This window comes from Tachyglossus aculeatus, chromosome 14 (genome assembly GCF_015852505.1).
Source record: "Tachyglossus aculeatus isolate mTacAcu1 chromosome 14, mTacAcu1.pri, whole genome shotgun sequence".
Classification (NCBI taxonomy): Eukaryota; Metazoa; Chordata; class Mammalia; order Monotremata; family Tachyglossidae; genus Tachyglossus; species Tachyglossus aculeatus.
Window position 1 is genome coordinate 43,276,501 of NC_052079.1, and position 72,089 is coordinate 43,348,589.

The window sequence follows — 72,089 nt, forward strand, 5'->3', positions numbered from 1 at the left end:
CAATGGCATGAGGAAAATATTGACAATTTTGATGGACAAAAGGATGTAAAATTACAGGCTGGTGGTTGTTCATGGGGGAGTCTAGGGCAGCCTTCTCAGGGTAGCCCTGCTTCTCTCTTCCTCTTTTTTATTTAATAGTATTTAAGTGCTTACTATGTGCCAGGCACTGTACTAAGCCCTGGGGTATATACAAGCCAATCAGGTTGGACACAGTCCATGTCCCACATGGGGCTTACAGTATTTATCCCCATTTTACAGATGAGGTAACTAAGAGAAGTTAAATGACTTGCCCAAGATCGCACAGCAGACAAGTGGCAGAGCCGGAATTTGAACACAGGTCCTTCCGACTTCCAGGCCCATACTTTATCCACTAGGCCATGCTGCTTCTTCTTGGTCTCCCCCGACCCTGAAACCTAAATGAGGAGGCAAGAGAATGTCACATTTTGTGAGGGATCAAGGAACCTTCAGGAAGCATCACAGGAGGTAAAAGTGAATCTAAGAGTCACTTATTGAGCACTTACCGGTGCAGAGAACTGGAGGGAGTACCTGGGGAAATACAGTGCAATAAAAATGGTAGATGTGATCCCTGCCCACAGAGAGTTTGCAGTCTACTATGTCTAGCTAAGAGTCCAAACCAGGATAAACCAGCAAGATTGTAAGCTCTTTGCAGTCAGGGACTCATGCTTACTACTATTATTGGTCTCTCATAAGCATCCAGTGCAGCCTTCTGCCCCCAACAGACACTCAATAAATACTGCTGATACACTTTATGTAGGGATGTTGAAATGTGCATTTGGAGGTTGTTGCTTTTTGGGAAGACAAGTATTTTGGGAAGATTGCAGAAACTTCATGAGAGCAGGTGGAGAAAACATAAGAAGACTCTAAACTAGCAGGCGCTCACATGATTTAGGGTTCTGCGGTATTTACTACCTTTGAAAGGGAAACAAGAACTTCTTGCTCTTGCCAAAATAGACTTCCACAAAGTTCTCAAGAAAATGTAAAGTTTGTAAGCTCTCTACTGTGGTCATCTCATTCAGTGATCTCTCAACATCCCCAGATTCTTGTAATATAATACTTTTCTCCCCTAGATTGGCTGAACCTGAGAATTCTAAAACCACCTCGTGTTCAGCCTCAGACAAATTAAAAATGCCTTATGTCACCCCACGTGACCCCTTCTAGCCAAATTGGGAATAACGCCAACTATTTCCTAATTGCAGCACAGGTCTTCTTCAGCTGGAAATGAAGGCAGCTGGGAAATTTAGCCTTGACAAGGTGGATTCAAGTGGTTGAAAATAAGACGGCAGTCATCTAGGACGTTGACAGAGATTCACAGGACATCCTGCCCCTGGTCTCCACTCCTCCCTACCCACCTCTCCTCTTCTATGGGAAATGCTGTGGACTTTCATTTTAGATTTTTTTTTTAAATCATTTCAAACAATAGTGGCTGCTTTGGACAAGAGGCTCACAAAAGACTTTGGAAACTGAGCACTATTGTGTTGGTGTGTGTGATAGTCAAAATTAAGTTTTAAAGGAGGAAGACAATTAGCCTACTTCTCCATCCCTCTCCTGATTTTCTGTCTTTCATTTTAAACAATTATGTTCTAACACATATGCCTAATAAGAACCTTTAGGTCAACTCGGTGAAAGGCTCCTTATAAAATGAAGAACCGGTATTATGTTAGGTCTAAGTATAGGTGCTTTGATAGCCTCTTACTGTGAATGGATCATTTCTGTGGGGAAGCCTATGGTTGTGACCTAGAGGCAATGAAGCTTTGTTTTTCTAATGAAACTCATTTTTTTAGCCAATTGCCTTTGTGTTTCAGGCTTTGAATACAACCATCCCAACTCGCTGTCGATTCCTCCCTTTTCTGCCTTGCACAACAGCCGCGACTCCACAGAGTGTTTCTGTAAAGCTCCAATTGTGCTCAGCTGGTGCCCGTACAGAAATGTTGGTACAGTACATGTCATCTTGTTGAGGGCCCCCACTCCTTTCTCCATTTTGGCATTGAAAACCTTGCTCGGCCTTTATAATAGAGAACAAAGTGAGTGGCTATTGGGGAGGACGGTGATGGGATAAGCCTGTTTACCAAAGGCACAGGCATAGACAACCAAAACAGCCAGCCGGACTCTGTGGTTCAACTTTCCATAGAGTAGGAACCACAGACAAAGCCCACAGAAGAGAATAGAAGAAGCAAATGTTGGTCATCATTCTTTTGCAGAAAAAGTTATAAAAGAACACCATTCAATTAAAGAATGCAATGCCACCCTCTTCTGTTTATTAATAGCTCTTGCTCAATAATGCTAACAGATGGGGAATATAAGTTTTCTAGATGCAGTGAAAAGGAACAATAAAAGAAGGCCTGCTAAATTGGATTGCCATTCTGGTACACAAGAGGCTCAGTGAGGTGTGTATTAGACTTTGCTCTAGTGCAATTGCTTCGGGGCCTGGTAATTTCATAGGCATTTGCCTCCAAGGTCACCATCATTTAAGTTCCTTATGGGCAGGGAACATGTCTGCTAATTCTGTTGTATTGTTTTCTTCCTAGACCTTAATACAGTACTCTGAACACAGTAAGGGCTCAATAGATACCACTGATTGATTGATTGATTTTGCCAGAGGTAAGATGTAGCTTGGAACTGTGCAAGCAAAAACTTTGATATTAAAAAGATGCCTATTAGTTTGCAGATAAAAACAGTTGTGCTCATAAAAAAAGAGCTGGGAACAATAATAAAAATCACTTACACAGAGCTCCAATCTTCCAAGAGGAGTAAAGTTGATTTTGGAGCTGGGAGGGGAAATAAGCCTGTCTGTCCCCTCCCCACTTTGAGGCTGAAGACTTGACTACAACTCCTGGAATCCAACCCCAAGTGGGGAGTCTCACTCACTTCTACCCCATCCCCAACTTTCAGCATTCTCCAGGAAGTATTATCTAGACCCTCAGAGCTGGTGAGGGAGACACCTCTCAATGAATGTGAAAAATGTCTGAACACAGCCCTTCTCCTAACTGGTCCCTGCTTTCAAACAGAGGACCACATCAGGCTAGGGTACTTGGCAGATGCCCTGGCTTGCCTAGGGAGCCTAGAGAGAGGAGGAGTGGCAAGGCAAGACAAGCTTGGAGAGCAGACTTCTATACTGGGTCCTTCTGTACAAAGAGAAGAACCCTTAGAGAGTAATGCAAAATAAAAGGAAGCGAAGACTAATAAGAAGAACTGTAGAGTCCCAGGACTAGAAGGGACTTGAGAGCAACTGGTTGTATCTACCCCAGCTTTTACTGCAGTGTCTGGCACATAGTAAGTGCTTAACAAATACCACTTAAAAAAAATTTTGTTCAGCCCCCACCTACAGACAAAACAACATGCAAGTCAACTGTCCCAACCAGAACTGCATGTGTCCCACCTCTAGCCGCCTCTAGAGAAGATCTGTCAACTCCCTCAGTAATATATTTCAGGGTACAACAAGCAAGGAAAGTGGCCATATACCTCACTGAAATGTATCATTCTGCAGAGAAATCTCATTTCCATTTGTTTGGCCCTAGGTGGAGATCGCCAACAGCTAGTTTTCATTTTCTCTGTGATGAAAACCTTTATTAAATGCCCCTCGGCATTTTCCTCAAGAATCTCCAGTGGTTGCCCATCCTCTGCATCAGACATCCCTTTTTTGTGGTATTTCTTAAGCACTTACTATGTGCTAAGCATTGTTCTAAGCGCTGGAGTACATTAAAACTAATCAGGTTGGGACACAGTCCCTGTCCCACTTACCACTGGATTTATAGCATTCAATCACTTTCCCCCTTCCTACCTGACCTCACTGCTTTCCTACTAATAATAATGATGGTATTTATTAAGCGCTTACTACGTGCCAAGCACTGTTCTAAGCTCTGTTGGGGTTACAAGGTGATCAGGTTGTCCCACGGGGGGCTCACCTTTATCCCCATTTTATAGATGAAGGAACTGAGGCCCAGAGAAGTTTGGTGACTTGCCCAAAGTCACACAGCTGACAATTGGCAGAGCCGGCATTTGAACCCATGACCTCTGACTCTGAAGCCGGTGCTCTTTCCACTGAGCCATGCTACTACAACCCAGCCCACATACTTCGCACCTCTAATGCCAACCTTCTCACTGTATCTCTATCTCATCTATTGCTCTGTTGACCCCTCACCCACATCCTGAAACTCCCTCCCTATTCATATCTGACATATGATCACTCTCCCTTATTAAAAGCACAATATTTTCCAATAGGCTAATCAGGGAAGGCCTCTTGGAGGAGATGTGCCTTCAATAAGTCTGAAGCAGGAGAAGGTAAGAGGTAGGATGTGAGCGAGAGGTTGGCGGTGAGATAGATGAGATTGAGGTACAGTGAGTAGGTTGGAATTAGAGGAGCAAAGTGTGCGGGCTGGGTTGTATTGGAGAGTAGTAAGGTGAGACACGGAAGGGGCAAGGTGATTGAGTTCCTTAAAGGTGATGGTAAAGAGTTTCTATTTGATGCAGAGGTAGATAATAATACTACTAATAACAATAATAAGTATGGTACTTGTTAAGAACTTACTATGTGCCAAGCACTATTCTAAGCTCTGGGGATGATACCAATTAATCAGGTTGGACACAGTCCCTGGTTCCACATGGGGCTCACAGTCTTAATCCCCATTTTCTAGATGAGGTAACTGAGGCTCAGAGATGTTAAGCGACTTGCCCAAAGTCACACAGCAGGCATGTGGTGGAGCCGGGATTAGAACCCAGGTCCTTCTGACTCCAACCCTGTGCTCTATCCACTAAGCCACACTGTTTCTCTATCAGTAGGCAACCACTGGAGGTTCGTGAGGAGTGGGGAAATATGGACTGAAAGTTTCTGTAGAAAAATATCTGGGAAACAGAGTGAAGTAAGGACTGGGATGGGGAGAGACAGGAGGCAGGGAGGTCAGCGAAGAGGCTGATATAGTAATCAAGGCAGGACAAGATAAGTACTTGGATTAACGGGGTAGCCGTTTGGATGGAGAGGAAAGGGTGGATTTTTCAATGTTGTGAAGATTGAACTGACAGGATTTAGTGATAAGTTGAATATAGAGAATTGGGCCAGAGCTTGATCCAGGCAGCAATAGGGCAGCAAGCAAAGTATGCCATTTTGACCTCCATATTTGCATTATTTTTCTTCCTTTACCTCCCATGACTGCTAGTTACCTACACAGTTGCTCTTTGGTAAACTTAAACTGGGAAACCAAAATCAAGGAAAGCCAAGGAAGCACTTCAAGTATTCACTAGAGAAAAGTCTCAGACAATGTCTCAGCTCAAAGGAAACTTAGGAGCTGACTGAAACAGATAGGCCTGCATGGTACACTGTAGTCAAGAAGAAGTAGATCTTTTTGAGCAGAAGGCCTCATAAGGATAGTGAACACAGAGACAAAAGCAGAAACAGCAGCAGATGCTGCAAACAATAAACATGACAGCACAATTTGTGAATAAAGTGGTTGAGACTGCTGGTCCTGTATTAACCTTTTCAAGAAACACATGCACCCCTAGGTGAATCTCAGTGCCAGTGGCACTTTCTCCAAGCAGGAAATGATCGCTCTCTCTCTTTCAACCAATGGTATTTAATGAGCACTAACTCAGTAATTGCTGGGCCTGGGAGTCAGAGGACCTGAGTTTTAATCTCACCTCTCCCACTTGTCTGCTCTTTGACCTTGGCCAAATCTCTCAACTTCTCTGTGCCCCAGTTACCTCATCAGCAAAATGGGGCTTAAGGCTGTGAGCCTCAAAGAAGACATGGATTGTTGTCCAACCTGATCAGCTGTATCTAGCCCAGCACTTAGTACAGTGCCTGGCACTTAGTAAGACCATTTAAAAAAAACAATCTTACTGTGTGCAGAGTATTATTCTAAGCACCTGAGAGAATACAGTATAGGAGGCAGACATGATGATATAATAATAATAATAATAATGATCCCTCCCCATAAGGACTTTAAAATCTAGCAGCGAAAAAGGCACTGAAATGAATGACAGAGAGAAGTACCCAAGTATAAGGATATGTACTTAAGTGTTGGGGGGAGGAGTAGGGTGAGTATCTGAGTAATTAAGGGGAACATAGTCAACTGGATGGGTGAGGTAGTATGGAGAGAAAATTGGATGGGGAGATGAGTGGTTAATCAGGGAAGGCCTCCTGGAGGAGAGATGATTTTAGAAGGCCTTTGAAGGTAGTCTATTGAACATGAATGGGAAAGGAGTTCAAAACAAGAGGGAGTACATGAGCAAGGGGTTGGCAGAGAGAGAGATAAAGGCAAAGTGGATATGTGAACATTAGAGGATTGAAGTGTACAGGCTAGGCTGTAGTAAGAAAAGAGACAGGATAGATAGGTGGGAGAGATCTGATTACCTTAACCCTGATGGTGAGGAGTTTCCTCTTGATGCCGAATGGATGGATAACTCTCTCTTTCTCTCTCTCTCTCTCTCTCTCTCTCTGTATATGTGGTTCATATATGGATCTTTCTCTGCTAGAAATCAATAAGCTAGAACATTCTGTATACTTATATGCTACATCTATGCTATATATAATGCTCTCTATATGATACATTTGTATGGTATAATATGCTATAATGGCACATGTATTTTAAATGGGGCCCACTGGAAACTTACTTAGTTTTAAGAGTTTTCTAGTTCTATTTTTGAAAGAAGGATTCCATAAGGCATAAGAAATGAATTTTGGGTGGTTCAGTCCTCAGAGTTTGGGAACCACTGTTTTAGTCTCAATCACAGATTTTATTCCAGTCCTTAAAGACGTTTTTTGCAAGATGCATTCTGGGGACTTATGAGAGTCTTTGGTTCAAGACCACATCTTCTACTTTTATTGCACCCTCCCAAGTGAATAGTATGTGCTCTACATACAGTGAGTACTCGATAAATACAGCTGATACTGATATTGTTGATAAAGACTATGGGTTAACCCATAGTTTTATTTCATGAAGGGAATATCAGGATTCAGCAGAAATCTCATTAAACATGGTCCAAAACAGTAAATTCTGTTTTCAGGTCTAAGTGACCCTCATCAAGTCACAACCTTTTTTCACCTTTTTTTGCCTCTGTTTCTGATCCTACAAAATAAGGAGAAAGGAAATGAGATAAGGAGAACTCTGAAACCTCTAGGGGTCTCACAATAGTTTCATCTCCTGTCACACGGTTGGGATTTTCAATCATTTTTTACATTTTTATTTCCGTGATCCCATGTGCCACTGTGGCCCCATGTGCCACTGTGGCCCTCTTTCCCTTCCTCCTTTCCTCAACCTAGCACACCACGTTGCTGCAATACTCCAGGCTGGTTGCCTGTCTACATGTTTTGTTTTGTTGTTTTTCTCCCCCTTCTAGACTGTGAGTCCACTGTTGGGTAGGGACCGTCTCTAAATGTTGCCGACTTGTACTTCCCAATCGCCTAGTACAGTGCTCTGCACACAGTAAGCGCTCAATACATATGATTGAATGAATGAATGATTGCACGCTGCGCCCCCTGCTGGCCACTCAGTACAAACTCCTGCCCGACTGTAAGCCAAATTGGCCAAGCTCTCAGCAATCTAGAAACGCAACCCCAGCACTGAATCAGAACTGGACTTTACTCCAGGAATAAAGGATAGAAATAATTCACATTTATCTCATGGCATTCAGCACTTTGTCAGGAAATGAGTAAATTAAAAGAAAATCCCTAAACATTTCAAAATATCCACTGCATGCCCACCCTCGTCATATTCGACAGATGATCACTCTCCCCATCTTCAAGGCCCTATTAAAATCACATTTACTCCGAGGCCTTCCCCGACTAAACCATCATTTCTTTTTCTCCCACTCCCTTCTGTATCAAACTTGCACTTGGATTTGTACTCTTTATTCACCCCTCCCTCAGCCCCACAGCACTTGTGTACAGATCTGCAATTTATTTAGAGTGCTGTCTCCCCCTCTAGACTGTAAACTCATTATGGGGAGAGAACCTGTCTACCAACTCTGTTAAACTGTACTCTCCCAAGCACTTAGTACAGTACTGTGCACACAATAATCACTCAGTAAATGCAAGTGATTGGCTGAACAATGACACAAAGGATGCATCTAATCACAAATCCAGTATATACTCCCCCTCTTCTTGGAACCTAGGGTAATGACACCTTATCACTCCAATACAAGCCCTCTAAAATGTCAATCATAGCAGAGGAAAAGGCACATTGTGCTTTCAAGCCCCTGGTTCCTATGTGTAAAATAGTACCCCTTGAAAATCCTGGAAATCTTCCAAACTCAGAGAAGAAAGAAGAGGACATGATATCCAAAAACAAGAGGTTAAAATAAGTTAAAAGGTTAATGCCCAGGGGATGCTGCCTGGACACCATTCACTTGACCCGGACTCAAAGATCCTGGGAAAAACAACAGCGGTTCAGTTAGCATTGCCCACGGGTAAGGCAACTTGTGCAACCTGCTCAGATCCAATGGAGCAATTGATGTCTCACTGATCCAGGAAAGGAACCAAAGGTCATGGGCTCCCCAGAGATGATGTTTTTCTGTTTACCAACTTGTGAAGCATACCTTTAACTCCTTCATCTGAGGATAACTGCCACCTCCCTTTACCGTCCTTCCAAATTCTCTTTTTGTGAGAAAACCCTATCCACAGGCACGTCTGTGTCCCCTTTACCTCCCAGATAGAAAACTAGGGTGGGATCTTTTCCACAGGCATTTTTTTTAAACACTCATCCCCCACCCCCCACCCCCACCCCTGGCAAATGCCCTAGAGCAGCTGGTAGAGTTTATTGCTCTTCCCTAGCATCAAGCCTGCTCTATACAGGGTGTAAGATTGATTATCCCAATTCTTGAATGTGAAGATTCAGCGTGTGCCTTTGTCCTACTTCCCCAGAGGCAGAATTGGCATCGGCGGCACTGGAGGCAGAGGCGGAGGCACCACTTTGGTCGTCAGAAGTGACAGCGTCAATGTGGGCAGAGCATACTCAGACCCCACTCCACAGCCACCGGACTCCTGATCTGCTTCAGGCACCAGCGACCAAGGCTGCTTCTTCCCCTTACAATGAGATGGAAAGAGTATGAGGCTCCCTTCAGACAAAACTGAAATCACCTTGCAAATGAGTCTGCAAGCAAAACCCAAAGCAGAGCCGCAGAGTTATGGGTCCTAATGAGTTGGGGATCTTTGAGCAAAGGCCAGCCAATCAGCAATTGCCCCTGGCTCTTACATCTGCTTCATTATTATTTGTATTCTCATTATTACCCTAAATAACAAGAATTAGAATAATGATAATTGTGATATCTTTTAAGCACTTATGTATCAAACACTATACTAAGTGCTGCAGTAGATACAAGATGATGGATCAGACATAGTCCTCATCCCATATGGAACTCACAGTCTCATTTTACAGATGAAGAAACTGAGGTCCAGAGAAGTTAGGTGACTTGCCCAAGATCATAGAGCAGACAAATGGCAGAGCTGGGATTGGAATCCAGGTCCTTTGACTCCCAAGCCTGAGCCCTCTCACTAAGCCTTGCTGCTTTCCCATGCTTCTCGGGGGGTTAGCGTCCTGACGTCTGGTACACAAACCTGGTGCACTGAAAGAGCCACTCCCTGCTCTCATCCTTTGTGTCACTGGCTTGACTGAAATACACAGAGTTTTGAGCCACTGTTCTGAACCCAGCCAAGGTTTGGAACACAGTCAGGAAGAACGAAACAGCAGGTGGACAACAGTGGAAAAGCTATTGTTCTGCTTAGCAGCAGCACACTCTCTACTCTGCTTAGCATAAGAACAAGATAATTTGGGAATACAGTCTTCTCAAAAGAACTGCAGCTCAGCTCAGCATCCTCTAAGTTCATGGAGAGAGATAACCTCTTCACTGGGTACTCCTTGAAGTAAAATCTATTTTTAGGGGACTGAAATCAGTATTTTTGTATGTTTTTGGAGGCTACTGAATGTTAGTGATCCATAGAAGCCATTTCCATTTCACTTTAAAATTGGAAATCAGGGGCAAAGCTTACTAACTGAACACAGAACATTTTAGTTAATTAAAAAGAATAAAGGTATTTTTGTCTCTAGACTATAAACCCCTCATGGGCAGGGAATGTTTCTACCAACTCAGTTGCATTGTATTGCTTTTTGGGGTTTTTTTATGATATTTGTTAAGCACTTAACAACGTTCCAGGCACTGTTCAAAGCACTGCGGTAGATAGAAGCTAATCAATTTCGACACAGTCCACGTCCCACATGGGGCTCACAGTCTTATTCCCCATTTTACAGATGAGGTAACTGAGGCATAGAGAAGTCAAGTGGCTTGCCCAAGGTCACACAGCAGGTAAGTGGCGGAGCCAGGATTAGAACCCAAGTCCTTCTGACTCTCAAGCCCAGACTCTATCCACTAAGCCACGCTGCTTCTTATACTCTCCCAAGTGCTCTGCACACAGTAAGCTCTCAATAAATACTTGATTAGCCCTCTAGAAGCAACATCACTCAACAGCTCCCAAACCATCTAAATAGCTCATCCTCAAAGGAGGTGTAGTTTGAAGAAAATCCAGAAATGGCAGATTTAAGTGTGAATTTACTGAAGGAAGGAGGATCGTGTAGTTCAGTATTTTAGGGGAGTGGAAAAAACTGAGGTGGGAGAAAGGGGTGGGAAAGGCAGGAGAAATTCTAGTCTGCATTTCATTCATTCAATCGTATTTATTGAGCTCTTACTGTGTGCAGAGCACTGTACTAAGCACTTGGGAAGTACAAGTTGGCAACATATAGAGACGGTCCCTACCCAACAGCGGGCTCATAGTCTAGAAGCCTTTTTACCCTCCAATACAGATTCACATTGCTTGCCTCTTTCCTAGCCCTTCCCTTTAGCACACTGCTGAAACTGAAACCATGTCAGAGTGGGGAGAGGGAGAGAAAATACTCAGCCTTCATTAGCAGTGCCATTGATTCCGATAATTTTCCTCTAATCTCTAGATTTTGCTTCAACTCGGTTCTGAGTTTGAATACTATCCCCCTCCTCTTGGTCTAAGTGTTCTTTGTTACCAGGTTTCTCTCTTTTGGAATTCATTTAAATATTCACAAACCCAAGTTCCAGTTAATTCAAAACCTTCAAAGAGGGTGCCAGGGTGGAGAATAAGGTCCTGCAGAGAGCAGCACTGAGGGAGATGGAGGATTTAGAGGCTTGAAGTTGTCACAGGGGGCACCCAGGAGTAATGGACTTGAGTGCCAACCACTGCTTTCCACCCCTCAGGTGCCCTGAATTTTGGGTCACATTCATTCATTCATTCATTCATTCGTACTTACTGCGTGCAAAGCACTGTACTAAGAGCTTGGGAAAGTACAATATAGCAATAAAAAGAGACAATCCCTGCCCATGACGAGCTCGCACTCTAGAGGATGAGCTCACGGTTATTGGATCACAGCTGAGAGGACTTTGGTGGCTGAGTCAAATTTGATTCAAGGTATTGAATCAGCCCGTGGTGCCTGGGAGTCAGAGGACCTGGGGTCTCATCCCGGCTCTGCCAATTGCTTGCTGCGTGACCTTTTGGCAAGTCACTTAAGTCCTCCATGCCACAGTTCTCCTGTTCTCCCTCCTAATTAGACTGTGAGGCCCATGCAGTCAAACTAATTAACTTTTACCTGACCCAATGCTTAGAATAGTGTTTGACACATAGTAATCACTTAACAAATGCCACAATAAAAAGGTAAGTGTGAGGCTACAGCAGGCATCATTACAGAGCCCTCCCCACACAGAACTCCCCTTTGACGTCTTTTGGGTCTCTCATTAACACCCCAAACAGTGCTGCTCTAAGGCTGAGGGGTCCAGAAGAGCAGAAATCCAGCGCAGTTATGGTGGTACAGGGCCTCATTTTATTGTCCAGTAGCTTTGTCAATTCAGGGGGAAGCAGTGGTGAGATACTCCAGTAGGGGCCCCTCAACAGCCCTCCTTTACTCCTCTTCCCCTCACAACCACTTCTCCTCCTGGTCTGGCAAACAAATCTCTGAGTCCCTCTGCCCTTCCCCCAGCCTCCTGTCCATGGAACCCCTGTTAATTGAATCTCTGGCCTGATTTACACCAGAGAGAGACTTTATGCCTCAAGAAATGGAAAAGTAGTTGCCTAGTGGAAAGACCATGGACCTGGGAATCAGAAGACCTAGCTTCTAATCAGGGGTCCACCACTTGTCTGCTGTATGACCTTGGGCAAGTCACTTAACTTCTCAGTGCCTCAATGACCTCATATGTAAAATGGAGATTAAGACTGAGTTCTGTGTGGGACAGGGACTGTGTCCAACCCAATTATCTTGTATCTACCCCAGTGCTTAGTATAGTGTCTGGCAAATGGAAAGTACTTAACACCAGAAAAAAGATAAATGAAACACAATTTGCCTGCATCATAAGCATCATAAAGAAGAGGAAACAATTCAGAAAGCTGAAGGTTGTTTTGCTCCAATTCCGCCAAAACCATGTCTCTCTGAAGAAATCAGATTTCTCCTGATTTTATGACAGCTACTCAATGGAATTTAGAATTCAAGAACCACCAATTAACATAAGACTGTGTACAGTATTTAAATACCAAAGGTTCAATGAGTTTTGCTTGGTCTGAAGCTTATTTAAAGAATAGTGAAAAATAGCCAAGAAAAACATAAACTCAGAAATATTGTCTGGGGAATTCAATCATTCTTTCCATAGATATAGACCTCCTTCCCTCCTTTTAGCTCTCTCCTTTACATAACAAGAAAGATTCAGAAAATTATTACATGGCTCAGCCTTTCTCTCTAGAGAATCTTTTCGGAGTTTCACAAACTGACCCTGAAGAATGCAAAACAGAGAACTGATGCCAAACACCCTCTTTGGCTCCATTTATTCTACAAAAAGAACAAATTAACCTTTCAGATTAGATCTTTCTTACTGCTACTTACAAGGGGAAACCAAAGGCAAAGCTGTTCACTAACACCAAATATAATAAAAAAAAACCAGCAAAAAAACACTCAAGAAACCATAGAATATAAGACAATACCTTATTGCTGTATTCTCGAATGCGTGGCAAACACTGGGATGTTGCTCTTCATTTCCATTCGTGAAGCATTTACTGAGTTCCCAATTCCACCCCGTTTGCACTTTCAACCGAGGTCAGTTAAGGTAGGAAAGAGCAACTCAACTCAGAGGGCAATGCAGCCTGACCATGTGGGCTTCGTAATTCTCTGGTACTGACATGGACACTAAATGAAAGATGTACTTTGGAATCCTCATTTCCAGGTCCTAAAAGTATGAACAAAGCCAACTAATTTCCTCAACCTGCTGAGGAGGCCATGGCAGAAACAGAATTGCCCAACCTGGAGAGCAGGCAAGAGGGAACAGGTAACACAGATGCAATTAAATTCAGTCTAACATCATTTACTGGTCTATGTCTACTACCCCTTCAAATTGTTGTAAAACTTTACAGATGTTTATTTCAGTCACAAAAGCAAACTTTGTCCACATGCCCAAAGGAAGTTAGAGGCATTTCAGGAAAAGATTATTATTGTTATTATTACTATTATTATTATGCTTGTTAATTGTTTATTATGTCAAGCACTGTTCTAAGTTCTAAGCTCTGCACACAGTAAGCGCTCAATAAATATGATTGAACGAAGTACTGAGATAATTAAGACTAATCGGGTTGGACAAACTCCCTTTCCCACATTGGGCTCACAGTCTAAATAGGTGGGAGTAGGATTTAATCTCTATTATACAGCTGAAGAAACTGAGGTGCAGGGAAGTTAAGTGACTTGCCCAGGGTCTCACAGCAGATGTGGCAGAGTGGGATTAGAACCCAGGTCCTCTAACTCCCAGACCTGTGCTCTTTCCACTAGGCCAAGCTGCTTCTTCTGCACATGTACACGTACAGGATATGCACATAAGTGCTGTGGGTCTGAGGGTGGGGTGTATACAAAATGCTTAGACTGAAAGCTCATTAATAATCATCATTATTATTGTGTTTATTAATAACAATTTTGGTACTTAATAATAATTATGGTTTTTTTAGTAAACACTCATTATGTGTCAAACACTATTCTAAATGCTGGGGTAGATACATGATCATCAGGTTAGACACAGTCCCTGTCCCTCCTGGGGCTCACAGTTGTAGAGGGAAGGGAACTTAACTACTGATTTTGTTATATTGCACTCTCCCAAACTCTTAGTACAGTGTTCTGCACATAGTAAGTGCTTAGTAAATAGGATTGATTGATTACAAATCCAAGTGCAAAGGCAATACAGAAGGGATAGGGAATAGGGGAAATGAGAACTTAATCAGGGAAAGACTCTTGGTGGAGATGTGACTTAAATAAGGATTTAAAGGTGGGGAGGGTGATGGTCTGTCACATATCCTTTTGGGAAGGGAATGTGTCTATTAACTCTACAGTAATGTACTCTCCCAAGTGCTTAGTATAGTGTCGAAACACAGTCAGTACTCAATAAATACGCTGACTGATTGATTGACGGGGGAGGAAGTGGTATCTCAGAAAACAGATGGTGAGCTTGGAAGAAAATCAGGTAGGCTATCTGAAGGTAAGTAAAATAACTGAGGGAGGAAGAGAAGGGGACAAGGAGGAGGGAGGAAAGAAGGGGAGACACAGTGGGGCAGTCAACAGAAATGTGGAGCAACCCCTGCCTTCCCCCCAGGACCCCCACACACAACTCAAGGCCCAAGACAGTTATTCCAATTTGCTAAGGGCAAAGGCAGCTTTGTCTTTCAGTCTCTCCTACCAAGGCCATGCACTCTGCATGGGGAGAGGCTTCTACACCCTATAATTAACCAGTTAAACAATGGGAAGTATTGAGCACTTACCGTGTGTAGAACATAGTCTTAAACACCTGGGAGAATGCAACAGAATTAGTAGACATGATCCTTGCCTACAAGAAGCATAGTAGGCAAGACAGTAAAATGAATTAAAGATGGGGAAGCAGCAGAGGGTAAGGATATATATGTTCTCTGGAGATGAGGGTGGGGTGAATATTAAAGTGCTAGGGGGTAGCATCTCATATTCCAATATCTTTGTCATAGAAAGTGATTTTAAGCAAAACTTACTGTCTCCAATTCATTTCTCCCAAATATTTTCAAAATGAATTGCTTCATTACTTTCTTATCTCCTTTCTTCCACCATTCGGTCATACCCGGCTTTCCGGTACATATTTTTTCCCCACTAAAACTGCCATCTCTCCCTCCTCTCACAATAATCCAGGGTAGAAAGCAGGACTTATTTAGATCTAATTTTTGTATATACTCTACAAACGTATGGTTTCAGTGTGATTTTGATTTTTCTGTTTCTCAATCCCAGTAAGCCCCAGCTACCCCTTAAGCACTTCTGCACCAATTATGCTATCCTGAATTCACAAACACCCCTAGCACTTCTGTACAGCTCCTGTTACTTATGCACTATCTCATGACCATATTTACTTATTTCCTTCTTCCTATCTTTAAAATATTTGAGTGTCTAGCTCTCCGGGGGATTGTAAATTCTTGAGGACAGGGATCATGTCTACTGACTCTATTGTACTCTTCCAAGTGTTTTGAAGGTACTGTATACTCAGTATTTATTCAAAAAATATTATTGATGTTTTGATTGATTCATTCATTCATTTCCTCCAAATACCGCTCTTCACATAGACACATAATCCAAAGCTAACATGAATTGGAATTTGAATTACTGAGAGGATAGCTCTTGGGTTAATCTTTAATTTAGAGTTAATAATTAAAGTTAATGATTAGGGAAGCAGCATGACCTAATGGAGCAAGCACTGGACCGGGAGTCAGAGACCCTGGGTTCTAATCCTCCTCTGTCACTTGTCTGTTGTGTGACCTTGAGCACATCACAACTTCTCTGTGCCTCAATTTCCTCAACTGTAAAATGAGGATTTAATATCTGTTCTCCTTCCCATTTAGACTGTGAACCCCATGTCGGGGAGGGACTGTGTCCAACCTGATTAACTTTTATCTGCCACAGCACTTAGTGCTTGACACATAGTAAAGTGCATAAGAAATACCATTAAAAAAAGCTGGCCTTTTTCTCTATGAGGACATTGGCTTCTCTCCTCCATTCTGGTGACTAACTTCCATTAAATTAATCTGAGGTGTGCTCTCCTCCCTTCAGGAATTCAGTAGAGATACACCATCTCCTGGAGAATAGCTTATGGATACCCTCTTTTCCTTTTGGAACATTTTTAGAGCAAGCTAACAGTCCCAGGATCAGCTGACTTCTGTTATTTTCCCTTCTTTTATCTCCTTTTCCCTCCATGGACTCCTTCCTCAAAGAAGAATGTTTTTCCTCTTTCACTGTGGCCTATATTCTATCAGGTCCCAAAGGTAATCAGTTCCTCACACGAATGCTCTCCTGTTGCTGCTGCTTCTCTTCAGTCTCCAGTTCTTATGGTCACCATCTTCTCTCTCTCTTCTCCTCCCATCCCCTCAATCACTTGCCGCTTATGTAGCACAGGCCCTGTAGTCTCTCTCTACTACTGAGGTCACCTCATTTCTAGCCTAGAATCTTTGCAGATTTTGACTTTCTTGGGCAGCACATAGAATCCCCAAGAGGTAGATTTGCTCATGAAGGGCATTATGCAGAGGAGGAAAGAGACAAAGTACAGAGATTTACCTAACCCTGAAGAATTTCATCTTAGAACCTAAATTGGGGCTGTAGATTGCTCCAGCAGCCCACTGAGCATGTGAAATGCTGCTCATAAATTCTTACCACCTCCCCCATTTGGTCCAGTGACCCTGTCAGGTGGGACTGCAGGGAGGTTTCAAACCCAGCTAGGTTTGGTTTGGGTCTGTCCCAAAACGGCTCGTGGACTTTGAAATCTCTGGGATGCACAAGGTGTCCCAAGCCCACACAGGTTTCAATCCCTTGTTGATAAGTACCATTGCCTCACATTTTGACCTTCTTTGCTTGGAGCTATTCTACTGCAACAGCCTCCTCATTGGGCTCCCTGCCTCTGGCCTCTCTCTCTCCTTTCTGTTTATATGTTGCCTGTATCACCCTTTAACATACATCACTGGGCATGCATTTCTCCACTCCTCAAAAAACTGCCAGTGTCAAGCCATTTCCCTCTACATCAACCAGAACCTCCTAACCACTAGTTTTGAGGTTATCCACCACCACTCTTCCTTGTAATATCTGCTCTCTTCACCTGACACACCCCAGCTCACAATCTTCATTCCTCCTAAGCTTACCATGTTACAGTGCCTTATGCTTAGCTCTCCCAGCTCTGACCATTTGCTTACATTCTTCTTCCTGCCTGGGGCTCTCTCCTCTAGCCCATCCACCCTCCCCACAACCATCTTCAAATCCACCAGGCAAGAGCTTTCTCCTTCTTTGAAAGCCTTCTGAAACCCCACCTCTTCCAATTAACTTCCACCACCCAGGTTGGATCATCCCCGCAGCCTCCCTTAGCACTTCTGGATGTTTTTATTTATATGTTCCCCTCATTCATTCATGCATAGGGAAGCAGTGTGGCTTAATGGATAGAGCGTGGGCCTGGGATTCAGAAGGACCTGGGTCCTAATCCTGACTCCACCACTTGTCTGCTGTGTGACCTTGGGCTAGTCACTTCACTTCTCCATGCCTCAGTTTCCTTGTCTGTAAAATGGTAACTAAGCATGTGAGCCCCTTGTGGAACAGGGACTGTGTCCAGTATAATTTGTATCTATCCCAGTGTTTATAAAAGTGCTTGGCACATAGTAAGCACTTAATGAGTACCGTTATTGTTATTATTATTATGCATTTATTCATCCTTTCATGTTTTTGTGGTAGTAAAAGTAGCATTTGTTCAGCACCCATGTGACATGGTGCTCGATAAGCTTCTTGAGGCAGGGATAGTGCCTACTAACTCTATTGAACTTTCCTATGCACTTAGTATAGTGCTCTGCACAATCTAAGTGCTCGCTAAATACTGCAGATTGATTGATTGGGAAGAACAATGAGGTGACATGTTCCCTGTTGACAAGGAGCTTACACTCTTGCTCTGTCTATATGTCCCATTAGATTGTAAGCTCCTTGAGGGTGTGGGCCATCTCTTCCATTTCAATTGCATTTTCCCAAGCCGTTAGAACTTCTAAGGAGAACAAGAGTAATGAACATGCCCATTTAGGCCAAGAGTAATCCTCAGAAGACCATTGGGCTGGTGTAGAACTGAACTACGGGCATGTGTGCTACTGCCTACCTGGAGGTTCATCAGTTCTCTGTAAAAAGAAACAGCTCACTCCACCCTTGAGTTCACCAAAGGATGAAAGTATGTCAGTCTGGCCTTTCTTGCCCCTATGATTAATAATAATCATGATATTTACTAGGGATACCCTTGTGCAAAGCACTGGGAGAGATACAATTATTTATTGATTTATATTACTGTCTCCCATTCCAGACTGTAAGCTCCTTGTGGACAGGAAACAGGTTTGCCAACTCTGTTATACTGTACTCTTCCAAGCTGTCAGTACAGTGCTCTGCACATAAGTGCTCAATAAATTTGATTGACTGATACAAGGTTATGATATCAGACACAGTTCCTGCCCCACACAGGGCTCATCCCCATTTCACAAATGAGCAAACTGAGGTTAAGAGACTTCCCCAAAGTCTCATAGTAATCCAGGTTTGAACCCAAGCATCCCGACTCCCAGTTTGGTGCTTTTTCCACTATGCCTCAAGGGTGATGATCTCTCTCAGGTACCAAAAAACATTTGAATAATCACAGGAGGCATTAATTGAGAAACAGGAGATGCATGCGAAGGAAAAAAAAAAGGAGCCATTAAAATATAAACCCACTACTGCATGCCTCCCAGGAGCTTGTCTCAAAATCCGGGTTCAGTGCTGACTTTCTTTCACAGTCAATCAGATAATAAGACTCCTTTAAGAAGCACAGAATAGTTAAATTCATCACCATAATTTAATTGTAGGAGATTATTAAAGAGCAGTTCTACTCCCCTCCTGGCTTCGGCGCTGCTTTTGTGTATTAAACTCAGACTAATCAAATTGTAGATTCCAAGAGTACTGTATTAGTCATCTCCAGCCCTTTTAATTTGTATAATGGCCTCCTCTTTGTGTGTGTGTGTGTGTGTGTGTGCGCGCACGCGCGCATGTGTGTGTGTGTGTGGGTATGTGTGTATGTGTGTGTGTTCTTCCTGGATGTGCAGCGCTTAGGCTCACGCCATGTAAATAAAGAATGGATAGGGGAACTGTTCACAGCAAAGAATAAAGCGTGCCTCCATTCTAAAGTTACATTTGATGTTAGAGTAATTCACTGAACGTGTACAGCAAGCAATGGTGCTTATTATTTCTGTTTAGCTGTCTACAGACACAAGAGAAGGGGGGTGAGGTGAAGGAGGAAGAAAGAAAGAAAAGAAGTCTGAATTTACACTCACCACTTCAAAAGCCCTTTTGTACTTAGCCAACTTCTCCTGGCTGAAGATGCAATAATTTGCCAAAAAGTCGACTGCAGAAGAGAACAAAAAACTATAAAATAGCCCAAAAGAGGATTTTCCCCCTTTTCTTGAGGCATTTTTCTTTTACATTAAAGATACAATCTTATAAAGTGGAGTTCACCAGCAGCCCATGTCCACTACTTGTTGATCAACCACTTTTTAAATGGAGTTTGGAGTTTGCGTTGACTGCTTCAAACAACTATCTTTTCACCCGGCTCAGGCCTCCAAGTCAACCAAGTCAGCAGTGAAAAGAAGATTTTTAACATATTTAACATTCTGGAGCTCATGTCCTGTGAAGTGGTGGTCTGCATGGGGCTAAGGGTGGCTTTGTTTTTGCTGGTGTTGTTATTAACTGTTAAAATGGCAAGCCCAAAAGACTTGGGCTCCGTAAACTGGAGACATCCATGCACAGGCTCACGGTTCCTTGCCTGCTCATATTACCTCAGTGCAGGTCGGGGCTGAAGTGACTTTGAGTTAACCATAGGAGATGCTGCTACTGGTCACTCTATGGGGTTCATCTGCTCTTTGTTCCTGAGGCCAAAATCAGTGAATGAATCTTTCCTTTTAACTGCCAAAGCTCCACCAAGACATCACCCCTTTTATCAAAACCATTAAATCAAAATCAGAACCATCCAAACATACCACTTCCAAAGAACAAGCAATTGCAGAAGCCTGCCAATGATCTGGTAAGAAACGGAAGCTTCCCAAGACCAATCTCTTAGAATGCTCATGATCATTTGGAAATGACAAGATTACTCTGAAATAATAATATGAATAGTGATTACTAAGCATTTATTGTTCACCATGGGCTGAGGTGAAACAAGATAATCAGTTCAGACACAGCCTTTAGCCCACACAGGGCTCACACTCTGAAAGGAACAGCAGGTATCTTAACCATGTTTTACAGATGAGGAAACTGAGACCCCCAAGAGTTATTTAGGTTACTTACTAAAGGTCTAATGGTTGGCCAATAGCAGGTCTGAGACTAGAACTCAAGTCTTCTGACTTCCAGTTTCATGCTCATTCTAACTGTGTCTCCCAAGAACTTTCTCTGAGAGCCACCTTCTCCGCCACTCAGTTTTGGGGTTGGTGTCCAATCAGAAATGGCCATAAACTTGCTTCTGTGTGACTTCTATCTTCCCTGAGGTCCCGTGGAACCTGGGGAGCCCTCCAGAAGCAGGTCTCAATCAGTCAATTAATGGTATTTCTTGAGTACTTTGTGCAGAGCATTGTCCTAAGCGCTTGGGAGAGTGCAATCCAACAGAGTTGGTAGATGTTCCCTGCCCAATATTAGTTCAGTTTAGCGGGGGAGACAGACAATAAAATAGAATAGGGATAGGGAAAATGGATTTCCTCCTCCTCCACCTTCCCCTCCCTCCCCTTCTTTGTGAGAACCCGAATCTGGTCTCCGATCTCAGACCATTTCCCGCATCCACTGGGACTCTGATTTGATCACACAGCCTCCATCTGCTAAGATGAGTGTTAAATCCAACTCCCTAAATCTTGGCCTTGCCCTCACTCCCGGTCACATAGCTCTGGCTGCCTCGGCCTCAACTCCAATGGAAATGACTGAAGACCTTTAACCTTGCTCTGGAACTGTGCCTACCAACTCTATTGTACTCTCCCAAGCATTTAGTTCAGCGCCCTGCACAGAACCAGTGCCCAATAGACACTATTGATTGACCTATTCTTGATTTCTCACTCTCTTTAAGTCTCACATCTAGTCTGTTAGAGCCTGACAATTTTCCCCTGATAACATTTCCTGAATTACCATTTCCTGGTCAAGGTACTCTATCAGTCTCCTCGTGAGGTCTCCCTGCCTCCAGCCTCTCCTCTAAACTCCTCAAAAACCTCCAATAGTAAGCCATTCATATTTGTAGCAAAAAGAAACTCCTGACCAATGGCTTTAAGGCATTTCATCAGTTTTTTTCCTCTTACCTATTTAGTTTCTCTTCCTACTACACCCTTGCTTTTACTTTCCATTCCTCCTAAATCCCCCATTTATTGTGGCTTATTCTCAACTCCTCAATTCAAAGTGAAGTTATCATTATTAATAATAATAATAATAATCAATCAATCAATCATATTTATTGAGCGCTTACTATGTGCAGAGCACTGTACTAAGCGCTTGGGAAGTACAAATTGGCAACATATAGAGACAGTCCCTACCCAACAGTGGGCTCACAGTCTAAAAGGGGGAGACAGAGAACAAGACCAAACATACTAATAAAATAAAATAAATAGAATAGATATGTACAAATAAAATAAATAAATAGAGTAATAAATATGTACAAACATATATACATATATACAGGTGCTGTGGGGAAGGGAAGGAGGTAAGATGGGGGGATGGAGACGGGGACGAGGGGGAGAGGAAGGAAGGGGCTCAGTCTGGGAAGGCCTCCTGGAGGAGGTGAGCTCTCAGTAGGGCCTTGAAGGGAGGAAGAGAGCTAGCTTGGCGGATGGGCAGAGGGAGGGCATTCCAGGCCCGGGGGATGACGTGGGCCGGGGGTCGATGGCGGGACAGGCGAGAGCGAGGTACGGTGAGGAGATTAGCGGCGGAGGAGCGGAGGGTGCGGGCTGGGCTGTAGAAGGAGAGAAGGGAGGTGAGGTAGGAGGGGGCGAGGTGATGGACAGCCTTGAAGCCCAGGGTGAGGAGTTTCTGCCTGATGCACAGATTGATTGGTAGCCACTGGAGATTTTTGAGGAGGGGAGTAATATGCCCAGAGTGTTTCTGGACAAAGATAATCCGGGCAGCAGCATGAAGTATGGATTGAAGTGGAGAGAGACACGAGGATGGGAGATCAGAGAGAAGGCTGATGCAGTAGTCCAGACAGGATAGGATGAGAGCTTGAATGAGCAGGGTAGGGGTTGGGATGGAGAGGAAAGGGCGGATCTTGGCAATGTTGCGGAGCTGAGACTGGCAATTACAATTATAATAGTAATTGTTGTATTTATTAAGCACTTATTATGTGCCAAACACCACAATAAGTGCTGGGGTAGGTACAATATAAGCAGTTCAGACATATTTCCCCTTCCCACATGGGTCTCACAGTCTCACAAGGTGGGAAAGAGAATAGTTCTAGATAGTCTCTGCCCCATAACTAAATTAATCCAACTGGATGTTCTTTACTTCTGGAATGAGTCAGTGGATAAAACCTTAACTTATTAGGATGAGAATGAAGGGCTTATGAGTCAGGCAGAGGAAGATGCACTTGCTTTTTTAATATTTTTAAGTGTTTACTATGTGCCAAGCACTGTACTAAGCACAGAGGTAGATATAAGCTAATCATGTTGGACATAGTCCAGATCCCACATGGGGCTCACAGTCTTAATCCCCATTTAACAGATGAGGTAACTGAGACACAGAGAAGTTAGGTGATTAGCCCAAGATCACATGGCAGACAAGTGGAGGAGCAGAACCCAGGTCTTTCTAACTTCGAGGCCCATGCTCTATCCACTTGGCAACACTGCTTCTTGCTTTTCAGTAGAATAGCCAGGAACTTCACAATATCAAGTGAGTGGAAAGTCAGCCCACATAGAACTAGGGCTCTCAGTGAACAGATTAGACTCCAATGGAGTTTTTTTTTTTTTTTACTTTCAATGCACATTAAGACTGAAGTATACTATGGTATGACACAAGTGTATGAGGAGTAGTGTGGTCTAGTGGAAAGAACCCAGACTTGGGAGTCAGAGGACCTGGGTGCTAATCCTGGATCTGCTACTAGCATGCTGTGTACTTTGGGCTAGTCACTTAGCCTCACTGTGCCTCAGCTTCATCATCTGTAAAATGGGGATTCAATACCTGCTCTCCCTCTTCCATATACTGTGAACCCCATGTGGCAGAGGGACTGTGCCCAACCTGACCAACTTGTATCACTCCAGCACTTAGGACAGTGTTTGACACATAATAAGTGCTTAACAAATACCTTTCTTCTCCCCATTATAATTACTATTAGTAGTAGTTGTAGTAATAGTAAAACCAACATGTGCTGCCTGTGATGTTCTTCTGATTCCTAGGTGAAAATAGATCATATAATGCTGATTATGCCTTATTTTATATCTATCCTGAACCTATTTTCAATGAAAGGATAGGAAAAAATATAACTTTTCCCTCCTAGAACATTGAGAGAATTGAAGAGGAGGGTCCACATAGTGGTTTAGTCAGTGGGTAAAAGCAAATACAAATCAATGTTCAATTTAAAAATAGATATGGTTTATATATGTAAAATTTCCTTACCTTTTATCCCTTTACAGACCAACTGCTGTTTTTTATGCTCACTACCCTATTTTGGCTTTTTATTTCTTTAATGCCTTATTCCCAACAAGCCAAGTTTATCTCCATTTTCATCAGCTATATGATGAGCTTCAATCTTTACCTGCTGCTGCTGATTCCTTATCACCTCAGATCATCAAAATGACCCTGTAATGTAGCAATGAGCTCTTTTTTCCTTCCCTCCCACTTCCCAAGACCCCACTGATAAACAGATGCTGCTCTTTTGCTGCACTTCCTGGGTAAACAGAAAATATAAAAGTAAAGAGGGAAAAAGGACTTTGTCTTTAAACAGTCAAAACCAGTCCTTCCAAGTACTAAACCAGTAAGTCTCTACTAAAATATATTTCTCTGCCATAGCTGATGGAGCCCTCACTGTGATCAGTGAACCATTAGAGGATGAGTTTGGGTTTAAAGACAGGGCCTGCCTTTCCATCTGAAAACACCACTTGAAAAGCCTTCTGAGTGTGTCTGTGAACAGCCCCCACAACAACACACACCCCTGCCCTCATCAAATATCCAGTTCTAACAACAACAATCAAAAACAGCAAACCATGATAAATATTTTCATCACAGGTACTAATGGGCTGGCTTATTAGAGGGTGAGAGAAAAGCTTGCTGGCTTAATTTCTTCTTTGCCTGAACTACCCTAGACAGCTGGCGAAAACTTGATCAAATCAAATCAGTTCAAAAGCAGCGACTCGGCCTCATCAGCCCCAAATGGAAAACCTTTTGTTTCTGTAGAATCCAGGCCTTATCAGCTCATTCTGTCACTCATACTTCCTCAGCCCACTCGCAAATCCTCCAGGATTTATTGCAGATGTATCAAGCTTGCTGGAAATAATAGTACAAGCGAAGAGGCCAGTTGACTATCGACTCCAAGCTCTGCGTAATACCAATGGGAAATTATTTGCACAAAAGGTGCGCTGGGGTGACAAATGAAGAGAGAGCTTTAGTCCATTGAAGATGCTAGGACTTGGACAAAGCTAACATACTAATACCAAACAGCTAGCTTTATCTGATTACATTCTAGCGCTTGATGACTCCCCAAACTCCTTCCTGCCCCTCACTCACTCACTACCCACCCACACTTTTGCTTAAAAGACCCAGGTTGTCTTCTTTGGTGTGCAGTGTACCATGAAATGGTAAGCTAAAGAATTACCACATTAAAAAAAAAAAACCAACAAAGTGATTTTACTCTCTTCTCTCCCCACAAAAGGAATTTGCAGCTCCCTGACTATTGTTTTGGAGTTGTGGGGGGAGGGTTAAGTCCATAAAAACAAGAGAGATGCATGAAATGATCACTACTATTAGTCTCTTTATCACAGCAAGGACTAGAGAAATAAGTTCTGATTTTTTCCAGAAAAAAACAAATACACTTCATTTTAGGTGATTTTCTTTGGCCTCTAATCAAACTTCACTGAGAAAAATGTTTGGAAAATATCATGATTCCTCTTTTAAGGAAATTTTTGCAAGAAAAAAGAATTCCTATGTTTACTTCTTGATCTTTAAAGGGATACATTTTGGTGTTATTTTATGCCTTTATTTGGTCATTTTTGTTCAGTTCTCTCTAAGCAGGTGGTTATCCTGAATTCTGTGTAATGTAAAATGGGCTTAGTGTTCATCATCCTAAGTGCCCTTAGTCAGTGAAGAGTGAAAGAATTATCCCCCAATGCTCAAACAAAGTTTCTCTTTTTTCTAGTTCCTTCATTTCAATAGAAACAAAGTGTAATTGTTTTTTATGGAAGTTGTGATCAACTGTAATTTATCAACTCCTTTGATCAACATTAACTGGCTCTTCTGGTTTCTTTTTCAGAGTCGTTTGAAAAGTCCATGAGGGCTAGAGTTCAATTGTTCAAATGAAATGGCCTTGCCTCTCAATAATAAGCAGAATTAGACAAGGTACAGATATTCATTTGGAATATGGTGTGCATCTACTCAGGGCTACAGCGCATTTACATCTCTAGCTATAAAGTTGAAGTCTTCACCGTTTGGGTTGTCATCTCTGAGAACATATCCAGCCAGCTACTGGCCAACATAATCCCCTCTCCTGGATGCAATAATGTCTCCATCAGATGATAAGATCCTCGGAGGGGAGTGAGTGAGTCTGCTGCTACTATACTGTTTAGTCCCCAACTCTTTATCCTCAGTGTGCGGTGTAGTAGTGCTGTTTCCTCTAGACTATAAGCTCCTTGTGGGCAGGGATTTTCTCTACCAATCCTATCGCACTCTACTCTCCCAAGCCCTTAGTACAGTGGTCTGTTTACAGTGCTCAATAAATACAACTGATTGATTAATAATAAGAGTGATGATGAAGACAAAGGTTAAGTCCAGAGACTGAAGGGAGGAGTCGGGCATTTCAAAACCAAAGGCAGGATTCTATTTCCCAGAATAAATGTTCTTAGTTGAGACTCTACTCAATTCTCAGTGATGTGATGTCATCCAGGCCTTTCTGTTTGCAATAATAAGCATGGCTCAGAGGAAATACCACGGGCTTTGGAGTCAGAGGTCATGGGTTCAAATCCCAGCTCTGCCAATTGTCAGCTGTGTGACTTTGGGCAAGTCACTTAACTTCTCTGGGCCTCAGTTACCACATCTGTATAATGGGGATTAAGACTGTGAGCCCCTCGTGGGACAACCTGATCACCTTGTAACCTCCTCAGTGCTTAGAACAGTGCTTTGCACATAGTAAGCACTTAATAAATGCCACTATTATTATTATTATCATCATTATTATTATTACACCAAAGTCTCCAATAGAATTATTAGCTTTTCTTGAGTGCCCACTTAGTGCACTTGGATTACATCATAATGGAGGAGACAGATTAAAAAAAATTACAAATGGAGTAGTCAAAGTAGATACTTGAAAGTGGGATTTCAGGAGGGCCTTGAATGTAGGGAGAGCTGTGAATTTGGGTTGGAGGGAAAAGTGTGAGTGAAGAATGGTGGTGGGAGGGTGAAAAGTAAGGTACAGTTATAATGTTTTGGAAAGAGCAAAGAGATTGAACTGGAAAGGAGCAGGTGAAGAGAGCGGATAAGAAACGATGGGTTGGTGGCAAGCCTCCAATGACCACCTCATTATTGTATCTTATATTTTCTAGCCAATGTTTGACTTACTTGCTCTTTTTAATGGCTTTGACCCCATGGACCACAATCTCTTCTCAGGTCCCTCTCCAACTCTGGTTTCCACTATACCATCTTAAACTGGTTTTCTTCACACTTCTTTAGCTGTCCACTTTTTTGTCTCTTCTCCCAGTAACAGTAGAAGTTCCAGTCCTGAACTATACTTTCCCACTACATCTGGTCTTAGGGAAATATCATCCAATCCCTAGACTTCAACTTTCAAGTATAATAATTTGCATACAGACAACCGGATATCTTCATTCCTTTCCTCTCTCCTAATGATAATACTAATAGTAGCATTTGTTAAGCACTTAATAGTGCAGCCAAGCACTATAAAGATTCTCAAAAAGTAAAAGAGAACACAAGAGAATGCTGAAATGACCAACAAGAACACAAGTAACAAGAAGCATTTTGTTCTCTATATTTAAAGAGTGAGTTAAGGATTATTTGAAATGACAATGGGAAATGTATCAAGTGGGTTTTCAGTAGAGCTTTGAAGACAAAGCGGGACATACAGTGACAAAATGCATTGAGGATGTTTTTCCTCTCAGAATGAATACCATGAGCAAAAGTGTGAAGGCAGGAGAGAAAGATCTATTACTCCACCTGGACCAATTCTTCCAATTCTTCCCGAGATGGGAACTTTTCACAAGCGTCAGCATGAAGGGGGACTAGGTAGACAGCACTGGTCTCTTGAGTGCCACATTTAAATCTTTCTATGTGCATACTTATTTCCCCAAACTGCACTGCTTCCTAAATGTTGGCATCCTTCCCAATAACTGACCAGCAGCTATAGCATGAGGTCTCTGGGAAAACACCACTTTGTAGTTCAGGTCTGCAGCCTGTGAGGTTGAAATTAAAGATGTTAAGAGCTCAAATGATATCCCTTCACATGGACTCAAAGTTTGAATACCACTGAAGCAGGCACAATCCTGGCATCCTCTCATCTCAATGGCACGGTAGTCAGGCAGGTAGGGGAGCACTGTAATCCAGTTGTGTTAAAGCAAACATAGTTATAAACCCCTGAAAACACATCCCAGCCTGACCAGAGTCCAGGGGTAGGGAGTGGAACTACTCTAAGCAGCAAGGTCCCTTGGAGTGTGGGCAATTGAGGGATTGGGCCCAGGGTTAAGGGTGAGGAATTGTTCCTCTGTTTGGGGTGCATCTGTAGGGGTGACTGAGCTGATCCAGAACTGGACATCGCAGTTTCACATCCTCCTGAGACATTTACCCAGGATGTGTTGGACCTGGAGTCTCCAAGCTTCTGTCAGACCTTCTGATAACGCATGGTTGGCAAAGACTTGGGTGGCTGGAAGGGCCTGCTCTAAATGGCAAATCCTTGGGAGGGGCTGGGGATCAGTCTCAGAGAAACCATTCCCCCGGTTTGCCATATGGAAATTCCCTCAGCCAGAGTACATTAAAGTTTATGTGATCCAGTGTTCTCTGCCTTCCACTCCATTTTAAGTAGAATTTATCAGCTAAAGCACCCTGAGATTATCATTATTATGATCAATATCATTAGTATTGGTTGATTGTGTTTGAACATTGTACTGAATGCTTAAAATCATGCAAGAAAAGAATAAAAAGTGCCCTCAAGGAGTTTACTAATTGGGGAGTTGGGCAGATGGATCAACCATTCAATCCATCAATGGTATTTTCTGAGCACTTACTGTGTGCAGAGCACTGTAATAATAATGATGGCATTTGTTAAGCACTTACTATGTGCTGAGCACTGTTCTAAGCGCTGAGGTAGATACAAGGTAATCAAGTTGTCTCATGTAGGGCTCACAGTCTTAATCCCCATTTTACAGGTGAGGTAACAAGCACAGAGAAGTCAAGTTACTTGCCCAATGTCACACAGCTGATCAGTGGTGGAGCCAGGAGTAAAACCCACAACCTCTGACTCCCAAGCCTGTGCTCTTGCCACTATGCCACACTGCTTCTCCTCTTTACTTCTGTACTAAGCACTTGGGAGAGTACAATATAACAGAGTTGATAGACATGTTCCTTGTCCATAAGGAGCTTACAGATAAAATTCCTGCAATGGGAATGGAAGTGAAAACATAAATAAAATGGGTAACAACATTGTATAACAATAATAATAATAATAATGGCATTTATTAAGCACTTACTAGGTGCAAAGCACTGTTCTAAGCGCTGGGGAGGATACAAGGTGATCAGGTTGTCCCATGGGGGGCTCACAGTCTTAATCCCCATTTTACAGATGAGGTTACTGAGGCCCAGAGAAGTTAAGTGACTTGCCCAAAGTCACACAGCTGACAATTGGCAGAGCTGGGATATGAACCCATGACCACTGACTCCAAAGCCCGTGCTCTTTCCACTGAGCCACACTGCTTCTCTGCTTATCACTTCAACCATCTTGTGATGAACTTTGGAATCTCCTAACTAGGCTCAGTTAAGATTCTCTTATCTAGCTCAGCCAGTGACTGAAAAATAGTTGCTTCCCTAAGGAACTCTCTTTTCTCTCTCCTCCTGGAATGGTACTGAAGGAGGTTGTGGATGCTAGTTCAATCAATCAATCAATGGTATTTGAGTGCTTACTGTGTGCAGAGCACTGTATTAAGCATTTGGGAGAGTGGGAGAGTACAATATAACAACACATTCTCTGGCCAGAATGAGCTTACAGTCTAGAGCGGGAGAACCCAAGACCCCCAGATAGTCCTACTGAAGCTCTGCCCCTTGCAGTCCCCTTCCCCACTCCCAGTGCTGCAACATTGGAGTTCACCTAGAGGGTAGCATTTGGTTAAAAACATAAATTCAAAAAAAAAACTTATTTCACACTCTTCGAAGTTGGATCGAGTCACCATTGCTGAGGTATGGCTTTTAGGAACCTGGGTTTGCTGCATCTGAGAATATATATTTAAGGCCTACACTTGCTTTCCCAGAGTGTTTTGCTATCACTTAATCACTCCCAGTTTTGAAGCCCAAGGGTGATGATTTTTGCCTATAGGCAGAAATGTATGTTTCAGAGGCTCTGGGACAGTTACCCTCTTCGGGGAAGTTTTGGTGAATTTCACCACTGAAAGAAAAATATATAAGCTGGAGATGAACTGGAGCTAAAAGCTGGAGATATATATATGCCAGTGCTTGGTACATAGTATGCGCTTAACAAATACTACAATTATATATACTGTCATGTTAAAATTTCAAGGGAGAAAGTCAATAGTTAATATTTCTCCCAAAGGCTATTACTTTCCAAAATGCATAGTATTGATATATTATAGCCTGGCACATAGTACGTGCTTAACAAATTATTAATTATCATATAGCACCTCAAAAAGGTGAGTAGTGGGTGTGAATACTGTGTGCTCTGCACAATAAGCGCTCAATAAATACAATTGAGTAAATGAATAATGCTCCTCATGTCATTATTGGAGAAACTGAGTCATGAAATGGTGAATTGAACTTACCTCAAATCACATGACTCCCAATAACCCATCCAGTGCTTTAACAAGTGGACCTTATGCTGCTGTTGCTACTCAAAAAGGTAAATTTTATTTCCTAAGGGGCATTTCATACTCACCACACTGATGAATTGGTACATGAAATGTTAAGGAGAATCAAAACCTAATTTAAAAGGAGTTGTACATAAAAATCAAATCTGTGCACGCAAAAGACCTTTTACACATTATCACCACAGAACAAATTTTAATATGGAATGAGCCTATTGACATAATTCATTATGTAGAAACAGCTGTTCTTTTAATATATAATCCCATTATAAAGTAAGAGTGAGCTGCTACTACAAGGCCCACTTTTGCCATGCCACAGCTTGCTCCTGTTTCTGGTTTCCCTCAGTGAAACAAAGCGTCTTTATTTCCTTTTTTCTTCCTACAAAAACAGGAGCTCAGAGAATCTTCCCTTATGAGGTCATTTAGTCTGTCTTTCCTCCTAGTGGCTGAACCAGTGGGTGAATCACTCAATATTTACTGGTCATCCCCCTGGCTGTGAAGCACTGTACTGGGAGATGGGGGATGGGGGATTCAAAGGCCCACAGGGAAATCATAGCAGACCAATAATAATTTTTTAAAATTGTGGCATTTGTTACTATTCACTCTTCTCCATGCATTCAGGATAATCAAGTCAGAAATAATCTTGGCCCTACATGGGGCTCTGGGCCTCGGAATCAGAGGGATTACAGTCATGTCTCTGCCACTTGTCTGCTATGTGACCTTGGGCAAGTCATTTAACTTCACTGTGTCTTAATTACCCCACCTGTAAAATGCAGATTAAGGCTGTGAGTCCCAAGTGGGACATGGATTGTGTCCAACCAGACTAGCCTGTATCTATCCCAGTGCTTAGTTCGGTGCCTGGTACATAGTAAGTGCTTAACAAATACCATTTTTAAAAAATCTGTTTTGTTTAAAGAGTCCAATCCTCTGAATGTTTAATAACTTGGGCCATTAGAAGTAACATGGCCTAGTGGAAAGAGCGCGGGCCTGGGAGCCCGAGGACCTGGGTTCTAATCCTGGCTCTTCAAGGTGCCTGCTGTGTGATCTTGAATAATCATTTAATTTCTCTGTGTCTCAGTTACCTCATCTGTTAAATGGGGATTGATATTGTGAGCCTTATGTGGAACAGGAACCGTGTCCAACCTGATTATCTTGCATTTACCCCAATGCTTAGAACAGTCTTGACACATAGTAAGCACTTAATAAATACCATAAAAATTCCAACTCAGTAGCAGTCACATGATTTCCCCAGAACCTGAATGATGAAATCAATAGTTTATCCACGGGATTTCATTGTCAGTAGAAGGACAAAAGCAACATAATCCAGGGAAAGAAATAGATGAAAGTGTCTCCAAAAATCCCACTGAGTCCACCAGGCCAAACAGCACCTGAGAAGACAAGGGTTAGGAAAGACCAAATGCCATAAATAATAGATAACTGGATAAACAAGTGCTGAAGAAATTCTTTAAAATGGCAAAATCTTCTTGAGCTCAGAAAATTCCTTACCTTGCCTCTAACACAGCTGGTTCTGCTCAGATTTGTTACTAACCAGTGTATCCCATCCATGCCAAGCTACTATGCATTCTCTACAGAAACAAAAATAAAAGCTTTTTAAACCAATAAAGAGTTTTCTTGTAGCTGAGTGGAACAAGACAATGAGAGAAATGGATACAATCGTTCAAAAATATTTAAAGACCTTTGTGTCAAACTGGCTTTCCCCTGTAGACAGATCAGATTATACCGAGGATCTGTCTCTTTAGACATTTTTTTAAAAGGATGGCAGCCTTAGTTCAATAGTGTTAGTGAGAATCCGTTAAGCTGTGTCAAAATGCCAGTTAGCCTCAGATGCCACCCAGATTTGAATAATTTAGAGAGAGACAAAACAGACACAGAAAGAAGGAATCATCTTTTGACTACTGCTGCCTTTGACAAGACTGCCTCCCTATCCTTTCTCCTGAAGCATCTTGGTTTCTCTATCTGCCATGACAAGTGCCAATCAAACCTTCTGTTTCTAGGTTTGAAGTGTGTGGCGGGGTGGGGGGGAGGACTCAGGATGTGGGAGAAGAAACATGAAACATTTTCTAACAATCCCTGAAGGAAGATCCACTATCAGTGTGTGGTCTAGGGGAAGCAAGTCTTTCCCTTTTTCACTTCTAATCTCTGACCTACTGTTTACTTCTTTTTATACACTTTAATCTCTCTGTTGCTCCAAAGGATTCTAAACAAATTGTAGGTCAGCATGGATTAGCCTGCTTTGTTGCCAATGATCAGTCCATTTACTTGTACTTCAACATCTTCAGCAATGGCTGAATACCAAATGGTCCAAGAAAAGCTTGTTTTACTTAAACTGAAGCTGTGTGAATACTGAAGAAACAAATTCCTTAAATCTCCATTCATTCCTTTTACATCGGGAAGAGCATTGTTTAGATTTTTTTTCATGGAAGACTGCCAGTCCAGAAGAGTTTCATTATTTAATAGATCAATCAATCAATTAATGAATGCATGCTCAAAAACAAAGCTTGGGATTCTCCACAAGCTCTTGCTTTGCTCCAGTGAGATATTTGCTCAGCTAGCCCTGAAGATTCATTTCTTCCCCTGCGGTTCAAGGCCCAAGGAATGATCTCAGATAGCCTGGTGAGCGCTACCTGAGAGCACTGTGGAAGAATATTCCCTGGCCATGATCCTGGCTAGACTCCCACATGAGGCTCTGAGGCTTTGATGAAAGCTCTATATCGAACCATTCAGCTCTACTGTTACTAAGACAGAACACAGGTCTTCCTCTTTGACTTAACTTTAGTCCAATCTCCCCTTCTGCACTCTTGGGGAAACAGGGCAGATAAGGCCTAAAATCAGCATGGTCTACAGTGGATAGAGTCTAGGGGTCTAATCCTGGCTCCATCACTTGTCTTGTCTGTAATCTTGGGCAAATCACTTAACTTCTCTGTGCCTCAGTTACCTCATCTGTAAAATGGGGATGAAGACAGTGAGCCCCATGTGGGACATGGACTGTGTCCAATTTCATTAGTTTGCATCTATCCCAGCACTTAGTACAGTATCTGGCACATTATAAGCACTTTACAAATACTGTTAAGAAAAAAAAAATCTTGTATGTCTCTCAATTCACCCTGGAAAGAACACTGAAAAAGAACTTGCAAACTGCTTCTGGTTTTGAGAGTAAAGTCCCTAAGAAGATTGAAAAGGTATTAAGGTAAACAGGTTGGGGTCAATTCTCCCTTATTTCAAAGAACATATGGTTTCTGCTTCATGTTGCTACAATGGATCACGGTACTGTTGACATTGAAATAATTATTATGTTTTAGTTTTCTACACCTTGGCTCAAATTAACGCTATTTGGCTTTCTTGAATCATATACCAAAATCCTAAAACTATTCCATGATGATATAATCGACCATGTTAATGCCTCACCTCCCTAACTTTTCTGTCACTGAGGACACCACTATCCTCCCTGTCTTACAAGCCCATTACTTTGCATTATCGTCGACTCAATTCTCTCATTTAATCCACATATTCAATCTGTCACCAAATACTCAACTCTGCCTTCATAACATCTCTCAAATTCATCCTTTCCTTACTACTCAAACTGCTACGATGTTGATTCAAGCATTTTATCTTGCCTTGATTACTGCGCCAGCCTCCTGGCTGACCTCCCAGCCTCCAGTCTCTTCACTCTCCAGCCCATACTTCAGTCTGCTGCCAGGATCATTTTTCTAAAAAAAAATGTTCAGTCCACATCTCTCCACCCCTTAAGCCCCTTCAGTGGCTGTTCTTCAACTTCATTCCCATTGGAGTTAAAGTACTCAATCAGCTCTCCCCCTCTTAATTAACCCACTGATTAATAATAATAATAATAATGGTATTTGCTAAATGCTTACTATGTGCCAAGCACTTTTCGAAGCACTGAGATAGATACAAGGTTATCAGGTTGTCCCACTTGGGGTTCAAAGTCTTAAACCCCATTTTACAGTGAGGTAACTGAAGCACAGAGAAGTTAAGTGACTTCCCCAGTCACACAGCAGAGCCGGGATTAGAACCAACAACCTCTGACTCCCAAGCCCGTGCTCTTCACTCCTCTAACGAACGGTCACTGACCCCCTTGCCCATGTCCTTTCTCTGGCCTGGAACTCCCACCCTTCTCATATACAACAAACCACAACTCTCCCAACCTTCAAAGTCTTATTAAAATTATGTCTCCTCCAAGAGGCTTTCCCCAACATAAACCCTCATTTCCTCTACTCCCTCTCTCTTCTGCAGCACTGATCCACTTAGCTCTGTACCTTTAAGTGTTTGATATTCACTCCACCCTTCATTCCACGATGCTGATGTACATAGTTGTAATTTATTTTAATGTCTGTCTCCCCCTCTGAACTGTAAACTCCTTTTGTGCAAGGAAATGTGTGGCTATATAGAGGACGGGCCTGGAAGTAAGAAACCCGGCTCCACCATGTGTCTGCGGTGTGACCTTGGGCAAGTCACTTAACTTCTCTTAGCCTCAGTTTACCTCATCTGTAAAATGGAGATTGAGTGAGAGCCCCATAGGGGACAGGGACTGGGTCCAACCAGATTAACTTGTATCTACCCCAGCACTTGGAACAGTGCTTGACACATAGTGCTTAACAAATACAATGAAAAATAAAAAATAAATTTAAAAAACATGGCAACAATGTTCAGACTAAGCTCGCAGTCTACAGGACAATTCCTAAACTATACAATTTTTGGAGAAAGGGGAAAAAGGACAATTTTGATGTAGATATTTGTAGAATCCCCAAAGTGACCATAATTCATAGTTTCCTACTTTAACAATTCAGAATAAAAATGAATCATGAGTAATGCCATCTTAAACATTCATGGATCAGAGCCTATATAAGTGATTACTGGCCTTTCTTATCTAAGGAATAGTTCCTTTACAAATGGATGCACATATTTATTTTTAGGAAAGGAAGGATGCCATTTCTTCCAAAGATAGGTTACATATTTTTATTAATAGTTCTTTCAGAGGAGAATTACGGATAGCAGTGATACAGATGCAGGTTGCAGTGGGAATGAAGAAATTCAATACCCAAAAGCACTTCCAGTATTCTCCCTGTACAGCAGATTTTTTTTCTTTAACATTAACTAGTTTAAATTTTGCATTCAGAAAACTGATTATCCAAGTCTATCTAGAAGGAAAATGTGATCTGGTTTGTCACAAAGTTCGTTCGCTCCTGGAGTTCAGAAAACTGATTATCCAAGTCTATCTAGAAGGAAAATGTGATCTGGTTTGTCACTAAGTTCGTTTGCTCCTGGAGTGAATTGAGCTGTTAAATTGATTTCCATTGTTTTAGCACAAAAAGTCTAAAACAGCTAGATCTTGAAGTACACAAGAATTAGTGTGAAAATGTCAGTGATATTTATGGAAGAACTGCTCATATTTTATAATTGGTATGTTCCAGGTAGGAACATTTATGAGGTATACATTTCTTAAAATCGTTTCAGTGGCTGCAGCTTACAATGAGCTCTATCTGTAAGGTTACCAGGGCTGAGAAATAGCTTCTCAGACTTAAGTCAATGCAAACAAACTAGAAATTGAAATGAGTTGAACATGCCTAAATAGATATTGTCCTGGACACCTCTCCTACACCTTTAGAATCTTGTTCATATCACAGTCTCTCTAGTGCTCAGTACAGTGCTCTGCACATAGTAAGTGTGTAATAAATATTATTGATTAATCACACATCCAAGACCCACCCAATGTAATCCCTAGGTATCACAGAGCTATAGAGTTCTCACTACAGTCAGCAATGCCAGCCCTTGTGCAAAAAAACCCAATCAACCAATTAGTCATACTTATGGAGCTCCTACTGTGTGTATAGCACTTTACTAAGCACTTGAGAGAGTTCAACACAATATAATAGGTACATTTCCTGCCTACAACAAACTTACAGTCCACCCAGCTAATCTGAAAGAGAATTAGTTAGAAAGTCACACTGGCCAGAGATGCTCATTGAGACCTGAACAACCAAAAAAAAAAAAAAATTACAGTATTTGTTAAGCATTTACTATGTGCCAGGCATTTTACCAAGTGCTGGTGTGGATACCAGCAAATCGGGTAGGACATAGCCCCTGCCCCACATGGGACTCACAGTCTTAATCCCCATGTTACAGACGAGGTAACTGAGGCACAGAGAAGTTAGGTGACTTGCCCAAGATCACACAGCAGGCAAATGGCGGAGCCAGGATTAGAACCCATGACCTTCTGAACCCCAGTCCTGTGCTCTATCCATTATGCCATGCTACTTCCCTAAGCATCACACCACAGAATTAGTGTGCTTGCATACCCACATACATAAGAAAACTGCATTATTGGGCAAGCTGGGAAAGTGGAGGTTTCAAAAATCCTGGCTAACTAGGAGTCAAGGCTGCAGAGCAGATTTTGATAGTCACCTTATTCCTACTAATATCTCTCTCCCACTCTAGACCATAAGCTCTTTATGGGCAGGGAACGTGTCCGCTAATTCTCTTTTGTTGTACTCTCCCAAGTGTTCAGTACAGTGCTCTGCACATAGTAAGCACTCAATAAATACCAGTGATTGATTGATTTAGAGGACTTGCAAGACTAGTTAGGAATAAAATCTCTACAGTAGTCTTGTTAGGTGAAGGACTATTATATATGTGAATGTAATAATAATTGTGGAATTTGCAACGAACTTACTACATGCCAGGCCCTGAACTAAGCCCTGGGGTAGATATAAGATAAACAAAATGGACACAATCCCTGTCCCATGTGGGGCAGAAGTCTAAGTAGGAGGGAGAACAGGTACTGAATTTCAATTTTACAGGTGAGGAAACCGAGTGCTGAAAGTAAAACTAACCAGAATGTGGGTGGCCTTGGTCATTCTTTTAGAGTCCCTTCTCCCACGCCCTCCAGCCTCTGACAATCTCTTCTTCCTTGCTGTCCTGAAGATGAACGGGCTTTGTCTGGGAAGAGGCTAAGACTGGCGTTATTGGCCAGCCAGTCACAGAAGATGCCAGGGCCTCAACGTAAAGCAAAATGGGAGAGGCAGCGTTGTGGCTGCAAGGTCTAGGAGCAGGGCCTGGGGGGTGTTGGGGGGGCAACCCCTCCCCAACCCAAACCTATGGGTTGGGGGCACTGCTACCACCACCCTAAAATGCCCATCCATTGTCTTTTTCTCACTTCCTCCTAACACAGATGCTTAGACAAGGAGTAGAAAACATTAAAGAAGGCTAAAATGTCTTTTGGGAGACCCAGGCAAGATAGGATGCCAGTGCAGCACTTAGGTCTTCAGGCAAACTGCCATGGCTCAGTGGAAAGAGCACGGGCTTTGGAGCCAGAGGTCATAGGTTCAAATCCCGACTCCGCCAAATGTCAGCTGTGTGACTTTGGGCAAGTCACTTAACTTCTCTGTGCCTCAGTTACCTCATCTGTAAAATGGGGATTAAAACTGTGAGTCCCCCATGGGACAACCTGATCACCTTGTAACCTCCTCAGTGCTTAGAACAGTGCTTTGCACATAGTAAGCGCTTAACAAATACCATTATTATTATTATTATTATTATTATTATTATCCAATCCAATACAAGAAAACTTACATCTTCTGGACTATCAGAAATAAATCATTAGGTTTAACAATTGGGGTCAGAGGCTGAAATGTGCAGCAGCTGTTAAAACCTAGTCTGTAAGAAATCCCCTATATTCCACACAAGTATAGAACTGTGTAAGAGCTGATAAAATCCCAAGACTACAGTATTCTGAGCCCTAATCCAACTCTCTAGCTCCTTTCTTCATGACTCGATTTCCAGGACTGCTGAGAAAACATTTCCTGCTTGAAATCATCTACCAACAGTTTGCTTGAAAACTACCCACTACTTGTATTAATTAAGTATGGATTAATGTTATGACTATGTGAAGTAATAGTGTAACATGCCCTATTTATATGTAGTCAGTATTTCTTTTTGTTAAGATAAAAAAACTTTTAACTCTATGCTCTACCATATACTGTTAATTAGTCTAAGCTATTTGATCCTATAATTGCTATTCATAGTAACAGAAAGGCTTTCTCTGCTGTGCTTAGCTGACGTCAATCAATCAATGGTATATGCACTCAATAAATACAATTGAATGAACGAATGAATGAATTTGCAGAGTGCTTACTATGAGCAGAATACTGTACTAAGTGCTTGGGAGAATACAGTACAACAGAAGTAGCATATCTAAGTAGCCCTAAAAGAGGACTGTGGACATTACAAAGATGAGGTAAAAGGAAAGATGTAACATTCAAATGAGTTCCTGGTTGCCCTGGCAACTTTATTTTTCTGAGAGTGGGTCAACTGTAACTTTTTTCCTTTTTGATCTCCAACCCTACACCCTTAGCTAAGCTGACCATTTTCCCAAGTATAGGTGGGGCAGACTCAAATGTGTGATAGTTTATCTGGGCACCTACCATCTGCCCCAAACCCTTCTTGTTCACTGTAAATCAATGTTCTGAACATAGTAAGCACTCAATAAATATCATTAATGATGATGTTCTCGTGTATGGGTTTTCAACATTAATTTGCTTGGCCTACTTACCGCTCTAAAATTATGTTTGAAACACTAGGTCTGAACTGGCAAAAGTCTGGAATTGGGAATCCAATGAACAGTTCATTAGTCTTCATGCTGCCTGGAATTTTTACATCTAATAATAACGGGATTTATTAAGTGCTTACTATGTGTCAAGCACTGTTCTAAGTATTGGGGGAGATGCAAGTTAATCAGACAGGATGCAGATCCTGTCCACATGGGGCTCACAGTCTAAGTATGAAGGGGAACAGGTTTTGAATCCCCATTTGACAGATGAGGAAACTGAGCCACAAAGAAGTGAAATGATTTGCCCGAAGTCATACCGCAGATAAATGGAGGAGCAGGGATTAGAATCCAGGTCTTCTGACTCCGAAACCTGTGCTCTTTCCACTAGGCCATGTGGCTTCACCTACAGGTAACAGATTTACTCATGCAAATTATCCAACAACTAAACCCCTAAAAGACACTTACCAGGATGGAAGTTTTGAATCCAAGATTCCTGTTTAATTGTGCATTTTAATAATCCAGATACTTGTGGAGTGAGGACTGGTGCTCGCTCTGTAGTAGCCCTAGAAAAAACAGCCTTCTGTGGTCACTTGCTGGTCCTCCAGGTACTTCCAGTTTGTAAACTGAGTTCTCCTCTGACTGAACCCAGGATCAAGGATTCTCGGGTCCCACAGTGCCCAGGGCTGTAAAACAGTGGCCCACCTGGATCCCCCTTTATGGGGAGGAGAGAAGCCAGGGCTTCCTCTGTGCCAAAATGCCAGTGCCTTCAACAGGCAACTCCAGTCACCTGCTTCTCCCACTTCTAAAATCATCTCTGGCTGGAGTAGGCCTATATCTAATCCCAAGTATCAGAAAATTCCTTAATTCGTTATGAAAGCCTGAGTCATCAGGAACAGGAGGCTACAGAAATCTAAAACAGAAGCTGAAAGGCAAGAAACTTACCTCCCACACTTTCCCAGGCTTAGGAGCCCTTACACTGTCTCACTTACAGTCTTCCTGTCATGAGAAGCAGCAAGGCCTAGTGGATAGAACACAGGCCTAAGAGTCATAAAGACCTGGATTCTAATCCTGACTCTACCACTTGTCTGCTGTTTGACCTCGGGCAAGTCACTTAATTTCTCTGGGCCTCAGTTGCCCCATCTGTAAAATGGGGATTAAGAGGGTGAGACCCATGTGGGACAGGGATAGTGCCCAACCTGATTAGTTTGTATCTACCCCAGCACTTGGAACATATACCAAGTGTTTAACAAATACCATCAGCAGCAGCAGCACACAATTTCCTTGCCATAGACGTAATTATTATTCCATCTCTTCCCTTCTGATTCTAGAAATCAAACAAATACCACCCATTTAATCATATTTAAACAAAAATACCTGTTGGCCTAACCAAAGCATTAGATGTAGGTGACATTATCCTTTTGTCTTTCTCTAGAGGAGATTCAGTTTCTGATCTAGAATTTTGATGTTTTTCTAAACTATCTGCTGACATTCCAGGATCCTAGAACAACAGCAAAAAATATACGAATATGCCAGGACTTTATGTCATATTTTTATGATAGAACAACACAAAATAAAACTGAACAGAATCATTCAAAATCATCCCTGAACGTAGCATAATGGAAAAATCCCAATTAACTCGGCCCTAATCAAAAAAAAAATTTCAAAGGTTCAGTTTAGCTTTGCAAATGTGAATATTATTACAAACCCAACATTTGTGCTATTCTAGCAATGCACAGTGAAAACCTCAATTAGCAGAGATGGATGAACTAATTTGAATAATATTAGAAGCTACTGAAAACATTTGTGAGGCTTAAACTAATCCTGAAAAATAATGTATTTTAAAATTTGGCTTTAAACAAGAAACATATAATTCAAAGAAGAGGATTACAAAGAAAAAATGAATTTAAGGGATGACTCAGAATATCTCTGTTACTTCAGATCAATATTTTTATCAACTATTTTTAAATTTAAGAACAAAAAGTTAAAACTATCATCAAATCACAGTGAATTTATTGAGATGAGCACCCCTGGATCAACATATGAGCTCATTTCTATGCCAATTACTTGTCTCTTTAAAAGGGTGGATTAAAAGAAAATGGTTTGGAGCACACCTGAACAATATTCAAATAATCTCACACTGTGTAACTGTGGGCCAGATGTAGTCCACCTTAATTAAAGCATTAAAAGATGTCAGTGTTTACCTTCCTAATACTATTGCACATAAATAACCCTGAATCACCAAGCGTGAGAAACGGTCATAAAAATAGCTCAGCCACATGAAGATTGAATACTTTTTAAAAGAAACAGTCACAATAAAAAAGGATTAACTGTTCATATAATCAAATAAAGAAAAACAATCTTCTTTTGGGTCACACAGATGGAGGCTTTGAATTTGGACGGTTGAGTTTGAATAAAAGCCATATATTGCTAACCCTACCTCTTGAATAATTTTTTTAAAATGTATAATTTGATACATCTCACATATCTCCGTATCTCTATGGTTATCAGCATTTTTGTTTTTCTAAATATTTTTGGTTGAATTGGATATTTCTGAAAGAATCCACAATTTCATTGATTCCCCAATAGTAAGAAAATATTGGGAAAAAAGGAAGACCATTTTGCAGCTCTCATAACCCTCTCCACACACAGTAACCATTTCTATTAGACAGAGCCCATCTAGACTTCCCTGCAGAACTCACAGCCTAACCCGAACCTCAGAGGCAAATGGCCACGCGGTGTGCACGTGATCGCCATGTGTTGTGCATGCGACCGCCTGGGATCATAGTGAGGGAGGAATGCGACTGGCTCCTTAACTTGCCCCCCACACCCTGTCCTTCCCCCGACTTTCCCGTCACCATATGCGGCTCCTCCATCCTCCCCCTCTCACAGGCCCACAACCTCGGTGTCATCCTTGACTCTGCTCTCTCATTCACCCCACATATTCAGTTCGTCACCAAATTCCGTCGGTCCCACCTTCACAACAGCACTAAATTCCGGCCTTTCCTCTCCATCCAAACTGCTGCCATGGTACTACAATCACTCATCCCATCCCACCTTGATGACTATATCAGCTTCCTTGCTGACCTGGGGCCCAACCTCCTGTCTCTCCCCCAACTCCAGTCCATACTTCACTCTGCTGCTCAGGCTATCTTTCTACAAAAACATTCAGGATGTGTTACCCCACTCCTCAAAAATCTCCAGTAGTTATCTATCCAGCTCTAAAATAAACAAAAACTCCTCACCATTGGCTTTAAAGCACACCATCACCTTGCCTCCTATCTCACCTCGCTCCACTCCTTCTATAAGCCAGTCCACATATTTCGCTTCTCTAGCGCTAATCTCTCACTGGGCCTCGCTCTCACCTGTGTCGTTGCCGACCCCTGGCCAACGTCCTGCCTCTGGCCTGGAACGCCCTCCCTCCTCAAATCCACCAGACAATTACTCTCTCCCATAGGCCTTCCCAGTCTGAGCCCCATCTTTCCTCATCTCCCACTCCCTTCTGCAGCGCCCTGAGCTGCTCCCTTTGCTCTTCCACCCCTCCTCCCAGCCCCACAGCATTTATGTATATAGCTGTAATTTTATTTATTCGTTTTGATATCTGTCTCCCCACCTCTAGACTGTGAGCTTGTTGTGGGCAGGGAATGTCATTCATTCATTCATTCATTCAATCGTATTAATTGAGTGTTGACTGTGTGCAGAGCACTGTACTAAGCACTTGGAAAGTACAAGTCGGCAACATATAGAGACGGTCCCTCCCCAACAATGGGCTCACAGTCTAGAAGGGGGAGACAGACAAAAAAACAAAACAAAACATGTAGACAGGTGTCAAAATCATCAGAACAAATAGAATTAAAGCTATATAATAATAATAATAATAATAATGGTGGCATTTATTAAGCGCTTACTATGTGCAATGCACTGTTCTAAGCACTGGAGAGGTTACAAGGTGATCAGATTGTCCCACCGGGGGTTCACAGTCTTAATCGCCATTTTACAGATGAGGGAACTAAGGCACAGAGAAGTTAAGTGACTTCCCCAAAGTCATGCAGCTGACAAGTGGCGGAACTGGGATTTGAACCCATGACCTCTGACTCCAAAGCCCGGGCTCTTTCCACTGAGCTATGCTGCTTCTCTAAATGCACATCATTAACAAAATAAATTGAATAGTAAATATGTACAAATAAAATAGAGTAATAAATATGTACAAATATATATATATATTGTATATATATACATATATATATTGTATTGTCTATACTTGTCATAAACATACACATAAACATATGTTGTCATTGTATTGTACTTTCCCAAGTGCTTAGTACAGTGCTCTGCACGCAGTAAATGCTTAAAAAATACGATTGAATGAATGAATAGGCAGGAGGGAGAGAACTGAATGTCATAGTCTTTGGTGAAGAGTTTCTGTTTGATGTGAAGATGGATGGGCAGCTATTGGATGTTTGGGGGAATTTGGGAGATGTACACAGAATGATTCTTTTAGAAAAAAATTTATGAAGAATAGATTTAATACAGGGGAGACTGCAACAGGTCATCTGCGCATCAGGCAGAAACTCCTCACCCTGGGCTTCAAGGCTGTCCATCCCCTTGCCCCCTCCTACCTCACCTCCCTTCTCTCCATCTCCAGCCCAGCCCGCACCCTCCGCTCCTCTGACACCGCTAACCTCCTCACCGTTAGGCCTTGTTCTCGCCTGTCCCGCCATCGACCCCCGGCCCACGTCCTCCCCCGGGCCTGGAATGTCCTCCCTCTGCCCATCCGCCAAGCTAGCTCTCTTCCTCCCTTCAAGGCCCTACTGAGGGCTCACCTCCTCCAGGAGGCCTTCCCACACTGAGCCCCTTCCTTCCTCTCCCCTTCGTCCCCCTCTCCATCCCCCCCATCTTACCTCCTTCCCTTCCCCACAGCACCTGTATATATGTTTGTACATATTTATTACTCTATTTATTTTACTTGTACATATCTATTCTATTTATTTTATTTTGTTAGTATGTTTGGTTTTGTTCTCTGTCTCCCCCTTTTAGACTGTGAGCCCACTGTTGGGTAGGGACTGTCTCTATTTGTTGCCAATTTGTACTTCCCAAGCGCTTAGTACAGTGCTCTGCACATAGTAAGCGCTCAATAAATACGATTGATGATGATGATGATGATGAACAGGGCAACTGAAAGCATCCCAAAACCATGCTCATCAAGGTCACTTCACTTTCCCGTATCCCTTCACAACTTCAAGTCTTTTCAAGGCCACAGCTTATAAATGCTAGTCTGGGAAAAAAACTTCAATTTTTCACGTGATTTTTTCAGGTACAGGTAGAATGAATATTTTTCAGATTTGACACTGAAAAAATCATTCAAAGTATATATGAATATATATTATAATTACACCCACAATTAAGATGATAAGCATGCATAGGCATTATGTACATATGACACTTGTATTTTAAGAGGAACCTATTATTTGCTTATAGTCAAGGAAATACCATTTCTGAAACTGTTGCCCAACCCTAGAAATGATTTATTATTGTTACAATTGAAGGAATGAATCTTGGATCTGTACCTTTTTAGCATTTGATATTCACCCCATCATCAGTCCCATAGTACTTATTTATATTACATTATATTATGTTATGATATACAATAATATTAAGATATATAATATGTCATGATATATAGTAATTATGTTATGATATATAAATATGATATATAGTAATATATCATATTTAGAGAAGCAGCCTGGCTTAGTGAAAAGAGTATGGGCTTGGGAGTCAGAGGTTCTAATCCCGGCTCTGCCACTTGTCAGCTATGTGACTTTGGGCAAGTCACTTGGCTTCTCGTGCCTCGGTTACCTCATCTGTAAAATGGGGATTAAGACTGTGAGCCCCACGTGGGACAACCTGATTACTCGTATCTCCTCCAGCATTTAGAACAGTGGTTGTCACATAGTGCTCAACAAATACCATTATTATTATTATTATATTAATGTCTGTCTCACCCTCTAGACTGTAAGCTCCTTGAGGGCAGGGAACATGTTACCTACTCTGTTGCACTGTGCTCTCTCAAGTGCTTAGAATAGTGTTCTGCACACTGTAATGATCAATAGTTGTCAATGAATGATTGATCAGAATACAGAAAGTAACAAATTAAACTGATTGTATGCTAAATTAAATGGAACAAATACACTTGAAAAGAAAATAATTAATCCACCTTTTTCATTTCTAAAACCTCCACTTTTCTTTTTGAGTCTGTCATCCCTTTTGCCATAGGCAACCATAAATTTAGGATGGACAGAGATTATTGAATCTCAGAATGCAGTAGTCAAATCAAATTGACAGGATTGACACACACGTCCAAATGCAAATTAATGTGTTCTATGGAACTTGGTGAAAGATCGATATTACATGCATTACACAACAAGGACTGGGTGGACTTTTAGCCAACAAACCATTTAGAAACCTCTATCCTTCCAGGAAAGAGGTACAACCAAAAAACGTGTACTTAGAAATAAGGCTCAAATTGTGAAATTGTGATTTTTTTTTTTTGCCTGGGATTTTTTTGATCAAGCTACTACTAAAATGTGTCTTGTTTGTCACCAGAGTCTTGTTAGTGGATAAAAAAAGTCCTCTTGGATTCAATCAAGGACAATTTTCTAAATTCATAATTTAGAAATATCAGTAACAGGGCAATGGGCCCATTTCCACTTGGTCAATGATTCATATGTACCCTTGGTCAGTACAGAATGTGCTGTAGTATTGGAAAATCAATCAATTGATTGTATTTACTGGGCACTTACTGTGTGCAGAGCCATGATCAAGTTCCCTGAGTATGGATTTTCACATTATGGAACCTCCCTACAATTGGTATTTGGTAAGAATGAAGTTGATTTAGCTAGGCAAAAGTGAAAGGAGAGTTTGTGGGAAGATGTTGGTCTTTCTGTAAATGTTTAGAAATCTTTCAAACTTCACAAGACAACAAAACCAAACCAGATTATTTAGGAAGGTAATAACATTTGGGTTAGGCAAAGAAAAAGAGTAAATGGAAATTTAGGACCCTGGAATGAGATCTTTAAATATTAAAACTGCTTCTAAAGCAGAGTGGTGAGATCAGGATCTCCTTGGTTATTAATCAATCAATCAATGGTATTTATTGTTTACTATTTGTAGAGCACTGAACTAACCACTTGAGAGAGTACAATACAACAGATTCAGTATAATGCAAGACTCCCCTGGACAGAACACTAAATAAAACAATGAAGGGAACATCACCGCACAGTGAAAGAGAAAAGCTCTAATGGATCTTTTTTCCTCTGCATTTCCAAGTTTGTATGAAATCAAACTGTACAACAGGAAGCACTGGCAGTACAAATTAAAGAACAAAGTAGGATTGACATCTAAATTAAGAGGAAGTGACTATTATTGAGGACCCTTTGTTTCCAAGACAACGTATCATCAGCCTAACTAAGTGTTGATTTTGAAAAGATAGGTTGAGAGCATTAGTTCAAGAGCTGCTCCCCAGATTCTGTATCACTAGAGTCTAAGAGATTGTCTTTATTATTAAGAATGGGCAATCCTAAAACAATATTGAACAATTCTAATTCCAGCCATCTTTCAAGAGAAGATCTCCCACCTGCTTTAAAATCTACCTCTTTCACCTATGCCTCTGATCCCATTCCTTCTTACCTTCAGAAACATTTTCTTCTACTCTTCTTCCCTTCCTAACCACCATCTTCAAATGTTCATTCTATGATGGGTCCTCCCACTCTGCCTTCAAACATACCCATGCATCCCCATCCTCAGTGTGGTCTAGTGGAAAGAGCACAGGCCTGGGAGTCAGAGGACGTGGATTCTAATCCCAGCTCTGCCACATGCCTGCTGTGTGACCTTGGGTAAGTCACTTAACTTCTCTGGGCCTCAGTTACCTCATCTGTAAAATGGGGATTAAGTGCTTGGCACAGAGTAAGTGCTCAACAAATACCACAATTTATTATTATTATTATTATTATCAATAATAAAAAAAATCTCTGGACCCAGGGCACACCATCCAACTATTAGCCAATCTTCCTCCATCCATTCCTGTCCAAGCTCCTTGAATGGACTTCGTCTAACTGCTGCTACCACATCCTCTCCTCCAATTCCTTTCTTAATCCTCTACTTCTAGTTTACATCCCCCTCATTGCACTGAGCCTGTTCTCTCTAGGGTCACCAATGATCACTTTCTTGCCGAATCTAATGGACTTTTCTCCATCTTAATTTTTCTTGACCTCAGTTGACTTCAACAATAAGGATGACTCCCTTCTGGAAACGCTAATCTTGTTTCTTCTGACACTATATTCTCCTAGTTTTCCTCCTACCATCTGTATGCTCTTTTGCAATCATTTTGCAGGCGCGTATCCTACCCACTAACTCCCTAACTGTGGGTACCGTGGAAGAAAACATCATAGATTCTGCACTGTGTTCAGGTGGGCATGTCAGAGGCAGGTTTATTACTACTAGCATGAGTAGAAAGTGGTGGTTGACAGACAGAGTCTCCCCTGCTACCAAAACCAGCTCAACTCCATCCTGAAATAGCCTTGCTTATATACACAAATACGTGGATGTATTTGACGGCGAGGCCAACGATAGGCAGATGACTTATTTGAACAACAGAGTAGCAGTGGTTTTTAGTCAGAAGGACCTGGGTTCTAAATCTGACTCCACTACTTGTCTACTGTATGACCTTGGGCTAGTCACTTCACTTCTCTGGGCCTCAGTTGCCTCATCTGTAAAATGGGGATTAAGGCTGTGAGCCCTACTTGGGACATGTACTGTACCCAAACTGATTAGCTTGTATCTACCCCAGTGCTTAATACGGCACCTGGAACAGGCTGGTACTGTACTCTCCCAAAAGTGCCTGGCATAAAGTAAGTGCTCAATAATACCATTGATTGATTGGTTGCAACTCTGTTGGGTTACATATAATCAACTGATCAGAAATATTTACTCTATGTCTATAATGAGCGGTGCATTGAACTAAATGCTTGGGAAGGTACAATAAAAGTGAAAAGCCTATATACTTCATTTACAAAAATAATTTAGGATTTTATGTAATACTTTGCTGTATTGTACTCTCTCAAGTACTTAATACAGAGCTCTTTATACAGTAAGTGCTCAATAAATGTCATTAATTTATTAAACCACAGAAGGGGTGATAAATGCTAATGGTCTGACTGTGACTGCTTCCTCTTAAAATAATAATATAAGGAAAAAAGATGCATTTTGATTAACAAAACCATCTGTTAATATGTAGAATTCACCTTTTTATAAGCACGTTTTCTATATTTATGAAAGGCTCCTAACTCAAGGGCAAAGAAAAACACAGGCCATCAACAAGCACTTCTGAAGAAACATCTGTTACTAAAAAAAAAAGTGGGGAGAGAAATAGGGAAGGTGCCATTTTCTACCACTTTAGTAAACACTTAATGCACCGTACACAGAGCAGGTCATGCGGTAAAACATGAAGAAGCTCTTTTTAATCATCTGAATAGAAATTTAATATCTTAGCATTTGCTAAGCAAGTCGACTTGCCCCGGCAACCAGATCCAACCAAGCCCTATGCATTTGTTCTGCTTTTGTTGCTACTGACTGAAGCTTCTAAGTCACAAGCATTAAGGTTGGCCTTTTAGTAAGTAATTTTGCACTTGAGTGCTCATTAGAAAAATTGGGGAATCCTCATGTGTAATAGTGGAGTACAAGGAGACCGAACAAATAAAAATAAAATAGCTTGAACAAAAAACACCCAGGCGATTAATTCGGTGAATATCATTTTTCTCCATGCTGAACTTCTAGTTCTAACCCAGGAGACCTTAGAAGCATTTTCAGGAGTCTATTATGCAAGTAAGTCAGTAATATTCAACTGGACCCTGATTAGTTTTTAATACTGATTTCAAAAGGGCCAGGACTCCTTCTTCTTTCAGGTGCAGTAGAGCAGTCACAGGTCAAGTGCCTGACTATATATTTAAAGCTGAATTCCTCATCTTCCCTTCTAAATCTTTCCTTCTGTACCTCCCATCATTGTTGAGCAAACCACCATCTACCCTGCCCTAGGCCCTCACAACTCCGGTGTTTACCTTAATCATCTTTCTTTCATTTGCCTTCATCATTAAGAAGCAGTGTGGACTAGTGGATAGAGCATGGGCTCAGGAATCAGAAAGACCTGGGTTCTAATCCTGGCTCCACCACTTGTCTGCTGTTTGACCGTGGGCGAGTTACTTAACTTCCCTAGGCCTCAGTTACCTCATCTGTAAAATGGGGATTAAGATTGTGAGCCCCATGTGGGACACATCAATCAATCAATCAATCATATTTATTGAGCGCTTACTGTGTGCAGAGCACTGTACTAAGCGCTTGGGAAGTACAAGTTGGCAACATATAGAGACAGTCCCTACCAAACAGTGGGCTCACAGTTTAGAAGGGGGAGACAGAGAACAAAACCAAACATATTAACAAAATAAAATAAATAGAATACATATGTACATGTAAAATAAATAAATAAATAGAGTAATAAATATGTACAAACATATATACATATATACAGGTGCTGTGGGGAAGGGAAGGAGGTAAGACGGGGGGATGGAGAGGGGGACGAGGGGGAGAGGAAGGAAGGGGCTCAGTCTGGGAAGGCCTCCTGGAGGAGGTGAGCTCTCAGTAGGGCCTTGAAGGGAGGAAGAGAGCTAGCTTGGCGGATAGGCAGAGGGAGGGCATTCCAGGCCAGGGGGATGACGTGGGCCGGGGGTCAACGGCGGGACAGGCGAGAACAAGGCATGGTGAGGAGATTAGCAGCAGAGGAGCGGAGGGTGTGGGCTGGGCTGTAGAAGGAGAGAAGGGAGGTGAGGTAGGAGGGGGCAAGGTGATGGAGAGCCTTGAAGCCGAGGGTGAGGAGTTTCTGCCTGGTGCGCAGATTGATTGGTAGGCACTGGAGATTTTTGACACATGGACTGTGTCTGTGATTGTGTCTATGCTGATTATCTTGCATCTACCCCAGCACTTAGTACAATGTCTAGAACATAGCAAGCACTTAAATACCATCATTTTTAAAAAAATGTTCATTCCATGTCTAAAGTCCCGCTATTTCTTCCTTCCTAATACTTCCCCGTTCTACCCCTTCTATTCCAACCTTCCAACTCCTATCCTGGTACAAGTCCTAATTACCTCCTGGCTGCATTTCTGTAGCAGCTTCCTTACTGGACTCCCCACTAGGAGCCTCTCCTTTCTTTTGTCTATTTTCCCAACAGCTGCTTGAATCATCTTTCAAAGAGCCACTGCCCATTCATCCAAGTTGAGTAATAAAGAATACTGGTTTTCTTCATTGTCTAACTCTTAGGAAAGGGGGAGGACTGGCAACAACAGCAAAACTGAGGGTGGAAATGCTTGTCCCTTCTTGTTACGCAACAAGTACAGGTTATTTCTCATACTGAATCCCGAGCTCCTCATAATTAAATTCCACTCAAGCACCACAATCCTTCTCCAGTTCAGGGGAGCCCACATGGCCAAGAGTTTGCCCCTTTCAGCCCCATATGCTCCCTCCCCTCCCAGTGTTTCCCCAGACCTTTCTTAGGATCCCGGGGGGGTTGATCTCTTCCTTATATGTGGACTTGCATAGTCTTCTTTGCAAATTCACTGATAATAATAATAATAATAATAATAATAATAATAGCATTTATTAAGCGCTTACTAGGTGCAAAGCATTGTTCTAAGTGCTGGGGAGGTTACAAGGTGATCAGGTTGTCTCGTGTGGGGTTCACAGTCTTAATCCCCATTTTACAGATGAGGTAACTGAGGCACAGAGAAGTTAAGTGACTCGCCCAAAGTCATACAGCTGACAACTGGCGGAGCTGGAATTTGAACCCATGACCTCTGACTCCCAAGCCCGTGCTCGTTCCACTGAGCCACACTGCTTCTGTTTCTCTTGATGACACTCCTATCTCACAGAGAAACGTCACAGACCTGAGAATGGTCCCTAGTTTCCCCTGTATTGGGCTCTGGGACCAGAGATAAGAAGATCCTCAGTCCCATTCGTGGCACTCCGTGGGATGAGAGAAACCCCACCAGATTCTTAGGGAGGGCCAAGGGGGAACTCCCGTTGCTGACTCAAATGGAAGAGGTTGTCTGGGGGAGCTGTACCTCTACAGCCCCAGATAGCCTTCCCTTCCCAAATAGCTGGTGGGGGAGGGGGCTCACTAACCACAATGGAGCTGTGACCTCTCTTGTCCCGATGGAACCAGTGACCCTCATCAAACCCTGATTCCCCACCTGGAATCAGAGCATCTGCCACTTCCACTCTTAGCCGGGGTCCCCTCAACAGCCATACCTCATCCCTAGACCCCCGCTAGTTATCTTGCTTGGCTTCCTGTTGGCAGGGTGTGAGGAATACCATCGCCACGATAAACAAATTGTCCCTTTGATCAAAGATAAAGAAGGCCACACATGTAATTATGAACTGGACAATGCCATATTGAATCTGGCTCACATGTTGTGTTCTACTTACAGTTTGGCTGAGTTTAGCAGTCGCAAACCCTTGCTTCCCCCAAGGAGGATTTTGCTGTGTAATGGTTTGAGAAAGATGAGAACTTGGTATTGATTTTTTTTCCCGATTCACAGGGAGGGTGCAGGTGCTGAAGCATTTATGAAATTGCTTGATTGACTCACATACAGGAGCCTATTGATAAGAAGTCTGTGCTTTGAGGCAGGGTTGAAAAAGGTTTGATTATATTAACAATACTAACAGTCATGGATGCAATAAATCTTAACCGAAAGGATGCATATGTCCTGTATAATGCATGAAAAAGTTGTTCTTTTATCATGGATAACTTACCATTGTGCAGATACTGAGTTGATCAGCTATTCCATTATTTGAATAAGTATCTAATGTCTTGTTTTCTTTCAAGAAGGCAGGTGCAGGATGAAACAGGAAGCCTGCCAAGAAAGATGATAAATTGCTATTCGGTGCTGGGGATCAGAGCTCCCATGAAGGCAGGGCGGCCAGGAATGAAAAGGCCTAGTAATAAGACACTAAGAGGGAAATGACTTCTGACTGCAACTTTAGAGCTGTTTACTTTTGGTTTTCATTAGCTCCACGGCATTTTAAGTATCTCTCTTACCTTTTGAAATTGGCTTGGTAAAGTACTGGGTAAAAATAGCCATGGTAGTACCCTAAAAGATCACAGTGTCCTTTGGATAGGTCAAACTGAAAGATGAAATTGATTACAAATCCACTCAGTGGAAGCACACCAATTTCGAACAAAGGTGGTAAAGGGTAAAAGTAACAGCCTTTCTGGGGAGGGTTTCTGGGCATCCAGAAGTAAAATATTACTCCTCATGGCACTTACTGACTTGGTTCTTGATGAAATTACATTTGGTTTTGCATCAGGTGAGTTGTTTTTCCTAAGAGTAAATAATGAGTATATTATCTAGTCACCTTACAGTGGTTATAAAATTAACTTTTAAATCTACTGTTTCTATAATGAACCTGTCAGAGTCACTTCTGTGAAGGGCTGGCCCTTGATTTATGCTTCTGATACTCAAGGCCAACCAAAGAATGAAACTCCAGAAGAGCAAACACAATATTTGACTGTACAAACGTCCACAGATCCTTAGAAAGAAAATCTTTGCAAATGTGGGTTCATAAATAACAGGCTTGTGATCACACCTCACTTTCTCTGAACTGAAATGACTTATTCTTTGAATCTGTGCCAGTGTGGTGATGATTTTGCTTTACCACATTTCATGGTAAGCAAAAAAAATACGTGTAACAAAGCAACAGTAACAACCACATAAGATGTGGTTTTAGGAAAAGGTTTAAGAAAAAGTGTCTGGCTAAATGACATACAGTAATTGCAATGAAAATGTGGACTAAAATGACAACAAATACTGGGAAGAGTTTCTGATTGAGTAGCATAGTTTTCTTACCTAAAGTCTAGCTGTAAATTATTTTCTAGTCAAGAAAAACTGTTATGTGACCTACCTGAGCAAAAAAAAAAATCATTGCTCCAGATCCTATAGGTGTATAAGCTACTCTTCATTATTGAATCCTCTTAATTTGTTGAATAAATTACAGCTAAACCATATCCTCCTGACCTGAAAGGGTCCATTCACTGCCAAAGATGCCAACATGCACAACAGAGAGTAGTTTATTCTCCAGAGGAAACTGACTGTTAGAAGGAATACAGGGTTGCCTTGAAAGACAGAATAGAGAACATCTCCCTCAATATTGCTACTCTCTTCTCTGATTCATCAGTTCTGTTGTGTAAATTTGCAAGTTTGCTGAGGTGAAGCTTCCAACGGTATTTTTGTCATGTAAAAAGCCCAGCTGGTTAAGGTACCCTGTTTTTAGCTGAAGAGCATGCTTAATTTTGAGGGCTATAGGAAGAAGAGCATTCTTTTAAAAATATATTTTTCCCCATCCTTCTCTATATCAACTTGGTGCTCCTTGTGGGCAGGTAACATGCCTACCAACTCTGCTACATTGTACTCTTCCAAGTACTTGGTACAGTGTTCTGCACAAAGAAAGTGCTCAATAAGTATGATTGATTAATTGCTGGCATTTAATTTATGTAACAGTGGGTGTTAACCTTGGAAAGAAACCACCATGCTTCCTGAAGGCAGGCAGTGCGACTCAGTGGCATAAATAAAATCTGAGAACCAGAGCTGAACCGAAGTCTGGGTTTCATTCTGCCTTCTGGTGAGACCCTCGGGAGGTCATATAAACCTTCTTGTGTCTCATTTCTCCAGGAGGATGAACTGCACTATTTTTAATTGTATCAAGCTTACAGGGCTATGACTATAGAAAGAATAAATACAGATTCCATAACACATCATTCCTCTAAAAGTATTGTTTCAGTATTGCTTTCAAAAAAACCTTATAAATACAAATGATAAATGCTCCTGAATAAATAATAGGAAAGAATGAAAGAACCAGAAATCAAAGAATTCTGTCCGTGATCAAGAGGTTAGAAAATTGAATGAGGAAAAGATATTGTCAACCAGCCTGTTAATTATCACATTGCTTCTCTTGGCAAAGCAATTTCCAACCTGGTCTCTTTCTTGACTATTTCACAGGTTGAAATCAGCACAATGTGTCTGGAGATTCTAGATTTAAACACACTTCAGGAGACCACCTGATGCTGATTCAACCCCAGTCTGAGTTTAAACAGTCAGAAGAGGCAAAATGCAAAAGAACTACAATAAACGTGTGTAGAACTGACCTAAATACCACCCTGCAGTGTTTCCATTTGCGTGTGTGTGTGTGTGTGTGTGTGTGTGTGTGTATACACTCTAGTGTTTGGGTTAAGTGGAAGTGCTGAAGTGGCAATAGAGGTGGTAAAGATATGGGGAGATGAGACATTAATTTGGGAAGGTCTCCCAGAGGAGATGTGATTTCAGAAGAGCTTTAAGGAGGGAGGGAGTGGTGGTTTGCCAGATGTGAAGAAGTGGGAGTTCAGGCCAAGAGGGAAGGCATGAACAAGGGGCCCACAGGCAGAGAGACGAGACTGAGGCACAGTGAGTAGGTTAGCTGGAGAGGAGCTAAGCACAATGCGAAAAGAATGAACAGTCACTGGAGGTTTCCAAGGAGTGGGAAGACCTGTGCCAAACAGTGTTTTAGAAAAACCATCTGGGCAGCAGAATGGAAGTATGGACTGGAATGACGGATTGATACTTCACTAGAATATAATGAAAATAAATGAGAATTATGATGAAGATTACATATAAATACATGGACCAAACACCACAGACAAGTACTAAGTATATGTTAATCAGCAGGGTTCCTTCCCCACCCAGCAAGTCTCATTAAAGGCAACACCTGATGGTTTTGAAAATAAAATTCCAGATCTTTAGAAAATTCTCCTTTGTTCCCTCTTGGAGTTTAGTTTTCTCCAAGACTGGCATCATTTAAATGTACTGTAATTTTAATTGCTGCTTACCATTTTGGGGTCCACTTTTGTTTTCAGTTTGATTTTCTGAAACATCCTGTCTGATCCATTCTTCCTGGTCAATCAGATTACTTTCTCCTCATCTGACGTTTCCCCAGTTTCGACAATCCAGGAGAAACAGGTTTATTTCTGATTTACATTCATCTTCACTTACGTACCCAAAATTCAAAGATGTTCTTTCGGAAAACTCTGTTGCAATGAGAATGGACATTGTGAAAAATGTGTTAAAATGGCCAAAAGGGGTATTTCAGCTCCTGAACCTGCTTTAAAGAATGAATATGATCAATTGAAACATGGCTCTTTTTTGTACTATATACTGATTGATTTACAGGATTCAAAGCTGAAAACTGGGAGTCAGTTGCTGAGGACAGGTCTGCACGGCAATCCATAATCAAGAAGAAAGTGGAGACTACTGAGCAAAAGCTTCACACAGAAAGAGCAACAAGGAGGCAAAAATGAAACAGCACTAGGCCCTGAAAATGTTAAGTGCAACACAAGGAACAGCCTTGTTGTGTGTTCATTGCGCCTGTGACCATGGATCACGGATTGGCCTTTTCAGTGACACAGATACTACTAGGAGAATATCAGAGTCATTGGTGTCTTTGAACACAAAGGACAGGTCTAACTGCACTGAAAGCTTTCATACAGCACAGAAAGTTTAAAAAAAAAAACACCAAAAGTCAAATCAGTATCTCCCTTCATCTTCAGGATGATCCTGGGAAGATTTGATACCTGTCAGCAAACTAATTCTTAATGAGATAACATTAGGAAATTTTGGGGGTTTGCTGATGAATTGATTTTTCAGCTGCAGGGTTTATAGGATCATTTCTTGAAGTATAAAGTTTCGTCAATTGGCAAAACTCCCAGAAAGGTGATTACTGGGTGCTGCCCTGAAGCTGGGCCTCTAGGATCTTTGTAGATCCAGCTAAGGACCAGAACAGCCTCCCTTCTTCTGCCAGATACCAGAAGAGTGAAGCCAACCTCCCCAATCTTTAGAACAATGTAGCAACTTGAAATTCTAAGGTCCAGCCCCCTGACCTGAGCCCAAAATGCTTGAGGGTGATAACTCCTGATTTTTGGAGGCCAAAATAAAGCCCAGGCTGGACCCGGGAATCCCCAGATGTCCAAGTCCCGGCTCTGCCACTTGTCTGCTCTGTGACCTTGGACAAGTCACTTCACTTTTCAGTGCCTCAGTTACCTCATCTGTAAAATGGGGATTGAGACTATGAGCCCTATGCGGGACAGGGTCTGTGTCCAACCTGATTTGCTTGCACCCACCCCAGCGCTTAGTACAGTGCCTGCCACATAGAAGCGCTTAATAAATACCAGAATTATTAATCTGATTCCAAACACGGGAGGGGTCAAAAAATCTTGAAACGGTGGGAGTGAAATGATTGGTTGGGTCAAATGTACAGGCAGATGAAAGTGTCAGTTGATAAAGGCTGTAAGACATAAATATAGCTTCAGCCAGGGTCTGCTTTTGCAACTAACTATCTCACAGCACCTGTCGTAGGTGGATGTAAATATTTGGTCTTCACATAAGCAATCGATCAATGACATTTTTTGAGTGCTTGCCATGTGCAGAGCACTGTAATAAGCACTCGGGGGAGTACAGTACACTCAATGCCCTGCATTGAATCTGACCGGGTGGTGAGTGAACACCAAAGTGAACCCGGAAGGAACTTATAGTGGAATGATCACTCTGTGGGCAAAGGTACCAAATAAGGTTAGAAAACTGAATCACTCCTTTAAAGGGGCAGGAAAACTACCTGCAAGGGAGGAAAGGTAGAGAACTTTGGGTCTCAAAACCACACAGTAACCAGGGACTGTCTGCCTGACTACCTTCTGTTTATTATGCTTATTTTAATAGTGCAAAATTGTGCTTTCTTGATTGGATTATACTTTTATAATTCTGTGTCTATGTTCTCCAACTTAGATTGTAAGCCCTTTCAGAGCCCATTACAGTGTTTTAATTTATTTTCTTATATTTACACCAGCCTTTAGTGCAATGCTTTGCATATTATAAGCAGTCGATAGATATTTTGCTAATAATAAGAAGAATAAAAAGAACACTACAATCTAATCATTTCTGCAGTTCTGTTAAAGGTTTTGACCAGATCACAGAGACTTTCAGAACCAGAGCTGAGAACAGTTTGAACCTGTTTGAGACAGAGGTAAAAAACACAAAGAAAATAATCTTGTAAAAGCACACTTCTAAAATACACTTCTAAAAGTAACGTTTTCATCTCTTGAGAGAAAAAAAAATGCCTCTTGGACTTATTTAAAAATTTTAATACCAGGATTTAAGAGGAAGAAGTAAAGCATCACATTTGGAGACTCTCCAGTAATTGTCTTAGGTAACATTGCTGACAAGACAAACAGTGATTCTATTCTGGGATGCTAGTTAAAGGATGAAAACTTCAGAGAAATCAAAAATTCTATCAAGAGATGGGTTGAGCCACTGGTCTTTGTTTTCTCTTTGGCACGTGTGCTCTTCCCAAGTACCTTGTACAGTGCATAGCACCAAATGGGTGTTCAATAAATACTGCTGCTACAATTACAACTACTACAACAACAACAACAATACATCTACTAAGGAAATTAAATTTATGTGCCTTTGTTTCTTCACCTCTTTGGCTCCTCACTGTGGCAGTGATCACATTCCACAGAACCAATAAGCAGAGAAAGCTGATCTCAGACTTTCTCCTCAAATGAACCTAGTGGCCTTTCTTAGTTTCACAAGGGTGATGAGACAGTCAGTCGGGGCTGCCTTCAGACCTAAGCAAGGAGAGAAGGAGAGAAGGAGAGAGAGAGAGAGAGAGAGAGAGAGAGAGAGAGAGAGAGAGAGAGAGAGAGAGAGAGAGGTGGGTGGCAGAAAGGAAAGAAAAAGGGTTTTGAAATGGAAGAAGCCCATTCTCCCTGTTGCCACTACCAATCAATCAATTATTCAATCGTATTTATTGAGCACTTACTGTGTACAAAGCACTGTATTAACTTGGGAGAGTACAATATAATGGAGATGGTATACGTTTTCCCTGCCCACAATGAGCTCACACATTCAAACAGCTCCTCTGGCCACTACAGTTCTGGTCTGATTCTCTTTAGTTTCCATCCAAGTTGGAGGACCACTGATCCAAACTGTCTTGTCACTTTCAGGTGGGGAAAGTCAAAACTCTTTATTGGAGATTCCAGGGTTCTGAGAGTAGTGGAGAGGGAAATGAAATTAAAGGAGGTATAATTTAGAGCTTCTTTTTGAAGACCTGTGGTTAAATCCAACAGTAATCCATTACCTGCCTCAGAGGTGGGAAAGCAAAATGCTCCTATTTACTGGTGCAGGGCAAACTTTCCTACAGGAAAGGTGTGATATGAAAGGCAATGACAGAAAGAAGGATTCTCCATACCACTTAACACCCTGGCTTGACTCTGAGAGAGACAGCACATCAGTTGTGTTTCTTGATAAATATAATATACTTATTCCTTATGGGACCTTGCATATATGTAGAAGCTTTTCTATAGTTAACATATTTTTGATAACAGCCTAAAAAGAGAGCTCTAAGCAAACAGAAAATAGGTATTTTCAGTTATTTTTAAGCCAGAATATTTTTCATGTTTAAGCCAAACACAAAACAAAGAGGTTTAGTATTCTAGTTCGAAATTTCCTCTGTGGATTGGCATGTTTGTTTACGCGGCTTGTGCTAGTTACAGCGTTGCCATTGAAAGAATAGCTACCCAAAAGTTAGGACATTTTAATGGAAATGGAAATCAATCAGCTGTGTTTACCATAGGGTGAGTCAGACACTTCCCCTCTGAACAGCAGTGAGACTTTGTTTGCACATGTGCGCCGGGTTTATGTGGCCAGTGTGTCTGGGCAGGCTGGTATTTGCCACTGCGATGCTACTCAAAGGCAGAGAGAAAGATGGGGAGGTGCAACCATTTAGAGAGACGGGACCCCTGTCCTGTACCCCGAGAGGCCCTCTGGTGAAGAGAAAGGAGACCCAGAACAGCATTTTGAGGGCAAGGATCATGTCTACCAACTCAGCATGGCTTAATGGATAGAGCATGGGCTTAGGAGTCAGAAAGTAATGGGTTCTAATCCCGGCCTTCACCACTTGTCTGCTGTGTGACCTTAGGTAAGTCATATCACTGCCCCTCAATTACCTCATCTGAAAAATGGGGACGAAGACTGTGAGCCCCATGTGGGGCAGGGACAATGTCCAACCTGATTACCTTGCATCTACCCCAAGGCTTAGAACGGTACTTGATACATAGTAAGTGTTTAACAAATACGATTAGCATTATTACTATTATTCTGAACTCTCCCAACCACTTGGTATGGTGCTCTACACACAGTAAGTACTCAACAAATACCAGTGATTGACTGATTAGGACACAAAAAACTTCAACAATAAACAACCTTTTTCAATAAGGAAATCCAACAAGTTGTATAAATTAAAAGGAAAGAGATATCTCTGTCTTTCCCCAGGTAAACACAACAGTACGCTACCCAAAGGGGTTGGACTGAATATTTCCTGTAGTCTTGAAATAATAGCATTACATATTGAAAGGCACTGACATAGGATATGGTGTCCGAATTCCTAGACCATAGCCACCCCAACCATAGACACAAACTGAGAGAGAAAAGCAGCTATTCCAGGCTATTACTAGAGAAGCAAAGCTGCCTAGTGGAAAGAGTGCGGGCCTAGGAATTAGAGGACCTGGGTTCTAATCCCAGCTATGCCTCTTACCTGCTGTGTGACCTTGAGCAAGTTAACTTCTCTGTGCCTCAGTTTCTTCATCTACAAAATGGGGATTCAATATCCATTCTCCTTCTTAGTTAGATTAGGAGCCCCATTAGGGACCTGAATATCTTGTACTTACCCTAGTGCTTAGTAAAATGCTTGGTATATAGTAAGGGCCTACCAAATATAATTATTATTATTAATAGTACCATTATTTTTGTTATTATTATTGCTATGGGCCTCAATGTTAAGAATAATAGACTGTGTGGTACCTCCACTCCCTGGTCATCCACCAGGTAAACGGTAAAAGTCTTGGAAAGTGCAGGGTTGCCACTGTGACCGGGCACTTGCGAGCCACCATCCTCTGGTGATTCTAAGCATGTGAACACAATTAAAAGGGCATGTTTCAAGTCTATGGTGTGTCGTTTGGGGGTTTTTTTTTTACAGCTTTCATTGTTTAAATCCTACAGGAAGGCATGGGTAGCACTGGGAAAGAGGACAATATTTTAAGCACAGAAAGATTATGTCCCAAGCAACACCTAAGGTTTGGTACCAAATAGTTGTGACATACATAGTGCTTTACAAACATTCTCTCACTGGTCTAAGGGAAGGAGAACAAGCAGCAGTGGTGTGGGGAGGGTAATTATGGTCAGGGTGGCATCTGCCCCAGTGGGGATTGCAAGAGAGGTAGCCCAAGAGAACCAGAGCTAATTAATATCTGTCTCCCCTTCTAGGCTGTAAGCTCATTACGGGCACAGAAAGCGTCTGCTAATTTTGTCCCATTGTACTCTCCCAAGCACTTAGTACAGTGCTCTGCACATAGTATGGATTCAATAAATGACTGATTGATTGAAGAGCGATAACAGGGATGATGACAGACCCAGCTTCTTCCCAGATTTCAAAGACTGGGAGAATCCCCCCCACACCTCCCTCCCACACCTCCCACATTAATCAATCAATTAATCAATGGTATTTATTGTTTATTGTGTGCCCAGCACTACACTAAGTGCTGGAGAGAATATGATAAAATAGAGTTGCTAGACATGCCTTCCCAAAGCTCCCATTGCCTGGCTGTCTCCCCAGTCCTACTGACACACGGGCATGTCTGTCCAATATCCAACATACATCAACAAATGCACTTAGGCAACTGCTGATACTGCTACATCTAGCGAATCAAATAAAGGAAATCTGTTTTCCAAAATCATAGCACACCAATACCAGCTCAACAATGCACTCAGTTCTGCTGTAAATAATAATGGTGGCATCTTTAAGTGCTTACTTTGTGCACTGCACTAAGCACTGGGTTAGATATAGGATAATCAAATCAGATACCATCCCTTTCCCAGTGGAGTTCACTGTCAAAGGAGTGAGAACAGAAATTTTATCCCCATTTTACAGATGAGGAAACTGAGGTATGGAGAAGTTAAGTGACTTGCCCAAAGTCACAAAACAAACAAGTAGCAGATCCAGGATTGGAGCCCAGGTCCTCTGATTCCCAAGCTCATACTCTTTCTACTAGGCCATGCTGCTTTTGATACATGTTTTCGCTAGAATATCATTAGAGGATCAGGGAATATTTGTCAGACAATGCAAATCTATTTGGATTTGGCATACCGAGATGTCAGGTGAAATGGTTTGCATGCATACCCGCAGTGTGGAGACAGGTGAATATTAAGTGCAAATTTTCCTTAATATGGGGTTTTGTCAGAATGCATCATCATCATCATCATCAATCATATTTATTGATCGCTTACTATGTGCAGAGCACTGTACTAAGTGCATAGGAAGTACAAATTGGCAACATATAGAGACAGTCCCTACCCAACAGTGGGCTCACAGCCTAAAAGGGGAAGACAGAGAACAAAACCAAACATACTAACAAAATAAAATAAATAGAATAGATATGTACAAGTAAAATAAATAGAGTAATAAATATGTACAAACATATATACATATATACAGGTGCTGCGGAGAAGGGAAGGAGGTAAGAAGGGGGGATGGAGGGGGGCGAAGGGGAGAGGAAGGAAGGGGCTCAGTCTGGGAAGGCCTCCTGGAGGAGGTGAGCTCTCAATAGGGCCTTGAAGGGAGGAAGAGAGATAGCTTGGCGGATGGGCAGAGGGAGGGCATTCCAGGCCAGGCGGATGACGTGGGCCGGGGGTCGATGGCGGGACAGGCGAGAACAAGGTACGGTGAGGAGATTAGCGGCGGAGGAGCAGAGGGTGCGGGCTGGGCTGTAGAAGGAGAGAAGGGAGGTGAGGTAGGAGGGGGCGAGGTGATGGACAGCCTTGAAGCCCAGGGTGAGGAGTTTCTGCCTGATGCGCAGATTGATTGGTAGCCACTGGAGATTTCTGAGGAGGGGAGTGATATGCCCAGAGCGTTTCTGGACAAAGATAATCCGGGCAGCAGCATGAAGTATGGATTGAAGTGGAGAGAGACATGAGGATGGGAGATCAGAGAGAAGGCTGATGCAGTAGTCCAGATGGGACAGGTTGAGAGCTTGAATGAGCAGGGTAGCGGTATGGATGGAGAGGAAAGAGACTGCCGGTCTCAGCTCCGCAACATTGCCAAGATCCGCCCTTTCCTCTCCATCCAAACTGCTACCCTGCTCATTCAAGCTCTCATCCTATCCCGTCTGGACTACTGCACTAGCCTTCTCTCTGATCTCCCATCCTTGTGTCTCTCTCCACTTCAATCCATACTTCATGCTGCTGCCCGGATTATCTTTGTCCAGAAACGCTCTGGACATATTACTCCCCTCCTCAAAAACCTCCAATGGCTACCGATCAATCTGCGCATCAGGCAGAAACTCCTCACCCTGGGCTTCAAGGCTGTCCATCACCTCGCCCCCTCCTACCTCACCTCCCTTCTCTCCTTCTACTGCCCAGCCCGCACCCTCCGCTCCTCCACCACTAATCTCCTCACCGTACCTCGCTCTCGCCTGTCCCGCCATCGACCCCCGGCCCACGTCATCCCCCGGGCCTGGAATGCCCTCCCTCTGCCCATCCGCCAAGCTAGCTCTCTTCCTCCCTTCAAGGCCCTGCTGAGAGCTCACCTCCTCCAGGAGGCCTTCCCAGACTGAGCCCCTTCTTTCCTCTCCCCCTGTCCCCCTCTCCATCCCCCCGTCTTACCTCCTTCCCTTCCCCACAGCACCTGTATATATGTATATATGGTTGTACATATTTATTACTCTATTTATTCATTTATTTATTTATTTTACTTGTACATTTCTATCCTACTTATTTTATTTTGTTGGTATGTTTGGTTCTGTTCTCTGTCTCCCCCTTTTAGACTGTGAGCCCACTGTTGGGTAGGGACTGTCTCTATGTGATGCCAATTTGTACTTCCCAAGCACTTAGTACAGTGCTCTGCACATAGTAAGCGCTCAATAAATACGATTGATTGATTGATTGATTGAAAGGGCGGATCTTGGCAATGTTGCGGAGCTGAGACCGGCAGGTTTTGGTGACGGCTTGGATGTGAGGGGTGAATGAGAGAGTGGAGTCGAGGATGACACCAAGGTTGCGGCCTTGTGAGACGGGAAGGATAGTAGTGCCGTCAACAGAGATGGGAAAGTCAGGGAGAGGGCAAGGTTTGGGAGGGAAAACAAGGATGCAGGCATCACGCTATAGGTGAACTTATCCATGATTCTCTAGTACCTACTCCTGTAAAATTATCTTTCAGAGAATTAAACTCACTTAATTAAAGAATGAAATTAAGTCCCATTCTTTCGGTGGCTAAGTTTATTCCTTGATAGAGTCAGGCCCCTGGGGAAGGCTTAATATCCTTAGGGAATTTATAAGCAATCTGAAACAATTAATGCTCCTCCCCTAAAGCTAAATTTTTTACCAGTCTAGCTCCTGGGGGAATTGAACTCATCACTAGCAAATTTATATTTTTAATTTTGTATCTTGAATGTGTGTAATTTCATGTAGAACTAGGCCACTTTTCTCCTAGTGTAGGCTTGTATTAATCCTAAATGCCAAATACTCTAAAACGAAAAAATATTAGGTCTGTTTTTAATCTATCAATTGGATCAGTAAGTTAAACCTGTGCATTACCCTTATACAGTGTTGACATATGTAATTACATAGCTACCAGACAAAATCTCAAGGGATTTACTACGACATTCTGGAGAAAACCAAGGGTAGCAGACATCAAAACATTATTTAAGATCCTTTGATAATTTCTGAGGTAACAGTGCAATTAGTAAGGATTCTCAACAAACCTATCTGTGGCTGGATGTAAGAAAATAGGAATCAAGTTTTGACAGTGACACCCATCAGCGATTCTTCTATTGCCTCATTGCTTCCCATTATCAGAGCATGTAAATCTTTCTTAATTAAACTCCTTGATCCTCATTCTAGAAAATCCACTCACCAAAAGTGTATATGCTGGGCAAAGTCATAAGATATTGGGTCCTTGAAGAATTTCCACATGAATTATATATTCTGCTGAAAAATTAAAAAAAATCCTAGGTAGCAATCAAAATAAGTCTTTACATCAGCTATCTGGGTTTGCTCTGAACAAAACTAATATAAAAAAGAAAACAGTCACTTGAATCCATATCTAGAAAAATAATTTCATGGTGATGCCATAATCACTCGTAATCTCCAGTTTAGAGAAAATCAGGGTGCAACACTGCAAAAAACACACAAAAGGTTTTACAAGTAGGCCCCATTTACAGCTAAAGTATTGATACTGAGCCAGAGCAACATAAGAAAGTGAACTTCATCAACAATTACCAGATTGACTGGCAGATCTTGGCATGCTCTGCCACTTGTCTGCTGTGAGACCTCACTTCTCAATGCCACAGTTATCTCTGTGCCTCAGCAACCTTGTCTGTAAAATGGGGATTGAGACTGTGAATCCCACATGGGACAGGGACTGTGTCCATCCCTATTTTCTTGTATCCACCCCAGTACTTAGTATAGTTCCTGGCACATACCAAATACCACAATAATAATAACAATAATCACAGACAGAAAATAATTCATTTTACACCATTTTATCTTCTGAGACACAAATGCCATTATTATTTATAATGATATCTTTAACATTACGGGAAGCAGGCTTTTAATTTACCTTTTGCCTTCCAAATCCTTTTAATAAGTTACTTATGGTATTTGTTAAGCACGTACTATGTGCCAAGTATTGTATTAAGCCTTGGGGTAGAAACACACTAGTCAGGTTGGACACAGTCCCTGTCCCACATGAGGCTCACCATGTAAAGTCCTTAGGCTTTGGGTAGTGATTGCTCAAACCTTCTGTTCTTCTACAACCAAGAACTGAAAATGATTTTCCTTTAGAGGACTTTCCCTAATTTGTGAGTAAAATTTCCCCAAGACAACAGAGAAAGGCCGAAGAGAAAGAGAAAGTCTCTGAATTCTGAGCAACTGGGTGAGATCTGCTCTGAAAGTTACCATACCCCATTAATCAATTGTTACTAAGAAAAAATCATGGAACATGGAGAGAAGTCAACCAATCATATGTCCTCTGTTCTTGGGGCTCAGAACTTAACTTGGGTTAAAAAAAAATAAAATAAAATGACTTCAAAACCACACCCAGCTTGCACAATTAGGCTTCAGAGTTCATTTTCAGCACCAAACGATTTTGTTCACATTGAAGAAAATCACCAAAAAGAAATCTAATTTCTGCAAAGTTTTCACAAGGAAGAGAAGGTCAAACTGAGATGGTACATTTAAAATTGATTCTAAAGCCATCAGTCTGCTCAGCAAAATATTTTTCTAAAATCCCAAGTACCCTCACTAGTCATTTCCAACAGGCTCATATCATTTAATTGAACGTCCCCCTTTTCACCATCAGTCCCATAAATGTTAAACTACATTCCATCATTTCCCACAGAGCAAAGCGATTTCTAATGGGTCGGATGTTCTGTAAACCAGATGCCATTATGTCAAATTCATGATAAATCTCTTTTTTCATTGAGTTTTATTTGATTTTCTTATGTGCACTGTATATTCTAAATCACCCAGCACGGGCTGTTTGTTACTAATGAAAGCTGTAGGGGGTTCTAAAAGATACATGAATAAACCACTCAGGATTTGTTTTAACTGTTTATTTCATTAGCAAGACCTGACTACTAAATTACAGTCTTGAAATGGTACCTGCTCATTCATCTTGCAGTTCATGAGAAAGATTTGTTAAAAGAAATGAACAGATTATTTAGGAATTTCATAGGTACCAGAAAAAATGATTAGGTTGAACCAGAAAAAGCTAAATCAGCAAACACATGTAGCCTGGCAGTTTTTTTTACAAGTGAATTCAATTATCACCTGGTTTCATCTATTTTTTTCTGTTAAGTATGTAATAAGCATCGATCTGCAACTCAACAGTGCCAGGCACATAGTAAGCACTTATTAAACACCATTAACAAAAACCAAAAAAAAATGGAGTTTAATTGTTCTGGCATAAGCACGTCATTAGACCTCAGAAATATCAGGCCGATTTAAAGCCGGCTCTAAACTTACTGATGCTTGATTCACCTGTTGTTGGTGATATAGATCTGTAGAACTCAAACCTTGTTTGTTGCATAGGCCTTATCTGCCCAGGTCTAGCTCATTATGAAGAAGATGAGGTAGTGATGTGATTTTATTTAGGTCTTTCATGTGTAGGCTAAACTCCTCCTCCAAACAGTTGTTTGAGTTCTAACTGTCTGATGTCATGATCAAGAGGTTAGGGAAGGGGCCAGCAACACTCTCTTCCCATCTGGGTTAGCAACGTGTAAGCAGAGGGCCTTAAAAAGGGGGTGGGGGGGAGAGAAAGGGAACTGGAGGCTTCAACACACTAAATGAAAAGCAAACAATATGCATATCAGCATCCTAAGGAGATGGACCACTCTGCTGGGAAAAACCAAGACAAAAGAATTATCTCACACAACAGTTCAAAGCATATTGCACCTGTCAAAACGTCTGTCATCTTCTATAGAAATGCACCATTCTAAGGGAGAAAAGGGAAACTCTAGCAAAGTCACTCAGGAACAACAGGCCACTTTGTCTCCTTCCTCCAGCCAACTCCTCCATCTGAAAGCCATTTAACTCCATGCTAAAGATTGCCTGGAAGGGCCAGACAATGGGAAGGTCTCTTTCATTGTCAAGGACAGTTACACTTTGAAGATGATGCTCAAAAGGGGTTAAAATGGGTCAACAAGCAATTGTTGGTCCTAGGCAAGGAAATGTGAACAAAACATTGTTAAAGTCACACACAAAAAATCTCTAAAGAATTCAACTTTAAATCAGGCGAGGTGTGAGAAGGAAGAAAATACTACGCAACTCTGATTTAAAGAGAAGGAAAATTTAAGAGAAAAACCAAGTCACGAGAAAGTATAACAGATAGGGAGGGGTGAACTTTACCATCCTAAATCTACACCTAAATCACCTGAAAGGTGAGAGAAAGTCAGGACAAAGGGGGAGAAAGTGGAGGAAGTGATAAAATCTGAATTAAAAGGGGCTTCAGAGTTCATGTTGGCTTTTTCATTGGAATGAAATACATTTTCAGATCTTCTTTGGGAAATCTGGTAGGAATTGATTAGAAGTTAGATGGCTCAATGGAAATAGCATTTTAAACCCCAATCAGGTCTCTAATTAGATCAACTACCCACTTATAAGAATCCCATTGGCACAGAGACCGATTGCCTATGTCGGAAAAAGTCACACAAATAGGAAATCTCACTATGCTCCTGCAAAGTATATTTATATATTGGGTGAAATCAAAATTCTTCCAGTCCTCTGTTTTGATGACACAAGGAAAAATAATAAAATGTACCTTTAAGGCACTTTTAACTTAGTCCCTGATCCCTGAGGTCAAAAGTAATTCTTCTCCAAGAAAACTTAGGTAGTAAAATGTAATCTCTAGAAAGAGTGCCTTTTCTAGAAAAGAAGCAGTGTGGCTCAGTGGAAAGAGCCCGGGCTTTGGAGTCAGAGGTCGTGGGTTTGAATCCCGGGTCCGCTATATGTCTGCTATGTGACAATGGGCAAGTCACTTCACTTCTCTGAGCCTCAGTTCCCTCATCTGTAAAATGGGGATTAAGACTGTGAGCCCCACGTGAGACAACCTGATCACCTTGTATCCCCCCAGCACCTACAGCAGTGCTTTGCACATAGTAAGTGCTTAACAAATGCCATCATTATTATTATTATTACTCATAAGAATATTTCTCTCCATTTGGCTATTCAAACTGCTGTTTGCATTTTGTTTAGCAAAGTGCTTTTTATACCATATAAGCACACATAGTTGTTCTTCATTTTCAAAAATGACAATTCTGTTGATAAGGTAGATCAACAATGAGGTCCTGAAATAAAAGTCAACTCAACAGGGCTGAAAAATGCTCAAAGTAACTTAGTTCCTCAGGGCAGGACATGAGCAGCAGCGTAACCTAGTGGATAGAACACAGGCCTGGGAGTCAGTAGGACCTGAGTTCTAATCCCAGCTCCGCCACTTGACACTTGTGTGACCTCAGGCAAGTCACTTAACATCTCTGTGCCTCAATGCTCATGCCTACCCAGCACCTAGTACAGGGCCTGATCCATAAAAAGTGCTTAACAAATACCAGCGAAAAAGTGAGATAAATGGACGATGGCAGGATCCTAAGCAGTTGTTGCATGGAGAAGTGAATGGTGGCACATACAAGCCAGCAGGGCAGATTAAACAATACCAGACCATTGGAGCAGAGAGACCAGTCTGGCATGCAGCTACCAGGAGAGGGTTTGAATGGGCAGACTGGAAAATAGAGACATTCCTTCGTCTAAATTGCCGCTAACCCCTTTCCTATGTCCTCCCTCTGGCCTGGAACTTCCCCCCTCCCTATATACCAGACCAACATTCCCCCAGTCTTCATATCCATATTGAGGTCACACCTTCTCCAAGAGGCCTCCCCAGATTAAGCCTCTTTTCCCTGACTCCCTCTCCTTTCTGCGTCACTTATGCACTTGGATCTGTACCCTTGGATCACTTGATATTCACCCCACCTCACCCTGCTGTGTGACCTTGGGTAAGTCACTTAACTTCTCTGTGCCTCAGTTACCTCATCTGTAAATTGGGGATTAAGACTGTGAGCTCTGTGTGTAACAGGGACTGTATCCAACCCAATCATCTTGTATCTACGCCAGTGCTTAGTCCAGTGCCTGGCACACAGAAAGCAATCAAATTCCATTAAAAAAAAAATCTTCCTCAGGGACAATGTTCTCAAGTCATTCTGGCAGCCTGGCAAAACCTCTGCCCCTTTCCCAACTTGATCCTCATGACTTTTCCCATTAATTCATCTTCCTCTCTCAATCATTCCACCTTTCCCCCACCTCTCATTTAATCATATTAAAGTCATGGCTCCACTGGCAAAAAGATTGGAGGGTTCAAAGCCTATTCCCTCACACTGCTAACTCAGAAATTCATGGTACTTCATATTGCTAAATCCCCTAGCCTCACACTGCTAACTCAGAAAGACATCAGGCTCTGGGGACAAAGGAAGGAAGGCTGGTACCCCAACCCCATTAGCATTTATGCCAGGGGGAAAGTATTAGTTGTCGGTCTAATCACACTTCAATCAATCAATCAATTGTATTTATTGAGCACTTACTGTGTGCAGAGCACTGTACTAAGCGCTTGGGAAGTACAAGTCGGCAACACATAGAGACGGTCCCTACCCAACAGTGGACTCACAGGGGGAGACAGAGAACCAAACAAAACATATTAACAAAATACAATAAATAGAATAGATATGTACAAGTAAAATAAATAAATAAATAGAGTAATAAATACGTACAAACATATATAGATATATACAGGTGCTGTGGAGAAGGAAAGGAGGTAAGGCTGGGGGGATGGAAGGGGGGAGAGGAAGGAGGGGGCTCAGTCTGGGAAGGCCTCCTGGAGGAGGTGAGCTCTCAGTAGGGAGGAAGAGAGCTAGCTTGGCGGCTGTGGGGAGGGAGGGCTTTCCAGGCCAGGGGGATGATGTGGGCCGGGTGTCGATGGCGGGACAGGCGAGAATGAGGCACAGTGAGGAGATTAGCGGCAAAGGAGCGGAGGGTGCGGGCTGGGCTGTAGAAGGAGAGAAGGGAGGTGAGGTAGAAGGGGGCGAGGTGATGGAGAGCCTTGAAGCCGAGGGTGAGAAGTTTCTGCCTGATGCGTAGGTTGATTGGTAGCCACTGGAGATTTTTGAGGAGGGGAGTAACATGCCCAGAGCGTTTCTGGACAAAGACAATTGGGGCAGAGGATAGTACTACTTCCTTATAGAGCTATTCTGTTGGAGAAGGCAAAACTTACGCCCAAGGCACGGGGTACAGGTTTCCTCAAATTCTTCATGTGCTGAAAAATGATTGTCACAAAAACACAGTCAAGATAAAATAAAACCAAAGGAATAAATAACAGTTGATTTTTTGAATTAAGTTCTTTCCAAGAAGCCCCAAGCTCTACATTTTCATTTTCAGATGCAGTTTGCCCACACATATTTGACTGAAGGCTGTTTCTCCACTGGCTTGAGGAAAAAACAAACAAAAACTTTCCACAAAGATATATATATATATATATATATATATATATATATATATATATATATATACTAGATTGAAACTACCTTGAGGGGCAGGATTGGGTCTACTACCTCTATTGCACCCTCCCAAGCACTTAGGAAAGTGCTGTAGACTATAAACTCCTTGTGGGCAGAGAATGTGTCTACCATCTCTGTTATATGGTACTCTCCCAAGTGCTTAGTTTAGTAGCGTGGCTCATTGGAAAGAGCCCGGGCTTTGGAGTCAGGCGTCATGGGTTCAAATCCCGGATCCGCCAATTGTCAGCTGGGTGACTTTGGGCAAGTCACTTCACTTCTCTGGGCCTCAGTTACCTCATCTGGAAAATAGGGATTAAGACTGTGAGCCCCAAGTGGGACAACCTGATCACCTTATATCCTCCCCAGCACTTAGAACAGTGCTTTGCACATAGTAAGCACTTAACAAATGCCGTCATTATTATTATTATTATTACTCTGGACACAGCACTCAATAAATGACTCACTGATTTCTCTACACAGAGCAAGCACTCAGTAAATACTACTGATTTAGCCGACGTGCTGGCTTTTAGGTTATTTCCATATTAATCTCAAGCAAAGTGGTGTGATACTATGTACAGAGGAAAGATTAGGGCAAGATTTCAGCGTGGCCCAGTGGAAAGAGCACAGGCTTGGGAGTCAGAGTTTATGGGTTCTAATCCCAGCTCCCCCACATGTCTGCTGTGTGACCTTGGGCAAGTCATTTAATTTCTCTGAGCCTCATTTACCTCATCTGTAAAGTGGGGATTAATACTGTGAGCCCCATGTGGAACAACATGATCACCTCATATCCCCCCCAACGCTTAGAACAGTACTTTGCACATAGAAAGCGCTTAACAAATACAATTATTATTATTATTATAATTTCCTGTTCCGTAAGAATAGCTATCAGGGGAAGGTCAGGGGAGGAAGCTTGCGGAGTCTGACAACTGGTATTTTCCCAATGGCAATGTGAGAAGGTGGGGCTTTGGATTTGCCAGTTCATTTGCCAATGGAAAGATGATTTTAATGCAATTTGGCTTGGGGAAGGGGAGTGTCTACACCTATCCATGCATATGTTCATCTCCATCAGTCCACATACTGATACATGTATTTTACAACTTGGATAGAACACTTATGCAATTAGGGAACTTCTGACAGTGCATGCCTATCTGGGTAGAACAGGATGTAATGTTCACAGGGTGCATGTGTGTGTATGATGGCGTCTGGCATAGTGCATGCAATATACTATGTGTAAACCCATTTTACAAGAGGACTGACTGTATTTATGTATGTAATGTCATAAATGTCAAATACATCTTCCTTTGGGAGACTCTTGAGACCAAGATTACTGACACAAAATTTATCAAATTCAATGTCAATAATTATTTTGGAAATGCCCTTCCAATTGATTCCTTACTTTGTCCCAGCTAAACCATTAAAATTATAAAATTTTTGAGAGTGGGGACCATATCTTTCACTTTTATTGCATAGCCCCAAGCCTCTACTATATTAACAATAGTCAGTTTTTAAAATCAACTCAGTCACATATCACAAAATGGGCTTTAATAACCAAAGTTGGAAGTTGTACTTACTGCTTAGTTCAGTACTTTGATTAGAGTAAGTGCTCAATAAATACCACTGAATGATTTACTGATTGATTGCCGATTAGAACAAAATGCTCATTCTCAGGATAAAATCTACTAATCTTTTGCTAGACTCTTTTCTTAGCTAAGAAAATGTAAGGCTCTTCTTTCCACCCTACAAGTGGGAGAGAGAAGCAGTTTGACCTGTTTGCCTGTTTACTTGTTTTGATGTCTGCCTCCTGCCTTCTAGACTGTAAGCCTGTTGTGGGCAGGGATTGTCTCTATTTATTGCTGAATTGTACTTTCCAAGCACTTAGTACAGTGCTCTGCACACAGTAAGAGCTCAGTAAATGTGAATGAATGAATGAATGAATGAACAT